Source organism: Schistosoma haematobium, chromosome 4 (genome assembly GCF_000699445.3).
Source record: "Schistosoma haematobium chromosome 4, whole genome shotgun sequence".
In the NCBI taxonomy this organism is placed as follows: domain Eukaryota; kingdom Metazoa; phylum Platyhelminthes; class Trematoda; order Strigeidida; family Schistosomatidae; genus Schistosoma; species Schistosoma haematobium.
In genome coordinates this window covers 20938665-20996712 of record NC_067199.1, presented here as the reverse complement: position 1 = coordinate 20996712, position 58048 = coordinate 20938665, and the positions used below count along the sequence as shown (strand labels likewise).

Below are 58048 nucleotides of genomic sequence, written 5' to 3'. Positions count from 1 at the left end.
GAATCACCAAATGTATCGAACGATCCAAAGTAGTTTCCATCAAACCCTTAACCTAGATTTTGTGCCAGGTGGCACATATCAGTAAGCTGTTCATGGAATTATGAGAAAAATGTTCTACATGGAACTCAAATCGGTGTCACACAGCTTGAGATGTTAACACTGAATTATTAAATAACAGTTGAAGGAGTTTAGTAAATCATATAGAACTGATAGACGGAAGCATTCTGAAACCTCTTTGGCATAAAATCATCTTTAAAGCAAATAATTCTTGCTTACACGGAAATATATACCCCTTAAACTGGTATCGATATCACTCAATAATATCACATGACGTCGAATAACGGTACCTAAGATAACTGATGGTTTTCAGCTTACATCAACTCAGTAAATTACAATTTGACTCAACTACTTACAAAGTGGAAGTTAGCAATCCTAGTTATAGTGGAAAGATTAAGAGTTGGTAAACCCAATAGATTAAAAATATATTGGTTATAACCAACTGGAAATTATTCAATGATAATGAGTTCTTGGTATGTGTGACCGAGAAGCTGACACGTTTGATCGTTTGAAAAACTGATCATGAATAAAGCGTTTAACAAACATTTTGCTAGGAAACAAACAAACTCATCTGGTATGCTTACATCTTACAATTCTAGCTTTAGAATTTTATTCATATTGAAAAAATATATACAAATAACGAATTATTGGAATTTGATGACTAACTTTTTAGTAAAATACTATATGTGTACGGTGAAATAGAGAATTACCAGTGTTTTTTGATGTTTTTAAATAATGCACACATAAATCTTATCTCTGATCATTATCACTAAGGTTATACGGTTTAATTTTTGCCAAATAAATGATACTTTAGATGTTACTGGGAGTGAATAGAGAGGATCCATTTATATGTGAATGAACTATTGAGTTCCCATTAAAACTAGAGTTTAGCGCAAATAGATAAAGTATTACCTACAAAGACACTGTGTAACAATAACCATCTTTAGTTATTCTTCACTGTTGTTATACTAAACAGAAGTTGATAAACCTGTCTTTCAAGCATAGTTGTAGTCGTTCAATTTCAAACACTGAACTGTGAAGTCCAGTACTTGAATAACATAACTAGCCTTTCATAAAAAAGATAGAATTTAAAGCTAAATATACATTAAAATAATCGCATGGAATAATGTACACTAAGTAGATTTCTCCTTGGAAAAAAAACAATAATATAAATCATTTTATCATAATCATCATGAATTGATTTATTCATCATAAAAGGCTAATACATTTCATGTATGTATAAATCAGTGAATATACAGACAAAATAATGTAGAGTAATAAAAGTAATAAGGCGGGCTAAGCAGTAAATAATAATAAAAATGATAAAATCATACTTGATCAGATACTTTTTCTCGCAATTCAAATCAACGAGAAAATTAATGGTGAAAAAAAATGAGTAACTGATTGAAAAATAAACTTTCTAAACAGAAAAAAAATCGTGACGGTAATAGCAATAATATTAGTATTCGTAATAGCAAATAAACAATTTTCTCTAAAAAATAAAGTAAAGAAAAAAACGAAAGCAAATGTGAAATTATAGTTTGGTCTTTAAAAAGGAAAAAAACTGGAGATTTTCTTCAGATCAGATCAGATCAAAACAGCCTGATGATAATTGAGTTGATGTTAAATATCTTTCTCATTGTTTTAAATTTCTTCTCCAACCACCACGAAATTACACAAAACGATTCCAAGAACAAATGAAAAAGACTGGTTGTTGTTTTAGTGGACAAGAGCAATTGAGTATTTGTTGTGAAGACAGTAGATAGAGCAAAATAATTATTTTTGGAAAAAAGAGAAAGTAATCAAGAGAAAGATAGTAAGAAGAATATCAAATAAATGTTATGATATATTATCAATTACAACTAAATAAAAATTTTATTTGAGACTATGAACGGATCTAAGTTAGACAACCACTGAAAACCTGAAAGCAGTGAACATCTGTTTAGTCTTAGTATGGGTTCCATGATATTGCACAGCTAGCTACCATCCTAGGTGGGTGTTTCTCTCACACGCAACACGGTTGGACTGAAGTGGTCACGGCTTTTCACTTGAATCTGAAAAATGTTCTCTCTATGCTAGTCACTAGTGAGCACCCAAAAATTATCAGTATGGGGGTTGTAGAGATCGGTTTGTGATTTTAATAAGGTTCAACAATTTTGCCAACCTCAAGAATGATAAATAAAATTTGTAGGCTAAGAAATAATCTAACAGATTGGTTTTAGTATCAAGAAGAAAGAGTAAATTTGTTAACAGAGTCCAGAACAACTTTGTGTAGAAACTGATAGTTGCAAAATTTAGGTAACACAGCTTCAAGTGAGGTGAGAATGAGCTTGCTTTTTTAAAGGTTTTTTAAGTATTGAATAACTTACGTTATCTTAGAAATATTTATTGAATGTGTTATGTACACTTTTCAATCTATTTCAAAGTGTCATATTTGTTGACTACAATTTTGCTATAATTGTCCCACAATACATTTTGTTTGTTATATTAAACTAGTTAGAAGTCAACGATTGTGAATAGAAATTATTCACCAGCACAGAATTAAACTATTTATTATTATACGAAACAATTAAATCCTATTAAATGATTCAAATATAAATAAATTTAGCAGTTAACCTAAATGATGCGTGACTAATGGAAGCAAAATAGAATTGGTCAGAGACAAAATATAAACAGACGTCCAGCAATGTTAAATGTAACGAGACATTATATAATATTGTCAACTCCTTTCCCATCATTGATTTCTTCGCACTATAGTATAGTTTATTATTTATTTTAACACATAGATATTGGTACAAGGAGGTATCAAATACATGTGCGCCACAAAAATCTCATTTGATATGTGTGAAGGCTGTGATACTGCCCGGGTGCCCAAACCGAAGCAGGTGGTTTTCCTAAAGAGCCACACCCGGAGCCTTCGACCTGAAGGTCTGATCCACAAGGCAGTGAAGCATCGTAAGGAAATGTGGTCCCATGGGAGCCAGTGGCCAACGATTGGTTCATACGCCGTTTGTTCCTTCAGGATACTGGAGCCCATGTGCACCATCGGTTTGGAATCAGGGTTTTCCAACTCCCCTAGGTGAACTCTCCATGCCTACCAACCCGGTTGAAGCTCCGGACATTCGCTTTTCGTCCTCTCATTTTCGTAAACAACACCCCCGCCACAAGAAGGCAGTGAGTAGGACTTCCCTGGCAGAGGCTATATACGCGTGGCCATGTGAGAGCATTTCGAGAGGGAGAGCGGAGTCTCCCCACTCTCGGCCAGGGTATTTGGTATCATCGCACTATAGTATAGTTTATTATTTATTATAGTATAGGTTTCACATGGAGTTAATAAACGGTTATTCTGTCTCTAAATTCTGCTTCTTAATTGTCCGTCAGAATTGTGTATCTCTGGATAACGTGATGTAGCCTGGTGATTTAATCATATCTAGTATTGTGGTCTACGATATCCATTCGTATTATCTAGTCAAGTGTTAATGTATTCGTGGAAATTATGATAATGTCCACAAATGCCCTGGTACGGCAGAGGATGGGGAGAGTCAGCTCTCCCTCCTCTAAATGCCTTCACATGGTCACGTGTATACAACCACTGTCGGGGAAGTTCTATTAACTGCCTTCTCGCGATGGAGGTGTTGTTTACAAAGTTGAGAGGACAAAATGCGAATATCCTGTACCTTAACCGGGTTGGCGGATATAGAGGAGTTGGAAAACCCTGATTCCAAACCAATGGTGCACATGGGCTCCAGAATCCTGAGGAAACAAATGGTGTGTGAGCCAATTGTTGGTGACCGGCTATTATGGGACTGCATCTCCTTACGTCGCTCCACTGCCTTGTGGATTAGACCACTATGTCAAAGGCTCAGGGTGTGGCCTCCTGAGAAAATCAACTGTTTCAGTCATCACACAAATCGAACAATTTGTGTGCGCAAACGCATTTGGTGCCTCCTCGTACCAATGTTTATGTGTTTAAATAAATATATATATAAAATTATGGTAATTGTATTTTCTATGATATCTTGTTGCTACTGAAATCAACTTAAACTTACAAAAAGAAAGAATAATTGGACTCAAAGAAATCTTACAAAGTTAAATGAAGTATATATGATGTAAACAAATATAAGAATTTATATGATTACTATGTTGCGTCTATGGACAACTCGTAAAACTCCCTTTATTTAAATGAAAACTTCTTCACACTTTGGACTACGGGTTAGTACACAAGATGTATAGCTCAAGTGGATGATTGGGATGCAGTTTCGTTGAATAAGCTAGAGGGTTTAATCGCGGAGTTTCCATTGTTCTTCTGAACATCATCAGCAAAAACACCAGGTGAAAGTGAGACATCAAGTTCCCTCATATATAACTAACAGCTTGCCCTGTTGATCTTGATTAGTTGTTACTGACCTTTAACCTGTCATTTTCTGCATTTTTATTTTGAATGTCTCCCCCTTTGACCTGACTCTTGATCTTACATCTGTTCAGTCTTTCCAAATTTGTTGATTTCGCCATGTCCGGAGCAGGATTGGACGACTGGATCTTGATTAATGATACTTTACGTGCATATTAGTAAAGACTTCCAACCAAAATGAGAGGGAATAATATTTTTTCACTACACACTTTTCTACATTCTTGATGTTGTTCAAAAGAACAATGAAAGCTCTATGATTAGAGAGTCAAGTGCAGACAACGAAACTCCACCCAAATCTTGAACTTTATTAAAAATGACCATTTCTTTCAACCGAGTACAATATGAACAGTTATCTTAAATTTACATGAAAGAACAATGACAGATACACAGGAAAATACAAACGTAAAAAATAACAAACTTACTACAATCACAAGAGAAATAACCGGTACGATAAACGAACCGCTTAGAACACCTTCTATATGAGTATAAAGAAATTCTGCGCATCCCTTAGAAATCGGAAAGAAAAATATTCAAAAATTATGGTAATTAGGAAGAAGGTGACAGGGACTTTCAAGGTGATAAACATGGATACTAGGTGTATGAATGACTGGTCATTTTGATTTAAAAGTCAATCATAAATGAAGGAAAAAGCATTAGATGGTTGAGATTATATATTATTAACGATACTTTTTTATGTCGTTTGGTTGAAGCGTTCAGCCAAATCGGACGTCTAAGTTTTTAATATGGTATTTAATATATCAACATTATTAGTACATTATTCTCTGGAATATTTTTAACTTGTAAATGGAATATTGATGAAATTTAATTAAACGAGTATGAACATGTTTTTATATACGGTTCCGATGGATGGTCTTGTGAAGGGATCTTTCTGAAGACAATAATTACTACTTGTCATATCAAAAGCAGGATTGGTTGAGTGGATCTAGGATAATAATAAATTAGGTGGATATAGGAAAGGAAATTTAGCCAAAATAAGTATTGACTTTTTCCATTATATCTATCCACGCTTCAATACATCATAACTCGTGTCGAAATAATGATGAATTGTACCAAATGAATGGCTTTAGCAACGCTTGACTAACAAGTATTGTGGTGTGCAGAACGGAAAACTAGGGATAAAGAAATTTCCCGAGCGATCAGTCGGAGCCTGTTGGTTAAAAAGTTGGATAATGGGAGTTGTCATCTGTAGTTTTCCACATACGACAACGCGTTCCTGGTTAAAACTAACTTCTGATAAGGTCACTGCCGATGTACTACGCGAATTCTCCTCTCCTTAACTCAAACATTAGTCCAAATAATTTAATGTAATCATGTACAAATAGAATGAAAGACAACTGTCACTGCTTTTAATGTGTTTGCATGGTGTCTGACATACTATGATATGTATTAAACTCACCTTTGGCTTTAGTGACCAACAAAATTGTCTTCTTTAACCAACCAATGCATATAATTTATTTACTACTAGAACCACATATCGACGCTATTACCTCTCATTTAAATGAATCAGAGACACTAACAGTCAAACTTTGAATGTGAATGAAATAATCAGTGAGCTTGATGGCATCCAAAACGTTTGACAAAAAACTACGAAAGATTTAACCTAGTCTAGCGTTAGGCAGATCGGCAAAGCAAGAGCAACATATTCACAACTGAAGAACATCTGGAAATGAAAACAACTGTCAACCAACACCAAGGTCAGAATTTTCAATACAAATGTCAAGACGGTTCTACTGTACGGAGTGGGAACTTGGAGAAATAAGAAAGCTATCATTCAGAAGATACAGGTGTTTATTAACAATTGTCTACGCAAAATACTTCGGATCCGTCGGCCAGACACTATTAGCAACAACCTACTGTGGAAGAGAACGAACCAGATCTCAGCAGAGGAAGAAATCAGGAGGAAGTATTGGAAGGGTTATAGGACACACATTGAGGAAAGCACCTAAATGTGTCACAAGGCAAGCCCTCACATGGAATCCTAAAGGCTAAAGGATGAGAGGAAGACCAAAGAACACATTACGCCGAGAAATGGAGATAGACATGAGAAGAATGAACTACAATTGGATCGAACTAGAAAGGAAGGCCCAGTACAGAGTGGGTTGGAGAATGCTGGTCGGCGGCCTGTGCTCCATTGAGAGTAACAAGCGTAAGTAAGCAAGTAAGTGTTAGGCAGATTGTATTGTCTCTTACCTCAAAAAATATCCTACCTAAAGAAATAAACTAGAAGCTCTAAAGAAGATGAAGGAATATGCGGTACAAGTCCAGTCACTATTTTAAATAATGTGCTTGTAAAACAGTAGAAGTTGATGGTTGGAGGCTAAAGATGTCATATTTTGAAGTGAATAAATTAATTTTATATTTTTGTACAAAACTTAAACATACTTACACAAATATATATTATCTATAAGATTTAATTGAACTTACTTTTTGAAAAGTCACTTGTCTAGGTTCTTCATAATCAGACTTGGTTTTTATATCTTCAAGTACTTGTTCTTCTAAACTTTTAAGTGTAAGACACGAATCAGGTACTAAGCTGATAAAAGTTGAAGAATTAGGTTGACTGTATTTCCATTTTGAAGAGGCATATATTTGAGGACCCGAAAATCCACAACATTCACTCTAAATATAATTAATTTAATATGAAAATAAAATTAAACTATGACGTCCTATAATCTGTCAATATTTATCTATACATGCTTAAACAATAAAATATTTTCAGAGAAAAACAATTTGGTGAACTTGACAAATTGTTGAGTATTCGTGTTGAATGAATTGTAATATTTCCTTCAATTATTGTAAATCTTTCATTTTTGTCTTAGTAAATAGAAATTTAGGATGTAGAGTTAGAGAAGAATTTAGACTGCGTTTTAGAAAAATCGGATACACAGAAACAGTGTAATTACTGAAGCATGTAACTTATTTACACTAAAATGTTTATTATTCATCCAATTTTAAGGTTTATTCTCCCAAAAATTAAAATGTTTCTTATTGAAATCACGAACCGATCAATGTTAGTCTACCAGTGAAACCCTGGAAGCATTGAACAGTGGTTTCGCCCCAGTATGGGACTCCTCAGTCGCGTACATCCACGATCCCACAAACAGGACTCAGTTCCAAGACCTCCGGTCTCGCGCGATGGTGGCCTAACAATGATCACTTCATGATTTCAACCAAATTCAACAATATTCACAACCCCTTACTGATAAAAAAATTTTACGAATAAAGACTTTTAAGATTAACAAAAGGCCTTTATGCCAGATTTTCTTTTAGAGGAAATTAGTGTTACTATTGAGATTCGGAAGCATTTTATTTAGCGACTTATACATCACTATTAATCCATTTGAGTAACATTAAGACAGTGAATTACCATATTTGTTTATCATTCATATCAGTCATATTACACGTAAAACCTGTCAACTGAGTGTCGGTTCGAATCGTCACACTATATCAACGCAGTGAGATAAAATTATAAAGATAAATTCCAGAGTAGTAAAAGTGGTAACAGCATAAATACTAGTGGGAAAGAGCAGACGTACAAAAATAAGACTAAAATATATAAGGGAATTTCGGTGTTCAGGAACTACGGAAGGATGAAGAATGAATGCACTTGGGCTACTGCGCGTTGATCGATAGCTGGCCACTAATTCAATGGAAATTTTCCTAGATGCAAGTTCACTACAAAGGACAAATAAACATGAGTCTTGACGGAAGAAAAGTTATTAGGAACAAGCACACTGGTAAAAGTTGTGTGCTTTTTTTAGATTACAGAGAATTAGAGTTATAGGGAACTAGTACAGGCGAGACCAAAGCTTAAAAAATCACAGTGTATTTTAAAAAATATACTAACGGATGAAACCAAAAGAGTAGGGATTTTAGGGAACAGTATATAATACTGATTAAAGTTAATTGTGACTACGGTAATGCCTAACAAAGGAAATCCGGTAGAATATTATGTGTTGCGTAAAAATAAAAGCATTATAGTCTTAAGTCAGGTAGAGAAGTACAAACGTAAACGTAGTTCCCAAATGGCCTTAAGGTTCTAAGCTCAATCTCACGAGTATTCACGACCACACATTTAATTAGATGTTCACGAACTACTTAGCATGTCTTTTTTACACTAATATCAAACCAAACCGAATTCCTTAGTTAACTGTTACACAAAAAGAGACTATATATCATTTTTGAACATTCACCTGATTTATCATTATTGTTTATTGATACGTACAACCTTTGGAGTGTAATCCTAAAATAATAGCTTCTAAACAAGATATCAACGATTAATCGATACATTTTAAACACTGACTTGAACTATTTGTTTATGTAAACCATTTTCACTTCTAAATTTGTCAACCATAACTTAAATGAAGGTTGTGATTTCACTGGCTGAGAATATAAAATAAAACGATAACCAGCTCCAAGGACTAATCTATAGTCTTTAGAAAGCATGATGCAAAGACTAAGTTTATTAAGATCATGAGATTAGGTTGATGCAATACACTGTGAACAACCTGATCACGGATTATGAAAATGTTAATCTTTACTATAGAGCTGATCCTCACATGAGACCTATTTTGGGTGATATCAATCCTACTTGTAATACTGAGGGCATTTGGATAATGTTGTTCAGTCTTTATCATCTTTGTTATTCGTACACTGCCCAATAAATAAGTTTGAATACTTCACACTTTTGTGTAATTTTATTAACCACTTAGTTAGTATGCAGTCAAATCGTTATTTAAAGTGTCACATGGTTTTCGTAAACGTCATATCCTAATACGTTATCAAACTTTATCCAAAGTAAATTTAGGAGTTTAACTACATAAGACAAAGAAGGAACAAACAGATTAAATGTAACAGCTTTAAACAACTAATGTGCAAACTGTACACAATTGATAAGTTTCTAATCGAATGACATCTAATGTACATCTCTATCTTACGGATTTTTTTGTCAATATTATGTATTTAACTAAAACGCTAATTTGTTTAAAGACTTAAATTCAAAAACTGACCATTTACCAATAAAACCAATGATATTGTTCAAATAAATCAACATTAATTGTTTATGGTAAAAATTAACTATCCGGAAGCATAATAACTGCGAAATATTATTTATAATGTTGAAAGCAAAATATCAAAAGGATGAGTAGTAACTGGAGAATATTGCCCAGGATCGAGTTCGATGGAGAATGCTCGTGTATGTGAAGGCTGGAATACTACTCGGGTGCCCAAACTGAAACAGTTGATTTTCTCAGGAGGCCACACCCTGAGCCTTTGACATAGTGGTCTAATCCACAAGGCAGTGGAGCGACGTAAGGAGATGCAGTCCCATAATAGCCGGTCACCAACAATTGGCTCACACACCATTTGTTTCCTCAGGATTCTGGAGCCCATGTGCACCATTGGTTTGGAATCAGGGTTTTCCAACTCCTCTATATCCGCCAACCCGGTTAAGGTACAGGATATTCGCATTTTGTCCTCTCAACTTTGTAAACAACACCTCCATCGCGAGAAGGCAATGGGTAGGACTTCCTTGTGATCGAGTCGTAGCTTAATGGAATGATGATGATGAGGTTAGGTGGTGGGATTACTTTATGATGCAGTTAGTTGTTGATTCAAAACGTGCAGGGAATCATAGATTTTGCAGCTGTATTTGTAAGGCAATCAGATAAAGTAGTTATAAACTCGTGATATAATCGAAAACCAATAGTCACAATGCAGATGAATTTACACATCGTTTTCCTTTAGCTGCATCTATTCAACTTTTGCCCCGTTTTTAGCTGTTCTCTTTGTACTTTTCCTCTAACTTTTCATTGGGGTTAATGAATCACTTTTTTCATTTCTACAGCTTTGGTCTTATCCACCCTTCATGTTGTCATGTTATAAAATCGTGACTATTTGGATAAACGAATAGTTGTGTCAGTTCATTTATTTTAGTAATCCTTTTGTAAGGCGATACTTTGAATTATACTTTAGTTGATTTACAAATCACATAGGCAACTAAATATGATCTTAGAATTGGTAAGAAAAAATATAAATACTATTATATAATCCAGCTTTCTTGTAACTTCCAACAAAGTAAGCAATATCTGGAGAAAAGCCATTGACAAATCTCGCAACCATAGATATCCACTCTCAGTTTTGAATATATATAATATCAACATAATTTTTCTTGCTAGATAATAATTTTGTGTTGAACTGGTTAAAATAGATAAAAATGTTTGTTAGTTGAATTCATGAGTCAATTAAAGCTAGGCCACAATGGAAAATCTGGAAGCATTGGACGACCGTTTCGTCCGAGTATGAAACTCCTCAGCAGTACGCATCTACGATGCCACCCGCAGGATTTGAACCCAGCACCTATCGGTCTCGCTCATGAATGCTTAACCTCTAGACCACTGAGCCGGTATCCAATGGTGTCAATGTCTAGCTTTAACCAATCCTATGAGTATTCAAAGTAAATTTTTGGGATGTCATTGAAAACCAGTCATCATGGACATAAATCTCCGAAAGTTTGATTTATGTCGAAGTTAGAAATTAACACCGTTGGATGCCGGGTCAGTGGTCTAGAGGTTAGACGTTCGCGCGCCTGTTACCTCTTATGAAGGAGCATAGGCCACCTATCAGCATTCTCCATTGAACGCATAGTAAATATTAATTATTTCATGGAAAACTTTAAATTCAACTGTTTAGGTTCTTAACTTTTGCTATTTATTTTACGCTTTAAAGATGAAGCAAATATGTAAATCTATGAATATGTATATTTAAGGGATACTTTAACAACAGAACAAGCTGTCCTAGGATAAATAAAAGTTTTTGTTATGTTCAAACACAACTAAAAACTTGATTATTACTTAGGAAGTGTTTTTAACTATATGAGATCAATAGTGTGATAACAGTGATAATCGAACACAAAGTCATTAAGCGTTCTAGACTCGGAAAATGAACTGTTACACATATAAAGAGATTACGCAAATGGTACACAACTATAAATAAGATCTTCCATAAATGGATAAATCCCGCTTAAAGTAGTTTGAATTATTGTACTGCCACTTTAGATCCTTTCTAACAGAACATAGATATCATCCATCATAACTTCATCTGAAATCCCGCACTAACGCAAAGAATACAAATTTTTTGACAATAAGTAAATTTAATCACAGATACTTGGGGATCATGACAAACTAAATTAACAATCTGAAAATATTAAATGTATACCACACTTGCGGACGCTAATCACCAACTGGTTAAGCAAAAAAAATCGATAAAACACAATAGTATTTAGTAGAATAGTACGATTTAAATGATCTGGTGTTGATGCATAGAAGTTAAAAATGAAGTTTTCATACAATATGCGTTTAATTCAATATGACGGAAATGAGTGACCTTAAAAGTATTATTTACAAATCGCACAGTAAGAGGATAAGTAATTCACTTTCAAGTATAAGTTTCTTGTATTTATTCAGTAAGTTAATTACTTGGTTAATGGGGTCCAATGGAGACAACTACTAGGTAACAAATGTGCGTATGTTTAGACACAGATATATCTTGACAATAGTTATGCATAAATGACCTAAATACGATAAATATATACATGTGAATTACTTTCACGATTCAGGATAATTTCAAAGGAAGTGAAGAATTGTAAAACTCGAAATATAATCTATTTATCAACTTTAATTATCATGGACAGTAATATATGGTAATAATAATAATAATAATAATAATAATAATAATAATAATAATAATAATAATAATAAAATTTGTCATTTCAATACATAGTCATGCCAAGTCACAATGAACACCGATATGACCTAAATTCGTATTAAATAAGAAGTATAGAATTTGCCAGTGAATGGTTTTACTAACATTCGAATTACTAAATACAACACAAAATCAAATAAACAAAATTTTCAACTCCTTATTCAGACTAACATGATTTAAAAATAATCATTTAACTGTTGACGCTTCATTAGCCTTAAATTTAATCCATGTCATTTACACTTAACTGTTATTCTAAACTAGTCATTCATGATAGAAATAATAATATCGGTTTGAAATACGATTCATTATCTCATAGTAAAATTATCAGTATAATAAAACAAGAGAGAAGCAAAAGATGACAGTATGTTTCAAGTTACTTAGATTATATAGATGCAGAGAACATTCATTAGTAAGCAAGAAATTCAGTTTATTACCACATAATAAAACGCTCAAAATAAATCCAGATTTTCCTACTGCAGCATATCTTAAAGAATTTGGTTCGAAAAGAACGAATGAAGTTGAAAAAACAGTAACTATGAAATAGTACCGTGAATATTTTGTACATATCCAGTATTTGGTTAACCTTTTTACATATGTCGTATTAATGCTTAGTTGTCCACTAAAAAGACAAATTAACCAATACCAATCATTCTATATGTACTGACCTGAGACTGTAGATGATCCCATGCAGATGTAAAATCAGGTTCGAATCCGTACAAACTAATCAAAGCCTCTTCAGTTTGTTCTTTAATTGACCATATTAACTAAAAATGAATCAAATATTGTCAAAACAAATTAGTTGAATAATAATCTCACATTAAGCACTACATTTGTGAATATTTCACTGCTTGAAATAGAATAATCTCGAAATTTTACTCATTATTTAAGGACTCTTTTTCTAAAAACGCTCAGATAAAACTGTTGAACAAAACGTTAACGTTGTTTTAGTTATGAAGAGATATTAACAAGTATACTTTATATCCTGATGTTTAATATCCGTAAAATAATTCAATCAGATCTTTCATGTTGACCCATTCGCAAATGACTGTAGAAGTAATTAACATGTTTCTTCAGACCCACCAGAGTATATAAATTTCCGAACTAATTGAACGGTCAAAGGCCATTAGGTGGTAATCTGTAGTATGTTTCGCATAAGATGGAGTTACTAACGAGTTCCTCAATAATAGGATATCTTGTTATAACGGTGATGTAATAGTGAAAGTTCACAATATATATAAGTAACAAAATGTAAAAAAATATAGTTTATCTATATTAAAGATATTTTTGTATATTCTCGAAGTAATGCAAACAGAAAGTTGTTTTACCAATAAAATATTTGACGGTATTTGGAACGTAAACTGGGTAGTATGATTATCAGTTGGATTTACTATCAAAATACATAATAGAATATTCTGGGGAGAAAGGATAGATTGAACTGCAAAAGAAATTATTTGACGACCCATAAAAAGTTATTTTCAAACTTTACCTTTATGTGTAATATGATAAGGCTAAAGTAATACTTCAATACTAGTTGCTGAATCGAATTCGAATGAATAATCTACAACAAACGTTTTTATAAGTGAGATTAACTTCTCAGACGCCTAACCCACTAGTAAACAGTGAAAAAGTTGCTTTGTGTTGGACGTGACAATATAATTTGATATAAAGATTATCTTAACAGCTAAAACGAACATTATGATTACACGAATATTGTTAGAGCGAGATATCTACTAATAAGTAGTTATTATTCAACTAACATGTGTGTGAGTAATGAAGCATAAGCTGTAAATAAAAATAAGATGCACGTACTTTTGTTCTAATTGTTTTCACATGGTACAAACAATAAATATGAGGAATTGTCACTGCAAACAGAAAAACTAAATACTGTATAAGATAATTATGTTTTTGTCAACATATACCATACCAGTGCAATTGCTCTCTTTACCTTGACTTCAGTAAATCTCCATGGCTTTTTTGCAACAAACAATAGATGAATCATAAAAGCTTGACAAACAAGCGAAAGAAGCAATAGTATCCCAATGATTACAAACAAAACTCCTTCTTCGTAGTAATATCGCCTGCCGATAATTTCAGACTCGATCCGATTATTTTCAAGTAGCCAAATTCCACCAGAAATAAAAACAAATGAGAGAATCTAAACATGTGATAATTAATAATAAACACATTGAAAGTTATCAAGTACCGCAAATGCAGTAGCAAGATAAGATGACCATCGTTTCAATTGTAAACGACTAATATGAAGTGAACGATATCCGCGTCTTTCTAGCATACCTCTGCAAATGGCAAAAAAAGGAGAGGTAGTTGACTGTATGGGGTAAGACATCAGATAATATACCACCATCTTAAAAATTATTACATAGAGAATTGTTTTTTTAATTCTTAGTAAAAGTAATCAAGATGACGAGCTAAAAATGTTCAGATGAGTAGTGTTTTGATATTAGAAACTGTTAGCTCATCTAAGTATGGTTAATGTTTGTTTGAGAGACCAGAAGGTTACGAACTTATGTTAATCATGGTGGTATTAAAATGTTTTTTATACATAGGTTGGGAGTTGTGTACCACGGTAGCGCTGGATGAAATAATTCTGACTATGATTAAATTATTATTTAAAGATCAAATGTAGAACATTAGCAGGACAAAATGATAGTTATTATCATAAAAAGGTGAGAATTGTGAAACAAAAATCTATTTCTGACTAGTGAAAACAGTAGTGACGACCATGTTAATAGGTGTAAACTACTTTATTAGGACGCGTGATTATCGTAACCAGTGGTTAGGAACTTTGAATAACATAGCTCAAAATCGTTTGCGATGGCGTAGGTGCAGCCATTCTTTGTCTACCCCTAAAACCTAAGCTTCTGAATTACCCATAACCTTTTGTTCCGCTGGTTTATGTTTTCTTGAATCGTATCTTCGATAGCCAAACTTTTCTATTACCACTTATTTATTTATTTATTTATTTGAACACATGAATATTGGTACAAGAGAGCGCCAATATATATGCGCCACACAAAACAATAAGAATTCGAAGAGAAATAGAAAAAAAAAGACTAAGGAGCGCAAAAGAAAAAGAATAATAACGAAGAGATTGGTGTAAGGTAGTGTGGTAGTAACGAGGGAACGGAAAGGTACAATCAGAAGAAATCTTTCAGGTAAAGGAGACACAACCACTTTTTATGAAGAAAGTAAAAGAAGGTTACAGCAGGATCGCCACTGGCTTCTATTCTGAGCCATATCTGATAACGTCTCTAGCCACTGTGTAGCACCATCTCTCAGACCCCAACCAGGGAGTCGTGAAGGACCAACACAAGCCAGTCCTTTGCAGCTTTCTTTCATACCACGGCACCATGTCATGTACTGACCATTTCTCCGCTTCTTCCAACCAGTCCCAGAGTCAGCAAATAATGCACAACGTGGAATTCTCTGGGACGACATTCGGAGAACATGTCCAAGCCACCGAAGTCGGTGTTTCAAGATGGTAACACCAATTGAATTATCATCTCTGTGCCCGAACACACGATGCCGAACCTCTGCATTACTGACATGGTGTTGCCACTGAATGTCAGCAATCCTTCGGAGACAACGATGATCGAACACAGAGAGTCGTCTAACGTCCTCAACTCGGAGAGACCAGGTTTCACAAGCATAGAGAAAAACTGCTCTCACCGACGCGTTGTAGATCCGACCTTTTACAGCCAGACTAACATCACGAAGGCGCCAAAGGTGGCCCAGATTGGCATAAGCCGCTCTGGCTTTCAATATTCGTGCATTGATCTCATCACTCACACCCCACCAGCACTTATGCAGCTACCCAGATACACGAACTTCTCAACTACTTCTATCTGCTCACCATCCAGGGTGAGTACAGGATTGGAATCCTACCAGTCTTGTAGAAGTACTTTGCGCTTCGAAGGTGCAAAGCACATACCATACCTACGGACACTGATTGCCAACTGATTAAGTGCGGATTGCATGCCTTGGGCATTATCGCACAGTAAGACAATATCGTCCGCATACTCAAGATCCAGAAGTCTTTCTCCAGGCAACAGACCCACACCACCACTACTTACATCCATCAGAGCTGTTTCCAGAATGTCATCGATGGCAAAGTTGAAGAGGAATGGTGAGATTGGGTAACCCTACCTAACCCCACTGCTCGAATGGAACAATGGAGAAAGGTGGTTGTATGCCCTCACTCTGCATGAGGTGTTTTTATATAGGGCTTTCAGGATGTTAATAAACTTCTCAGGCACACCCTTCTTCAATAGACAATCCCAGAGAACAGTCCTGTCCAACGAATCGAAGGCAGCCCTGATGTCAAGAAACACTACGATTGTTGGCCTTTGATAAGTATGACGGTGTTCTAACATTTGGCGGAGGGTGAAGATATGATCAATACATCCTCGACCAGAACGAAACCCAGCCTGCTCCTCGCGAGTCAATTTTTCTCGGGATTTGAACAAGCTACGAAGTATGACGGAAGCCAATAGCTTGGACGCAATCGGAAGTAGACTTATCCCCCGATAGTTGTTACAGGAACGACGTGAACCCTTTTTAAAGATAGGGACAACTATCGACTCATTCCATGACGTTGGTACACACTCTAGTTCCCAAACCTTTGTAAACAACGTCGTCAATTCCTTAGTCAAAAAGTCACCACCATCTTTAAAAAGAGCCGGAGGTAAGTCATCTGGGCCAGCTGATTTGTAACGCTTCAAGAGTTGGAGTTCCTTGCGGACTTCCTCCTCGTTTGGTGGATCAGTCGTCACCGGCCATGGAGGGCAGGACAGTCTGACCGATGTTGCCGGAGCAGCAGGCCAATTGAACTGCCCTTCGAAAAATTCTGCCCATCGTCCAAGACGTCGATGGATGTTAGTGATTGGCATCCCATCATCCTCGCAGATTGTTTCACTCACACCAGACTTCTTGCTGCCAGTGGCTCGGATGAGCTGGAAGAGCTTCCGGTAGTTACCAGATGCAGCTGCTGCTTCCAGCTCATTAGCACGCTTCGACCACCAGGCTTCTCGGTCCTTACGCAAGCTTTGCCCAATTTCCTTACGTAACATCCTTCGTTTATGGTCAAACTCACGGTCACCCGGAGTAGACCGACGGGCTTCAATGAGTTGTAAGGAACCAGAAGAAACCCAGTACTTAAAAGCGGGACGTTTCGCAAACCCACAACTGACTGTTCCCGCCATTTTCATGGCGTCATGCAATTGCAACCAATGCTCATCTATACTTTTCGGTGGAGTGGTAGCTAGTCTAGAGGCTAGCTCGGTTCGATACTTACTTGCAACAGAAGTTGCAACCAGCTTGCTAATATCAATCCGTTGATGGCGGTCACTTCGTTGTCCACTGAAAAGTAAGGCAAGATTGGCGCAGGCCAAGGTATGGTCAGAGTCCAGATAGGTACTCCAAAAGGAGCGGCAGTCTTGTACACAACCACGCCAGCGGTAGCTGATCGCGATGTGATCAATCTGAGTCCAGGCTTGAGATGCAGAGGGAGGACGCCAGGTGGCACATCGGCGATGACTGTGCCGAAAGTTAGTGCTAGCCAGAAACAGGTTGTGGTCTGTGCAAAGTTGCAGTAGACGGTCCCCGTTATCTGACCTGCGACCAACGAGTCTCCATCGGCCACCTAAACGACTCTCTTCTGTGCCTAGACGCCCAACCTGAGCATTCAAGTCTCCGGCTAGTACTAAAATATCTGTCGAACGCACTTTCTGGAGAAGAACAGATAACTGGTGGTAAAACTCATCCTTGATTGCATCCGGGCTGCAATCTGTCGGGGCATAGGCGGAGATGACGAAAAGACATCGTTTCTCACGCCGATTTCTTCTCACTTTGATGGAACTTTCTAATCTAACAGCATATAACCGACTGTTAATGGGGATCCAATCGACTAGTGCTGCCTCAGCTCTAGCGCTTAGTGCGACACCAACGCCAGCAAGACCAGACGAAGATGCCACAGGGTCCCCGGATAAGCGCACGTAAAACAAGCTTTTCGAAGCGACAGATGGGGATCGAATTTGTAGTACTTCGCCAGAGTCTTGAATACGGGTCTCGGATAGACAACAAACATCAATATTAAGACTTTCCAAAGACATAGCCAGCCCTATCTGTTGCCCGACCTGCATAAATGTGCGAACGTTGAAGGCAGCCAGTTTGAATGGTGCACGTGGTTTCAGAAAAACTGCTTCAGTCCTCGTATTCGGTGATAACATACAATTTTCAACCGGACAGTGACTCGAGAACGTTTAGATACAGTCGAATTTCCACCAAAGACGAGCCGCTGTATAAGTATAAAAGAGGGTGAATAATGTGGAATAATAATAATAATAATAATGACAATAATAGTAATAATAATAAAAGTATTAATAATGACAATAATTGTAATGATAATAATTTGAATCAATTGGTTGTTTTTCGAAGCGAGAAAAGTAATTTCCATAGACATAAAGAGTTCATCATTTGTGTGTGGGCTGTGATACTGCCCGGGTGCCCAAACCGAAGCAGGTGGTTATCTTAGGGGGCCACTCCCCGAGCCTTTGACCTAAAGGTCTAACCCACAAGGCAGTGGAGCATCGTAAGGAGATGCAATCCCGTGGTAGCCGGTGACCAACGATTGGTTCATACGCCATTTGTTCCCACAGGATACTGGAGCCCATGTGCACCATTGATTTGGAATCCGGTTAAAGCGCCGGACATTCGCTTTTCGTCCTCTCATTTTCGTAAACAACACCCCGGCCACGAGAAGGCAATGAGTAGGACTTCCCTGGCAGAGGCTGTATACGCGTGGCCGTGTGAGAGTATTTCGAGAGGGAGAGCGGACTCTCCCCACTCTCGGCCGTACCAGGGCATTCGGGGGAATTGACCTAACAATTTCATACGTACCAGGTTCTACGATGCAACCGACTGATTATGATGAATATAATCATTACATTTGCTGGTTTACAGATATTATAGCTTTACGTATAAAAGGAAATTCAAAAAAGCTAAAACTAAATTATTTTTATCCCTTTAGTTAACTAGATGAATTAGGACTTTAAAGGGTAGGTTGAAACTTTAGAGGTGAACAGATTGCAGGAAATGTGAAATTATCAAGTAGATATCCAACTAAAATAGATTTCTGGACTAGCGATTTATCAACAAGGATTACGCCATGCTAAACATTGACAGGTATAGTGTTAGGTATTAAAATAAGAACAGTCACCCACAGCAACGTAAATATTACCTGATTATTATCAATAACAAATTTAAAAACAACAGACACTTTAACACGGACACGGTATGCTTCAGTAGGACCGATATACTACGAACATTTTAGAATTGTAATATTTGGACTGATTCAATGGCGCTGGTTAGTGCTATCCACTCTCAACAATTTGTATAATTTTATCACAGATGTGATCCCATCAAATGCTTATAATCTTATTTTTAAGGGGTTGACTTATTTAGAGAATCCTTTACAAGCTCAGCATGTACATAACACAATCCTGACAAACAGCAGTTTTCTGTACGCCTCGAGTGCTCATACAAAAATTCTTGGGGTCTACTCCTTAACTGCAATAAGCCTCTTCAAGAATAGTCAGTATCAACACCTAGTTCGACCACACGGAGTTATTTGAGGTTAGATGTTTAGGAAGGTGTTGGCTGTATGGTTAGGGTCCGTGAAATTACCGTAGTTTTTGATTGTAAATCCTAGGTGATATGGGGCGAAATCAATGGTGGTGGAGCAGACAAACTAAATCCTTATTTTTAACTATATATTGACACTCACCGTCACATTTACGTATACGTTAGCTTTTATTGCTTATTGACAGGTCTTAAACGTTTTTTTGATTATATAGCCAGTGATTAGTCAGAAATATATAAAAGATATTATGAGCTGTCAGATTATTAGCACTTTAACCTAGTATTCTGTAGTCAAATGCTGAACACACTGTGGTAAATTTCGGGATTCAGCTGTATTACTTAGAAAGGATTCACAGCCAACTGTAAATCGGTACGGTGGCAGCGAGGTCGTAATCTAGCAGGGTTTAAGCAATACACTAGAAAACGTGAAACCCACTCAGATGAAATTCAGTGACCTCACAGAGCTTACTAATAATCTAACGCTGAAGGGTGTGGAGAGCAAACAGAAAGACTAGGATGGTTCCAGAACTGGAATCGATCCTATCTATTGGATATTTACCTTTCATCAGTTTCAGAATATACTCATACTTACCGATGTCCGACAACTTATATCACAGTTCTAAAGCTTCATTTGACTAGATCAACCGGGATACTTCATCTCAGTTCTTCACTAAAAATAATACCAAAGTACGTAAACCTTCCGAAGGCACTGTGCTTAAATATTATAAGTTGAGTCGAAGCTTATTGAAAAACTGTCATCAGGACTGGCAACCTCAAGCGATGTTCTTCACTAACATGTCACACATAGGGCAGGTGATATATCTACCAGTCTTAAAAAACAATCATACCGGACAATAGTCTGCCCCGTTTTTTCCGACTACAAAACATGGCTTTTGGAAGAAAGGGGCTAGTAACTGATAAAATAGACATAATTTGAGATCGGCAGCATTATGCAGATACATTAACTTTTTTAGTTTTCCTCGAGTCAGCCAAAGTAAATGCTTTTTGTAAGATCTTATTTTACTCCTTTTTGGGACGCTCTTGTGTGTGTTTAGTCAGTGATAAATGTTAGGTCGCACCATCACTACAGAATACATATACAAAAGGTAGCACGATATAGACATATATTGTTTATGTTTGGGTGTCAGTGAGCGATGCTGCTAAAACAAATATATATGAGATCGAGCAAAGCATCCAAATGCTTACTTATAAAATAGGAAAACATACTTAATGTACACTACCCACTAGTGGATCTAGACGCAAAGAATAACGGAAACATCCGTGCTGTAGTCTCACTTCGAGGTTTTCGTTTTACTGAAAGTGTAGAAACAAAGTACTCATGTGAGATATGCAGACCTGAAGGCGAGTATCACTATCCACCTTAACAGCCACTACACAGTTCTGACAATCTTCTTCTCATTATACCATCCCTAGTCATTGAGAGATCTGAAAAAAATTCATGTGTTTTTGATATTTCGCAGTAAATGTGAATTAAAAATAAATGACAATCTGGATATTATTACGTGATACTTATATATGTAATAAAATCACCAATAAGATAGCTGTCAAACAACAAAATTATTGAAATGCAAACGACTAACTTGTGCGATGTCATCTACATTCAATTTGGCAGTCCATATCAAATGTACCGACCAAGTAGTTTCAACATTGTGGTAACGTATATTTACACGATACGCGCTCACATATTGAACGGTTTCAATGAGGCGACGTTAGATATTTCTCTACAGTGCTTGTAAACCAACTCCAATGACATTTAATTTCTCAAGACTGAATGAAAGCAGGTATGGAAGACCTTAGGTGATTTTCTGTTCGATATAACAAGACTGGATTTCGAACTTTTTTCTGAGCAGAAGTTATCGACTGTTTGTTTTTTGGCATCTGATATTTCGTAGCATGTCCCCTGTTTTGTTTATCCTTAACTGAAGGGATTTAACGTGCCTTAAAAATATTCTGGGAGTATCTGTCATTCTCATATGATCAGTATTAAATGCTGCGGACCAAAGCCACTTAGATGAAAGAATAGGCTGCATTCTCAGAGGAGCACATGATTGCACAAGCTCAGTCTAAATGCGGTCACGAATTTGAAGATTTTGAGACATTAACTGTCAGTATCTCTGTGAGAGACTATTTTGCCTCCTGTTCTCAATACCTTGTCCGAAAGATTTGAACTGGGTACGATCGCTTCGAGCCCTGTTCACTACGTACCTAAAAGTCTATTCAATCTCGTCATGTTGTTATACTGACCTTAAAAGCATACTACTTCTAACCGTATCTTCTAGTGGTGTAGCAACGGAAAGTCCGTTAGGTCCTGTCCTAGCAGATGTTTTCTTGGCTAATGATGTATTATTCGAGGTATTTTTGTGACACCTTCATCGTATGTAATAATCAACAACATGCAACAAATCTGCTAAAATATTCCAACGAAGCCCATCCAAATATGCAATTTACTATGGGACATGAAAATGAAAACAAGATCTATTTTCCCGATGTCACAATAAAACGAAGGAAGGATAGCGCAGTTCAACGTTCAGTTTATAAGAAAGACACATGGATTGGGATTTTTTCAAATTCGATAGCTTTTGTCTAATCAGTTATTAAAGTGCACTTGTTGAAACGCTGATTCACAGAACAGAAGAAATATATACTTCCGACACACTAAAAGAGGAAGTAACGAATGTTAACATATGTAGGGGCATTGAACCATAACTATAAAGTCCTTAAAGCTGAACACGAAACTACTCGGAGAACAGATATTCAATATTTAACGCGGAGAAATACCTAACGATTGAAAAGTCGGGAACAAGGAGTTGATCAAATGGCATGGCTATGCCTTGCAGGCGTGGTCCTTGTTGAATGTTAACTTGTGTCTTTTATTCATATTAAATATATTGTTCCATCACTAACCTAAGCCTGTTCTGCATCGTGTATTGGTGATTCTTACGATATGATGAGTTGGTGTAGAAGATGGTATGACTTCTACGTAAGATCTTATAGACTAGGCAGTTATATCATGAAAAGTCTACAATTTTAGGATTAGGCATATTACTAGCGCAGTACTAATATCATAGTAGACCATAATTCTGCACATATGTTTAAAAGATAACGGATACCCACTGAAATTTATTGAGAAATATGGAAAACGTGAGGACAAGAAACCCAAAGAAACCACAGCGAATTAGAAACATATTTTTTTTCGACATAAATTCAACGGTGATGACATCTCCTTGACACAGGATATGAAGTCGATATACTGAAATCTTTCAAAATGATTAACAAACAGTCAAACTCCAATCTTTTGAAATTTGCCAGAGCGATAACAATCAGACGTTTTGAACCAAATCTATGTATCCGAAAAGTGGCAGTAATAAATCTTTCTTTGCCCTGGTAACATTACGCTCCTTTTTATCTATTGCGTCATTTATTATATCAACGCTTTCTGAGGTTTGATCACATCATTGTCAAATTTCTTCAGCTCATAGCTGACTGATTTCGATTCATTCTTTATTATCATTAATGTGTTTTCAGTCGCTTCAAAACATAATCATCTAATATTTGTTAACTTCATAAGTTCTAGTCACTAATTCAATGTTCTGGGATTTCTGCTCCTAAACTTTATCTATCCGAAACAAAATTTTTATGATTATATCAACTCTAATAAAATCTTCTCTACATCATGATACATATATTAATGTTTAATCACCCTCGTATGTATAAGTATGTTAATATCTGTAATAAAGTTGATTTTAAAATATTATAGGTTGTAAGCAGCTGATGAGAACCTAACGAAACGAGTTCATATTATTCTGCACCAATCTTTGTTCTTGATCTCTCTGAAATTCTAGGAAGAGTGAGCACGGTAGTAGATACTAGTATACTATTGATGGTTTATCTCTTCCATTCATTAAAGAACGTGAAGACTTAGGAATAATAACAAGTCGCGACTTGAAAATAATTACGCATTGCAACGCAGCTGCAGCCAAAGGATTTTTAATATTTTTGCTCCATGTAGCACAACTTATCTCTGAGGTGACAAGAAGAAAGTTTACAAACCACGATCTAACAAACTTAAGATGGGTTCTGTCTTTCTCAAAGATTGGAACGCCTTGCCCGAATAAGTGGTACCAGCCCATTCAGTGAACCTTTTTAAAGGAGAAGCTAGACCACCACTGGAAGGCGAGCCGTCAGGATTATCACAGGTCCACCAACCTACTATCCTTATTGCTGAAGACTGAAGTTTACCTTTCTAAATATTGTCTTGGATATCAAGGACAAACGACACACATCAGCCAGGTACAATCCATAGGCTGGCTCACACTGCAGCGGTCACACTTTGCTCTTGTACATGATCTTACTAGTTTATTTCTGTCATAACGTCACGGTTTAATTACACAGTCGTCAAAGTAACCATGGTACCTTGACACGACGGAGGGGTAGTTTAAGTCAGGTACTAACAGGGGGGTATTATTTCGACGTAGGATGGTAGGTGACGTCACTCTTATCCAAATTATGTAGATCTCCAAATCATTCGGCACAGGTCATCTATGTCAGTGATGAACACTAGTGAGCAAGACTTTGAATAACGCAACCCGTTATAACCTTTATAAATGCACTCTGTACTTATTTTTTCATTTCTACCGTTGTCTCATGAGTTTGTTGATTATTATGAACATTTGCTGCTTCATCCCAATATCGATAAGTATCCAGACATGAATACCCCCCTCAATCGATCAAAGTAACTAATCGGCTGTGAGTGTAATTAGCTATCATGGTTCGTTACCAAGCGATAGCAGCATGCAAATGCTCCTGTGTAATGAGTCTGTCAATATAGCATCCACATGTAACTACAGCCACAAGGTGACGCTAATAACTATCCAATCATATAAGCGAGACAAGATCAGCTAACCACTATGAATATATCTTTACGCTATTATTTGCCACAAACTATCCCCTACACTTTTTTCTTACTCGACCACTGTCTTCCTAATTTCCGACTGCCAATTTCTACGGTCGGAGAGAAAATAAGGACACCAGAAATTGACAGTGAATTTGAAGTATAAACTCCCTAGAATCTTGAATTTCGTCTAAATCGTACGTCTAGGAAATACGACGAATTCGACTCTAGTCGTTTTAGACTTATAAAGAATCTGTGAGCAACGCCATTCCCGCCGAAGAATTGAATTCTATGCGAATTTCCCGGTGATCTGTATCGTATCGGACAAGTGTCTACCTCAAATCCTTAATACATAGAAGTAAATGTAACGCAGCACGTTTCACTACCGCATTACATAATTTTATGTTATATTTATGATGTCTAATAACATTTCCTAGTTAATTTCATATAAAGTAGTCATATATTCCATCACTCTAGTCAAGTTTTCGTTAAAATCGTCTACATTTATGCCGCTTATTGCAACACTAGAAAAACGTATTGCACGTACACATACAATCACAATTTAGGTTTCAACTGGATACGACGTCTTATTATTATCCCCTACATTTTATACAGTTGGGTAAAAACGATCAGACGTAAATAGACACCGAAATCATATACCCGTCTGAGAACCCAGCAGTCAATTATGTGGTGTCTACTTTCTGTGCTCGAAAGAGACATGTTAAACCCCTTACAGTCTCAGGACATTGGTCCTATTTAGATTTCTTAGATTTGTAATTGTGATGATCTATGGCTGAAGCTCAAATAATCGCAGCACTCTGCCTAGCCGATTGCTGCTAGCCTCTTCAAGCCAGTAGGTGGCAACGAAATAATTAAGCATAATATTTCAGGTTTTTACAATTGTAGCAATTTGTTTTATGTTTTTAATACAGTCTGTGACAGATGACGACGGATTTGTTCATCTATACCTTAAAAGCTTCGTATTATAACTATCTTTAATTCTTCTACCATCACATGTCTTCTTCCACCAGGTCTTCGTTGTATCTGTCAAGTACAAAATAACCGTGAACACTTCTGTAGTTTAACTCCACCTCACGATGTCTTGTAGATTAGGCAATTAACAATGACAATAATAAAATAACTGTAACATTTCAAAGTGATATCAAACAGTGTTAAAATACATTGTGTTGACAAAGTCAGTCTGTGTCGTTGACAGTGTGCTGTCCACAAGTGTTGAATTCTATTTGTATCTACACTTAGCAGAGTGACTAGAAGTGCGTGGATATAATTGTAAGATCCAAACTAAGGTTTGAATTGAAGAATAGCTGTCTAGGTGAGTTAGATACGCGCCCATGCCCGGTTGAAGCCAAAACAAAGTGATTGCGTAAAATGACGGTTCTAATATTCATCACAAATTTAAATGTAAATCGTCACCTAAACAATTATGACCGCCCAGCTATCCAACTAATAATTGTTCAATAAATAAAATCCAAAATACATTAAATAAGGAAATTGATAAGGAATGCGAGAAAATTACCACTTCCAACGGAAAATGCTATTCTATCCTGTCTGGATAGACCACGCACAGATTCGTTCAAAAGATAATATTTGGTTGCTTTATAACACAAAGTGTTTTCAGTTCTGGAAGAGTGCCTCGATTCACAATCAAAAATGCACAATTCCAGTCGATACAAGCAACGCAATCTAAAGGAGGGACAGACCAATATGGCTGCCGCCAAGACAAATATCAAGTAGAACAACATAAATGCAGATCAGTAGGAAACACGAAAACTTAGTGAAGGAGTAAGAAAAGTAAAAACTATAATCAAACACAAATATTAACAACTCAAATTGAACCAAAAAGACTAACAAAATGTACAACTAAAGGAATCGATAGGGACAAAATACAAGTGTATACATGGAGGGATTTTCACACACAGAACATTCGAAATGGACCTTAAACTAACCGTGAAAAAATGTCGTGATTTCAATATATGAAGTTATTTGCCATTTTGTAGTCAAAGTTTGTAAGACTGATGATCTGTTTTACGAACGGTAAGGGTCACAGACTACGGATCGAGAGTTATGGCAGCACGACGATGTTGACTCTACAAAGAGATAAACGGCGAGTGCTATATACAAGTTCACTGACTGAACCGAAAAATATAGAAAAGAAAAATGAGAAACCAACATTGTCACTCCGGATTTGTGTTAGTGATATTGATGAAGAACGCTACCAGTGTCGGGATAGAGGCGATACTGTCGTTTTCAGTTTTCGGGAGATTCAATCGATTGAGCAAACTGATGATTCCTGCGAGTGATTATGCCATTTGGCCACCAACTGAACTGGATAGGTTTTAGACAGAGTATTTGAACAACTGATCGAGGTATTGAAATCACCTGTTATATAACAACCACGAGGAAACGATACGTCATAAAATACAAAAAGTTCAGTGTTGGAGCTGAATAATTAAAGTAGTTTGGATATGTCGTAATGTCACGGCGAAATAACATCGTCCTTATGTATACTGGCGTATAGTAAACACTAGCAAAAATAATGACTGCAAACGTTACCAATGTCTAGAAGCTGCAAAAAAACGTGGCGGTTTCGTGAATGACTAATGCAGGAAAATTATCAGATGGCGTTAAGTAAATTATTGGTACGACAATACGATTCACTATTTAGTTAGGACTTAGAATGAGATTGCCTGTGTACATGCAATACGTTTTTCCACAGTTGGTCGACTTACGAAAAATAAATACACATGATTTCAGCCGAAACGTGACGGGAGTCATGGAATATATGTCTACTCCATATGGAGGTAACTAGGAAATGTTATTGGTCATCATAAACATAGTAGGAAATAATCTAATGCAATTGTGAAACTCGACTGGGTTACTGTCGCTTCCAAGTAATGATGACTTAAAGTAGACAGTAGTTCGAATTTGGATAAAATTCAAGGTATTGTTGGTTTAATGAAGGACGCAGCATTGGATTCGCAACCTAAATGCGGAAGAACGTGGATCTCGAAAGATAGAAGATGATCAGGAAAAAGCAGAGGCTATAGAAAACTATTTCAGGACAGTTTTCACTCTCGAGCCTCTTTTGGACGAAGAACCAAACACAAAAAAGTTATTTGCTTACTGTTGACTTTGAGATGATACACTTTAGGACCTTAGCACTTTAAACACAGAAAAGTCAACAACGCCGGATGAAATAGACCCTAAAACAAATTGTACGATATGTTTCTGCCCATTGACAACGATGGTCAATATGTCACTAGGTCAAGGTGAGTGTTATAATCTCTTTCTTACGGTTATGACCCAGCTATTCCTATTGCTCAGTATTCTCGGACACCGATTCACTCGACAAGTCCCCAAATCAGAACACGGTTGAACAGGAAAGAGATTATATTCCAAATAACAAGGTTAGATGGAAGTAGGAAGCAAATAAGAAGCATAGTAGGGAAACCGTTAGTATATTTATAGTTTTTACATGAGAAGATTCTAGAGTACTCTCCAACTATCGACTAGTGCTGATTGGATGAGGAGTAGGTAATCAGCGTGCACCAAAGCAATCGTGCATTGAGCATGCTTTAATCCAGTCTATGTCCCGCTAACAGTGAGTTACCTACAAATTAGTAGGATGCGACTGTCACTGCAATACAAAAGACAGGATCAACGTAACTTCCATCAAACAGTAGACCTGTCAGCCTCACTAGTGTCATAGTTCAAATACTGGAAAGAATAATAAAAAAACGGTAATAGAAACCAACAATCTGTTACACAGAGAACAACATGGTTTCAGTAAGGGGTTATCTTACACAACAAATCTCCTCATAGCAAGAGCGAAATGGATATCGTCTCTAGGTGTAGACTTCAGCAAAGCAATTGATTCAGTGACGAAAATTAGACTTCTTTTGAAGCTGGAAAATCATGGCACTGCCGGATCTTCCCTGAAATGGCTTAAGTATTTCCCGGTAGGTCGTGGAAAGCAAGAATAAATTCCAAGTGCTCGTCCTGGAAACCAGTATTCAGTGGAGTACCAAGAGTTTCAGTTCTAGGTCCTTTATTTTTCGTACTGATTGTAAATGAACTTCTAAATATAGTTGAGATCCCATTGCTACTATATGTTGGTGTAAAAATCTGACGAGAAATAATAAAAGACGCAGACGCATGCACACTTCGAACAAACTTGTATATGCTGATTAACTAGTTCAAAAATGGCTGGTGCATATCACCGCAGCCAAGTGTCTCTACATGCACTTTGGAAATACAAAGGCAAGTAGGTACAGTGTATGGGAGAGTCAATAGCGGCAGTTCGATCTCACAAGTATCGTGGGATGTCAGCGAGTCATGATTCCGAGACCACAGCACACTGCCGAGAAGTTTATGCTAGGGGGATTAGAACCCTATGGGGTTTAAGACGAACATGCACCAAGTTAGATACCACCATGTTTATTACAGTATATAAAATCTTAGTGAGGTCCAAACTTGAAAACTGCGTTCGGGCTGCAAGCTCCTGTTTAAAAGATGACTCAGATATCCTGGACAAAGTACAAAGTACAGCCGCCCTCGCAATTCCAGAACTCTGGAATGTACCATAAAAAGTACTGCTTGAAAAGATTGACCTCTTTACTCTTTCCTGTCTTGGATTCAGAAATATTCTGATTTTAAATTACAAAGCAATAAGAAATGACGTTCGACCCAATATATCCTCTTATTTTCTTCCCATTAGATTCGGACATAACGGGCGGGCAGTAAGGCCAAGAACGAACAAATACCCTCGGCATACAGGTCTTCATACTGAGTCATCAATATTTGGAAGCTGTTACCCAATACAGTAGTGTCAGCACCTTCAGTCAAAATGTAGCGTGGCGTCGAGTTGAGATTAACTATGAACACCGCTACAGAGAAACACGTGCCAAGTAAATCAGAAGGCGAAAGTTGAACGTAACCAAATAAATCCATGAAATCCTCGAGAAGCCAAATATCAGAAGGCAGCTAATGGACCAAGTCGAGATATATTTGATGGCGATCTCGTGGTATCGAAAGGATACCGAGATCGTGCCAGGATACAAGCTTGGTTACAGAACGTAACCGAATTCGCGCGAAGTCACAATCAAAGTGTGTGAATAATGGATGCTTTTTAGCACAGTTAAACAAAAGCACATTAAAAGTCACTGGTACAATTGGTCACAATAATAATTGTTTTCAATAAACCAGTCGTGTTCTCGTGATAAAGGTGAGTCACTACAAACTCATTCAAGAGACGAATAGACACCTACAGAAGGATACTAGAGAAGGAATAACATAGGCCATCTGTCATTACTATACATATCTGAATCCCTTTGCCTTTAGTTCACTGAATTTCTGTGAGCCCGAAGGTCATAGTTTGCTATTATAGTAACAACATTTGTACCATTCACTTCCGTGTTGCCTGTTCTACCCCGAATATCAAGTCCGTCTTCTTCCTGTATTAACCATCAGGGTTTGATGTGTTGTATGTAAGCGGCCACAACCGATTTGAAAGGGAACTGATTGTGTTTGGGCTGCTTAATTGCTTTTGTTCCCAGTACCGTAACATGATATACTCGTACTGAACCACAAAGGCAAGATACTACATCAGCCAATCTTTATATTTTGAGAAATTATGTACCGTTACAGACTACTGAGGCCCATGTGGGTTCTCAAACACTTTTGGAAATAGAAACGAACGACAAAATAGTGACAAATTAGATCGTATTAGTGCCATGATGTATGAGTATAATTATCACAATTAGTAAAATTTGTCTTCCTCCTAACTAAACAATAACTCTCAAATTATTTCCGAGTAATAATCTACTCCTAGATAAATATAAGTTAAATGGTGCATGCTAGTTCACGAGCAGCATTAAATTGTGAATAATTTTACAAGATTTACTGTGGTAGTTTATTCAGCCAGATTGACACAACATGACAATGATTACTTATGGAAACACGTAAATGGATTTCGATGTATAGGAAAGTGATTAGTAGTGCAGCGGGAAAATCAGCCTCGGACATTTTACATTCTAAAACACACTATCGTGTGTTGGGCAATAGTTACAGTATCATTGATGAACACATCTTCTTACCTACTTACTTACGCTTGTTACTCCAGTGGTGAATAGGCCACCGACCAGCATTCTCCAACCCGCTCTGTACTGGACCTTCCTTTCTAGTTCTATCCAACTGTTGTTCATTGTTCTCATATCTGTATCTATTTCTCGGAGTAATATGTTCTTTGGTCTTCCTCTTCTTCTTTGGCCTTGAGGATTCTAGGTGAGGGCTTGCCATGTGACGCAGTTGGGTCCAGTAAAATCAGAAATCAGGAATGAATGAGTACAATAAAAAGTTTGATTATTCGTAGTTATCGCCAAAGGAGCATTCTTCATGAACTTGCTAGATATTCCTCATAACAATATGGCCAGCTTAGATCAAACACTTCTCAACATATCGACAACTTTCCAAATATATCTTCGTACTCATCCATTCTTGAATTTTGATTTGACTGGACCGTTACCCTTCGATTATAAAATTGTGACGTACAAAAGCGTTCTCAAACATTGAATATCTGTAACATCTTTACTCCATAGTTTTGTGAGACGTTCGATCATTGGTGCATTACATAAATATACACCTATTACAAAATTTATTACATGATTACTTATTAGTTTACTTAGTTTCCAAGTGCTCAATCACCAAGTACCCGAAATAATAATAATAGTAATTATAGGAGTTCATCACATATTTTCGTTACATTTCAAATTGTATGTAAATTCAAGTTAAATTATGTACTAGTCAAATAACAAAGTTGACGTGTCGTAAGTTTTGAAGTGTTTACCTAGATATAAAAACATACTAGAATGAAAACTTTCAAGGTAAAATTATACAGAAATTGTAATTCAGTCTATCTACGAAATTCCATTTACGTTTAACTGATAATTTAATAATTTGAGTTTTTATATGATATAGTAAATGTTTGTTCTATTTTGTACTACTAAAATGTTCCGAATATGTTAAAAAGAACCACACGTTCATTGATATTTTAACAAAAATGAATATAGATTCTCGTTTAATTTAAGTAAAAATCACTAACATGAGGATAATAAAGTAATTAGAAAAGTCTGATATCATTCGCACTTCATAATATGCTGATAAAAGTAGAATTTTTATCCAATATCGTATTTACTGAAGACTTGGTGATACCGAATAACATGTTATATGATGGAATTCATAAAATTTAAGGACATCGGTAAGTAAAACTGTTCCATCAGTTTCTGGTAAAATGATTATCATTAGAATTAAAGTTCAATGACTTTGCAACCTAATTAAACATTTCGATTATCTGTGTGATCTGAAAACCATTTACCAGAACAAAATGCCATTTCTTTTAATGGAATACACATGAGAATTTCACTAGCCATTTTGTAACTAACCTTCATTTTCTTCGAAATTTGTTTTGAAAAAGAAGAAACATTTCAGACTCAAATTTATAACTCAGAATCAACGAAAATTGTTTTCTTTCCCAATGATTTGAATAGAAATAATCTAATGAGTAAATATAATGTTTTTGTATAACAATTATGATAATTCGGTTTTATGTCAAATTGTTATTCATTTCCTAATTAAAAATTACTTGTTTCTTAAAGATGAATTCTTGATCATTTTGATTTTCAACCTATACAAATTAATAATAATAACATTTCCCATGCTTTCAGTGATGTAACAATGTTGATGACTGGAGGCTGAGCTACTTAAGATATTTAAACAATTTCTCTTACCACTGAAATCAGAGACTAAGAAGTACTGGAATCAAAAAAATTAAATTTGAGCATCACATGATTATGAGCATTGAATTGTATTTGTTAACCTATTCAATAAATTATACTGTTTCACTGAACGATATCACTAAATATACCAAACTACATCGATTTGTACTGTACCACAGAGTTTAAGTTACATTTTCATATTAACTGCTTGGTTACAGCATTTAAAACACATGTCTGACAACAGAAGTCCCTCAAGGTTTCTCTTTCATTCAGTAATACACACTTATGTTCAAGTCATAACAGTACCCAATTTATAATTTGTGTGTCCAACTCATGTTCATATATATATTGTTTGAAGGTAATTGATATTGAGTGAAATTCGATTGCTTTAATCAACAAATTAGAATTTCATATTTTTTCAATTAATTCACTCAAAGTGGTTTCCACTACTCAATAACATGCAAAAATTATAGTTATGAATAGTTCATTCACGATATATTGACCTTAATTTAAAACTACAAATAATTTTAACTTTTACTAAACCATTATAATTTTAACATACCACATTTAATTAGTAACATTACATTTTAATCATCACTGAAAAATCATTTCCGATTGCGATTTGATGAGTACAGACTCCATAATACAAAGTTAATTCATATTAATTTAGATTTTACTCACATCGCCGTTTTCTAGCAGTTTATTCAAAATGTCAGGGTGTTTAGAAAATTTACCGATCACTTTAGTAATTGGTTCGTTAACGAGGTTACTTACATTTCTTAATGTTTCAATAAGGTGACACAATCTCTTTATCGATTTGTGGGTCACTCATCAACCGCTGAAATTAAGGCTTGACTAAAAAATCTTTAATTAGAGTCCACTAAAAGCATGTTCTTCGGTCACTTACTTAAGCATTTAAAAGTGATAGTTTTTAACTCAAACTTTTTCAGTGTACTATTCATATTTTAGGAGCATTTGCTTAATGTCTATAAATGCTACTTAGTAATATTCAGTAAATCCTAGGTTCAATAAGTGGCTTATAAATGCCCTCTATCAATATAACCTTAGGTTATTAAGATAAATTACTATTGGGCTAAAACCCATACTGTCAGATGCAGTAATCATTTTAAAAGTATAAACTGTGGAATTTTTTTAAAGTACACTTAAATTTTCAAAAAAAAGCTTTTGTCAGCGTTTAAGTTAAACTACATATTCATCTTTAGGGGAAACTTTGTTTTTATTCTGGGATAGACAAGATGCTAGTGTAGCTCCAAGATAAGCGTGTTGTGAACATAGTGTAGTGAACGAAAACACAAGTGGGGACAATCAAATAAACTTGGGTATAAAATTACAGAACATTTTAGTGAAATCTGAGAACCATACAGTAAATACTTCATTTACAAACTGTCAAACAATTGTCTCAGACTTCATTGTTCTTTCATTTCTACACCAATCATTCTTTGTTCTCGTTCTCTTTTCTTTGATCTGCTTGACCTTCTGCCTCCAGGCATTTTACTTTCAATTGATGATACATACTACCTATATCTGTCGACATCAGTAGCACACACCACAATGGATTTCACGCATTATTTAGTAATAAGTTTGTGAAGTTCATTTGTTGAATTCTCATCTAATGTTCATAGATTATAAAATTAAACAAAAATATAAACACATTCAATCAATTTCACATAAAATATTTCCAACTTTTTCCCAGATAATATAGGTCCTAGTTTTTTTTCCTTTTTAACAATAACAAATCTTGGATATACTATGACTCTATTTTATTAAAAGTTGAATGTACACTTTTGTCACTGTATTCTGTTCACATTATTCACTAAGATTTACGAAAGTTTAAAAAGTTTTTGAAGCTATTTAATATTCTCGAGAAACTTCAATGGGTACTTGGTTTCAAGGTGATTTCATTTTGTTAATTAACTCAAAACCTAATGGTATTCGGATAGTCACTTTTCACTTATTTTAAGCTTCTTAGGATAGTATAATATCAGCTTTTACGAGGATGGAATCTAACGCTTCGAAATTTTATTAGTAGACATGTTATTTAAAATAACAGGAACAATTTACAATAACTGGTACTTTGATGGTTAGGTTTATCCGTAATTTCTTCATTGTCCAATAAATCCATTGTATCTGGGCATTTTTGACCAGTTATATGTTCATTCCCGTCATACTACATATTGAAGTGTGGTTTCCGATGGAGATTTCATTTCAAACCCTAACTTTTACCATGTTCGTTTCTTGAACTGATAAATCGTCTGCGCTACATTGTTATGTTCATACAGAAAAGTTGTGGATAACTTTTACTGCATGAAATGAAATCTGTAATGGAACTTACATTCCAATATGCAACACTCCATACCAGATGAGCAAAACAAAAGTGATGTAGTTAAGACACTCACTGAACTTTGGAATTTTAGCCCTTTTTAACCACCTAATTTTTGGAATAGTACTTTTTGGATTTATGTGATTATATACCCTGGGTAAAATGAACGGTGTTTAATAATGACCATGTGATATTCTGAACATCAAGTGTATCAGTAATATTATACATTAGAAATAGTTGAGATTATTCGGTTAAATATAAAGTTTTAAATTATCTCTTAATTAAACGCTTTCTTACGATTAACTTCAATACATAAAGTTTTAATATCAGATGGGTTTTGTGGATATTATAGTAATTTCATTGGTTAAGATCATGATCCAGTTGAAGCTAAACCACCATGGAAAACCTGGAAGCACTGGACGGCCGTTTCGTCCTATTGTTGACGGTTATGAACTAACTTCTAAAAGTATTTTCCGAATTCGTAATTAAGTGATGAGACCATTTATACTTGATACCACCGAATAAATAACATATAAAACTTGAAATATTACACTCCGATAAAGTGAATAAACATATATGTAGTCATATTGCTGTGGGAATATCTTCGATTTGCTCACTTGTAAAATCAATAGTTTGCACTATTCGACAGATTTCAAATGACAAATAAGAAAACTAATCAGTCATATTTTTTCATCAATAGCTTCCCATCTGATGCCAATCCGTGGTGTGAACTATCATAAAATCGAACAATAATCCTTGAATTTAATATACTACTGTGTATAGTTCTGAGGAAAATTTACGTCCTTTGAATTATGGGTCGTATTGATCCTTATTTATATGTACATTCCCAAACGTACTCTAAACATAATAGAATAATCTCCTATAATTTTTTAAAAATATTTATTATCGTTATATAATAACAACATAGAACCGTCCAGTTTTGTATTAGCCTGGTTATAACTATATTCAGTCAGCTACAACGTAGGACCAGGCACATAGATGCATCGGTCCAAGTTGCCATACCTCACTAACACAACAAGACCCTTGTTGCTACCTTGACGTGGTGGTCGGACTTGCCTATCGTGATGAAACAACCGAGCTATAGTGGCTGGAACAACAGTTCCTCAAGGTCCTACCACGGCAGACAGGTTTGGATGAAGAGCGGTGAAAATAAAAGCAACAAACCCAAGGTCCGAAGGCGAGGTCGTACTGTTGACTGTACAGAGGTATGACAGCAGTAAGGTGTTTGCTTCAGACAACCAGCATCACAGCAATGCTTCCTTCCCACAAGGAAGGGAGGAGTTAGAAAAGGTTGACCATAAAAATTCATACCTCGCCTTATCTCACGGATATCCGTCTCCGGCGGTAAGGTCTCAACAATTACGGAGCTAACACAAAAATTACTCATAAAAAGGTCGTGTGTGACCGACCTCAAGCAGTAGTACCTTGGGAACTGCGGTCACGCTCTCAGGTCACTAAGATCACCTCTAATCCAATTTCCTTTTCAGGTACCTTCAGAAGAACCCTTCCACGGTGTGGGCAACCGGGAAGTGATAACCGCCCTCATACCTCTAACAACACTCAAGACCACTGTTATAACTATAGATTAGAATATAAATATTTTTCTTTTGAGCTCATAAAAAAATTCTTAAATAATTCCGATAAACAAAAGACAAATAATGTTTTCTATATATGACTAATTTACTTATATAAATTGGTTAAAGTTCACCTTTACTAATATTAATTGTGATGATAAAACAATTTAGGGCAAATGTTAGTGTGATGGGTTTTTTTTCATTTTTTTTTTGAAATTTCAACTTTACTAATTCTGCTTGACTATTCAAAATAAAATTCGGTTCTATTCAATTCTAAATCATAATTTGAACGATATTGTTGCACTTTGAGTTCGACATAATAAAATCATCATAAAGAAATATTAACCACATGTTTAAAGTATTGGATACGTTTTCAGAAATAAGTTGGTTGGAATATGTGTTGTTAGAAAACTGCTATCACTTTGTTTGTTTGTGAATTTTATTGTCGCATATGAAGATTAAACAGAAAATATAACTGTACATCGAAAATGACCTCTATAACTAATACTGTATTTTAAGACTGTTTCATTTCGATTATTTTTTAGGATCATAGTGTTTGGTGTAATACAGTAGAGATTGAACAATTAAAATCTGATAAGCAACACTATTGTTCTTACGTATCTATCTTACAAGGTTTAAGTTTGCAAGAAACTATTAACCTTGATTCTGTTCGAATTCTAGTGAAATATTACACATTTCTTATAGGTAAGTAGTAAAAAAATGCTTTGGACACACCATGTATGATATTTAGACTGGAAAATTTAGTGAATTTTAATATAGTTTCAACTGAGATGCTCATGGCATCTTTCATATTTTGACTGAAGACGTTACAAGTGAAATAGGAGAGTTCAAAAATAAATATGATATCCGATTTCAACTGTATTGTTTGTTGCTCCTAATCTTTTAAGGCAATGAATATTTCCAAGTTAGAGTCAATTTAAGTAATCTATTTTAACGAATATAAATATTTCTTATTATGACAGTAATTAATACACTCTTACTCAATTAAGTAAATGTTCATGATGAACAAATGTAATTATTTAATATTACAAAATAAAAATGGATTTTTAAGGTCAGTATAATTTGTTATTTAATACCAAGCTTTATATTATTAATCTTATAAACCCCGACCAATTTAATTTAATCTCACTAATCCCAATCACTTATTGGAAAATTTTTGTTTCTAACACTTCAAGGTCATTTAATTGATTTGGTTGTATGAGCCTATTTCTTGACACAGAAAAATACCTTTACAACAAGAAAGGATATGCATATGTTGAAAGAGTAGCATATAAAACCTTTAGACATTTATATTAAAAAAAAGCATTAACATATTTATCCTTCAAATTCATATAACTATTTATAAGAAAGTAAAGCTTGAGGGAATATAATTGAAAATGTTTTTTGCTTATACAACTTGCTATAATAAATATTCATGTCGTGTTTAAAACAGGTAAAATGAACATATGATCACAATGTGATAAAAAAAGAGCACATTATTTTTATGACTAGGTCTTGTCACTAATACTCATGTGTTGAATTTAATGTCTATTTACTGGGTCAACGAATATTCTGATTCTAGATTATTTGTATTTTATATTCTGAAGATTTTTATAAAATACAATATACCGCTCACTTTCTTAGAATAACCTAGGATATAATCTCTCAGTCAGTATCGGTTTCATTATTAAGAATATCGCAGCTTTGATGAAGTGAACATCAAATAAGCTGAAACATGTATAATATGTTTTCGAAACCTTTCTCCTTTTAACTTGTGCTTTCTTAGTTGACTATATTTTCCATTACTACTCGAAATAATTCCGAAATCTTGAAGTAAAGAGTCTGTTACTGTAAAGTCATTGAGTTAAGATCCAATATTTTGTATCTTTTGCTAATTAGAATCAGTTTGTGGTTTAGTACGACAGTATTTTTGTATTTCAGACGAACCTAAATAACTTTAAAATCCTAAATAGATCACCAAAACAATACGAACTCCTTCTTAAAAACAGATTATTGATGTATGGTGGATTCCTATTTTTCAATTTTGTATTCGACAGATGTGACAAACCTCTAAATAACATCCAGGTATTTCAGTACATTGATATTACTTCCTAATTCCAACAGTAAAATAAATGTCTGTGAAAATAATATGCACTGAGTAATTAGGTCTTAATTAAGAAACAAAGAATTTATTTTGACCGTTATATAAATATTGCCAATCTTTTCTATATTTTGACTTCATAAAACATGAGTCTATAAATGTATGTGTTAAATAATAAAATGTCATTTATACTTAATTGATTCCCTAAACAATTTTTCCGCGACGTCGTAATCTTCCTTTACTTTACAAATTATGATCAAACAATGGAATAAATGAAAAATCGGTTGTTATGGAAAACAATCTTGTGCAAAATGAACATTAGAATAAATTTATTGCAAAATATGGAAAAGAACATCTTGAAAATCATAAATAACCTTTCAAGATACCTTTCTTTATCCTTCTTCTGTTAAAGGGGGATGGTATTTCAAGAAGAATCGATGGAAGGATCATGGTAGCATTCATTAGAAGATTTACTGTGGCTCAACTAGTTTCACTATATAACACCAATTCTTCGTTATACTATTGAAGGAAGGTCAATACCTTTTCGAAATCATCTCCAACTGCACCTATGAATTTACACGTACCCGAGGTAGAAAGTATATAGGAAGGATAGGGAGAACGGTTTCTAAACACGTTCCTAAGAATCGACATACGAAAGTCAATAGTCTCAGATATTTTTTGGGATTGTGGACATAAAGTAGATATAAGAGATGCATATAAAATACCTAGGAAACAACCAATAAAAGTTTAACTCCGTTTAGAAAAGGTAATCGATAACTAACATTCTTAATTTGGCTTATGTATACAGAAGAAAAATGTGATTAGCCTTTTCCTGACATTTTGACTGACCGCTAATCAAATAATCTTTTAATTTATTCTAAAACTTTTCTGTCTTCCAATTTTTTATTTCTTACATAAGCACAATCATATTCGCATGTTAATTTAACTTTGTTTCCAATCATGTCATCGCCTATTAATTTCATTACGCTTACGCAATCCTTTTGCATCTTTCTTACGATTATTCGTAACTATAGCATTATATATTCTACTCTAAATTACCACTTTTCAACATACAAATACGCGCCAACCTCAACCATATCTAGTCATGTATTGTATGTAGTACTCTTATTATAATTTTTTATTTTCATTTCGGACAGTTATGTAAGCTTTACTAACGTATATTAAACCTTTGTGTATGATCAAATAAAGTTGTAATTTTAGGTTATTTGCAGCTAACGAGAAGCTATGAAATATGATAATTCCATTTTGTTCTGCAAACCTTGTTCTTGTTCGATATACAATAAGAACAAATTGTTCTAACGGCAACAAATAAAGTTTTACCCATAAAGAACTTCGTATTGATGAAAGAACAACAGAGGTACTGTTTATTTAGCAATTATCTCTCGAATCCCGGTACTTTTCTGAAGAATACACGGTTGTTTTAAGTAGACTGGCTTTTTTTATTACACTTCAAGTACATCTAATAACCATTATCATCTTGAGCACAATTTAGACACTAATATCTATTTAGTACGTCGAGAATTTATAATTGTAATCAAAATGACATTTAGCTAATTCAAAAGTAAAATTTACAATATGAACTTGATTACACAGTAAAATAGAACTTTTCCAAAACCACCTAGTGATAAGTAACTACTTATTACTAATCTTTAGGGTATGTTAGCATGATTAATATTAGTCATTAGAAAGACAAAGATTACAACGCCAAGGTATTTCAATAATACGTTGATAATCATGCATACGTACAATACAAATTCTCATAAAATAATAATCCCTGAGCAAGTCTTTTCATAAATTAAGACAGAAGTATATACCAAAAATAAGATTCAGGATACATGCACATAGAAACGTCCATATGATCGTTATATTTATATAAGAAAAACAATGTAATTTGACATATGTAACCTAAATTACACTTCAATTAAATAGAAAAAAAATTCACTTTCAAATCTTTAATCCCAAAATTATTGATCGAAGGCATAAATTCTTACCAAACTAATAATCTGTAAAGCACCATAGTATTTTAATTAGTTCAAAAGCGAAGTTCATGCAGCACAAACTTAAGAAAAAATGGTCAATTTAAAGCAAGTAATTTCGGTGTTGAATTCGAGGAAAATATTTAGATAGTCGTTTTTACAAAAATCAACGTTTATATTTTTTAAATGTTAATTGATGTTGAGTATATAACAACAAGTTTGTTTAAACTCTCTTGGAAAAACAACCGTCTTAGTGTGATATTTTAGTAAGTCCCAGCAAAAATGGAAAACTAGGAATTACATCCTATACAACCTTGTTACAAGTATCCTACAGTAGTAGCTCGCAAATTCCCCGAGCGAAGGACAAACGACCTCCATTGATCAATCCAATACTCATATATGTGCGTTTTTTTTGGAGCTAAGTTATTCGAGGGATATTTATTCACTTGTCTATAAGCACCCATACCCCTATATGGACCAACAAAAATTACCCAAAATTAGGTGTAAATTTCTGTCATCAATAACAAACCTAATCCATTGAAGTGCATACTTATATTTTTGCGTTGATAAAGCACTAGCTATATCTAAACAAGTGTGTGATGAGAGTTCATACAATTGTAGTCATCACCATGGCCCTAATTTCTCATTCTTCTTTACCGTTTGTCTATTCATTAAAATACGCAAGTTTTATCCTTCTTACCTTGACTTATTTGCCTTTGTATAGACAGGCAATCACAATGTAATTTAATCTTCCTATCTACAGAAAGTGCGGGCTTGACACAAATAAAGGACTAAAATCGATTTTTAGCAACAACAGAGAATTCCTCTATCCGAAGTGAGATTACTGACGAACTTAAAAATATCTCAACTCGCGTGAAGAACATACATTTAGAACAACTGACGCGAATAAGTTACACTTGGTTCAGATCACTTAAGAGATACTATTCACGACTTAATTATATACCCATCTTGTGATGAGTATTTGAGGAATTATATTCTGCTACGTAACTGATGAATTGCTGTATAATGTAGTAAACACAAGCTTTTAACCTCGATAGTTTGGAATATCAACTATATTTATCAAAACTACAAAATAAGTATCGTTACGGTCAATTGAATGACGATAAACAAGTAGATATGTTTAGCGATAACCATTAGGAATAATGTTATAGTTGATATCAAGAAGTCAATGAGAAATGTATTTTAAGTCGAGCTTTTATGATGATTGCATGAAGATGCTATGAGTTAACTGACTTTTACAATCGACTTCTGTGAAGATTAAAATGCATGAATGAATAAGGAGTCCAGGTGTTGAGACTGATACAACATTCTTTGGTGAATTTTTTACGCTGCTCTAACTAAAGCCTATATATCATCATGTTGTCATGAATGGATAATAAACATTAAATGCAATAATGATTATAACATTTTTATTTTGCACGAGATCAACAAAAAAAGATTAAAGGGACTTGATTGCACAGTAAAATGGAACTTTCCGAAAACATCCCTGAACCACTTGGTGACAAATTACTTGTTACTTATCTTTAGACTATACTAGCGTGATTAATATTAGTTACTAGGAAGCATCAGATAGGCATACATCAATTAGTTCATCAAATGATAAAGAACCTGAGTTACACTTAAAGATGTTTTCTGTTTGGCAATTTATACAAGTCAAACCAATATTTATAAGACAGTACATATCGACAAAAGAAACACATTAATTCCGTACACACCACACATAAATCACAAATATTAATTACTGTTCATTAGAAAAACAACAAGGAAAGTGTACACCAGGCGATTTGAGAACAATGCATTATCAACTGGATTGTTTACATCTGCATGTCGGCGCAGTTTTAAACAAAGAACGATCAATACGGTGAATGTTTGTTTCAGAAACAGTGCAAGAAATAACTATATATAGATATTTAATTGTACAAGTTCCAGTCGTCACTGATATTTCGTGATATACCAGCTTAGGTGAACAGTTACCATCAAGATGGTGGCCATACGCAGTAAAAATCATACATATACCAACCCACTAATTAAACATAATCATCATTATGAAAAAAGGAAGCATTGTTATGTAATCTCTCCTAAAAGTTAATAAAGTAGGAATAGATTGAGTAAACCACCAGTATGAAGGAACTTTTAAATAAAGACAAAAAGGAACAGTAAAAATATTCTTTTCTGTAAAAAAAAAAGATAATCATCATAGAAACAAATATTGACGAAGAGATAATTTAATTAATCTTTAGAATAGTTAAACAAATAAGCAAATGATCCCATTATTAATTATCTCTTTTAAAAGAACATTAAGAAATAAAAGTGAAGATGATAAAATATGACGAAAGTATGTTTGCATATATTAGAAAAAAATTAACAATAATAAGAATAATAATATTGCGCAAAAATATTCAAACTTCTCTGACACAAATAGAAAAATTAAACGTTCATTTAAATAAATGAAAATATAAAATATTGATAATGACAAAAAACAAAGAATGTGAAAGTAGTTACGTTCATGAATACAATTAGTTTATACTCAACTTCTAATATATTACTGATAATTAAAGGTAATATTTAGTATGCAAAATAAAGAAACCACAAATGTGTATACAAATATATGTGCGATGAAGTTTGGAGTTAATAACGAAAGAAATATATTTATAATATGATTAAAGGCCAAAAACACCAATAATAATCAACCACAACGTTAAACAAAAGGTAATTAAAGGAAAGAACAAAACGAAACCAGCAGAAAACCTATTTCACCTTTAGTACTTAATGTGAGTGTACAAACTGATGAATGAATTTTATTGTAAAAAATATTTTTTGATTAGTCAAATCAAGTGATTATTCACTGTGTGATTTAATCCAAAGGTATGTTTAGTACTTTTGTGAACCTTGCACGTTTTCGGATGAATAAAAGCATGCTATGAATAGAAAAATAAACAAAACATTGATAAATCTTGATTACTATTATTTTATTTATTTTAACACATAGATATTGGTACAAGGAGGCACCAAATAGATATGCGCCACATAAATCATTCGATTTGTGTGAGGGCTGTGATACTGCCCGGGTGCCCAGACCGAAACAGGCGGTTTTCTCAGGGGACCACACCCTGAGCCCTTGACCTTAAGGTCTGACCGACAAGGCAGTGGAGCATCATGAGGAGATGCAGTCCCATGGTAGCCGGTGACCAACGATTGGTTCATACGCCATTTGTTCCTTCAGGATACTGAACCCCATGTGTACCATTGGTTTGGAGTCCGGTTAAAGCACCGGACATTCGCTTTTCGTCCTCTCAATTTCGTAAACAAAACTCCCGCCACGGGAAGGCAGTGAGTAGGACTTCCCTGGCAGAGGCTGTATACGCGTGGCCGTGTGAGAGCATTTCGAGAGGGAGGGAGGGCCCATCCCACTCTCGGCCATACCAGGGCATTTGGGGGAATATATTGAGGTACAAATTTTAAAGAATTATGTTGCATACAGTTGTTAAGAAGGCAATTAAAGAAAAACTTTCTACAAACAAATAGAAACATAAACGTTTCTCGAAAGAATTTTTTTATTGTAAACATTCGTGAGCTCTATTTACTGCTTACTAGATGTTTACAAATACAGATAAAAATCTAAATACACGAAAACAACGACACACTGAAGTAGACCTAAAGATTACAGTGCGAAAAATGAAGAAGGCTGTTGACGAATAAATTCCCGACATGAAAATATCTCTTAGTATGTAGGTTACTTGTTCTACGACCAATTAAGACTAGATTGTTAGATATAGATTTTAGGCATAGTATCAGAATTTAACCTCTTTCCTTCATGCTTCATTTAAAAATGTATAAGTATTATTCAGACGTCAGCAATTATTCTTTTTATACTGTTCTACTAAGAAATAAGTACATATTGATAAGTTCTCTGAAATCGAAAGCTTCATGCGCTAAAAAGGGAGTACACAAACAGATTTTAGAACGCTGCATCACTGGGTAAAAAACTACTATTTTTGCAATTTGGCCTTTGAGTTCTATAAAATTTCCGCATTTCAAAATTGTAATTTAAGTAGATGTACATGCACACAAGTTAATCTATTTGTTACATTACAATCTTATTAATTTATATTACACCAAGTTTGCAGACCATTTTTTCAAAATAACTGTATTAACGACAACACCTTTTAAAGTTACTTTTAAGTAAAACTATAACCGATCCGAGGAAATATATGACTACAGATAATTGATGCATATTCAACAGAGTTACACTTAAGTTATGACATCCTATCAAAGTAGTTTCAACACAAGATAAAAGATAACTATGATGTTTAGATTTGGTATAACTTTATGGATGTTAAATTAATTACTATATAACTGGAACTATCAACTGTGTTATTTTTAGATAGTTCTTACGGATGAAGTTTGAGATATTCCAAGATAGTACTACACTTTGTGAATCTGACTGATAACAAAGCTATAGATCTGAACACGACTTGTATCTGTGTACCATGAAGCGGGTTTCTCATTTACGATGAATGGAATTTAGTTCAGATCCATAAGTATAATAACACAACGAACCAAATATATCCACTCAATAAATGATCTAAAACTTACGTAATTGCTCCCAACAGGAATGTAGTCGCATGGCTTAATATATTTGGAATATGATCAAGCAACCAACCAATGAAACGCGATTTCATAAAAGCCGAGTTGCGTAGATACCACGAGCCGTTAATTGGAGATGAGCAATTAGGAGGACTGGATACGCTTTCTTTAGAATCATTTGTCTGACATGCCAGTGCAGTGTACCTTGAAAATTCGGAAAACACCAGTGATTGATGATCAATTCACGATTATTAGCATGCAACTTAACAACGAAGGAGTTGGATGTTAAGCGTACTTAATGTGCAGCAGTTAAGGATAAGGACTAGAGTTTAAAAGTGATCATTAAGTAAGATTCGAATTTCTCTTTTCTCAATCCGGAATCAAGTGCTAAGAACAATGAGTTAGTTCAGTAACTGAAAAGAAGAACTTGTGATTATTAATTAGCAAACAAAAGGACATTAAAAACTAAGTTAATGAGAAAGCCAACCTTGAAAAGAGTATCTTATATTTTAATGACACTTTTTCTATCGATATTAAACAACACGTTTCAATAATACACTTTTTGATATAAATTTAATCACTTTAATGTATGCATTAAAAGCGTGACAGACGGAAATTCGGGTGTTTTCATCTATTTTTTTAAAAATGAATAACAACAATCTAAAGAGTATCACTAGCAAATTTAATCACATGTAAACCTAGGCCTATATATTTATGAGCAACAGGATGAAACAATGACGCATATTTGTGTGCATTGCTTATGTATGCATATGGATCGATTACTTGTGCATACATTTACAAGAAGTATTATTGACATATCACTCCGAAGAAAAATAATAGTTCGTCGACCACAGAAAAATGTGTTGTAGTTAAGGATTAATTGGGTTCACACATAAGCGTTAATCATTAGTAGTTACTAGTATATAAATAAAAATCACAATTTAATTACCATAGGTCGACATAATAGATTGACCACTTTCATATTTTATTCACGTCTAGAATATGTATTAACTATAGCATCCAGAGCTGATGGAAACATAGTCTCTACTTGATTCCAACACAACGTTAGATCATAAATTTTAATTACATTTAAGGTTGGATGACTAGAATGTGACAATCACAAAGATAAACAGTGAAAAATAATCTAAAATGTCGTAGGTCATATATAACATTAAATGCATTAAATGCATCAATGGACTGCAAACACAACCGTTTATCAAGATACATTTGACAGCGATGACACAGTGTAGACTAAAAAAAAGTTTTGGTTGACTTAACACAAACTAATGTCTTTGGGTACGCCAAATTCTACTTACAAAAATACAGATTGGTTAATTATTTTATGAATGACAAATATCACGTATACAGTATGTAAGAAGTTGATTCCTTCCTAGCTTTATAAGGTGGGATAAAACGTTAAAACTACGGAATATATTGACTTACGCTCCAATTTCAGGTCGACTAGCCCATTCTCCAGAGCTTGTAACTGGAAAGTCAGTTGGAAAACTCGCAGTGGGGAATTTGGCCATACTTATATTTTGATACGTAGAGTGAGATTGTTCAGATGTATCACCACTGTGAAGTTCGTCGTGTGATAATGGGCTAGGCAGAGAACCATCGCTTGCTCTGTCTGAATGTTCTTGGGCTTCTGAGAGGAAGAGACTTAGTAACCTTTCTTCAACTATGGTATGGAGACCCCCAGGCTCCTGGGAACCTAGTGTCTGTGAATTAATACTGAGAACATGGATACCTGGATAACTAGAACCATTTTGGTTGTAACCCAAACTTTGTGGAGTGACTTCTATCCAGGAATCTATCCATAACACAGAGATAAATACATATTTAACATTATTTATTATTATTACTGAGTGAACTTTATGAAAAAGACTGAATTTCCTTGACACTTTCAATGTATCAGTAAACAGAATTAATTAGGGTAAAAAATCTGTAAAGACAGCATTAATCTTGTTAGTATTTACACATCAATAAGCAGTACCGATTTTTGCCGAAGCAAACTAAAATGTAATCACTGACTGTCTACTTACTAACTATATCTCAGTAAGACTAGAGTACTATGAAAAAGTTTGGATTATTTATTCCGTCAATGCAAGTGAATTTTGTAAGAAAAAAAAAGTAAAAATAGACATCCAAAGGTAGGATAGGCTTTTATTAACTCGTGTTCCACCATACTTTCCAATCTAATTTAAAATGACGCCTTGAATTGTTTCGTGACCAGGAACGGGAAATAAATTTGATTATTTACTATTGACTTATTGTACTAAAAAATTAATAAGGTAACACACCAGGCACCTGGGTGTAAGCTACAATCTAAGTGTGAGGGCTAATGATACTACCCGGTTTCCCAAACCGAAGTAGGTGGGAAAAAGTTTAAACTTCGGATCTAGTAGCTGAACTCCAAAAGCTTTAACTACTAAGTAACCGCCTAATAAGCATATAGATTATGAAAAAGGATGTTTTGAATTTCATTTCACTTTGTAATAAGATACAGTGGGGTTGAAGAAGGATTATAAACCTTAGTTTCAAATTCATTCGTTTACATGATGCATCAGTTATTTCGACGAGAAACAATAGATGCAGCCACGATATTACAATCTTACATCTGTGAAACAAATATGGATTAGTTCAGGTTACTGCTCTTTATTACACTGGTACAACAAAGTGATGGGAATTCATTTATTCCGGAAGTCTACTTCAATAGTTGAGTGATTATAGCCTCACTGACTTAACGTGACGATGGTTTTCATAAAAAAACGGACCCAGAAGGGTTCTTCAGTTGACAAATTGATTATAAACAACTCATGCACACAACCATCCAGAAACCTAAATAGCTTCATTCCTATTTATTTATAGTACACAGTTTTGGTACAATAGGCCACAAAAAACATGCCACACCATTTAAGTAATGACTTTGTGAAGGGTCATAAAACCGATGAACAAACAAAAATAATACTGATTATCAGATTCAGCTCAGTCAAAAAAGAGCCAGGACTATTTAGTTAACTTTATCGCACTTCTACGAATTTCGTTAGAGTAACCCTTCGGAAACAATGATGCAAAAACCGAGTTGCGGAATATCCTTAATCAATAACCCACAAAAAACTGACTACTACGATGATTTGTATATTGAGTTAGCACCATGAAGGCGCAGAAAATAGAAATTGGCATAAACCACTTTGGCTTTTTTATAAGTAGATTTGTTTTGTCTGCAACGCATCACCGGCACTCAAACTATCCGACTATAACTCTTCGGTTATTTATGCACATTGCGGCTCACCAAAAACAAAAGGTTCAGACGGGCTCCTAAAAATTTAAGGAAGTAACTTAAAAGCACCAAATACTGGCTGAGTGTATCAAGTTTGGATAGTCTATATATCACCTCACAGTAGGACAAGGTTACCTACTTATTTGAGATAGATAATTCCTTCTCCAGGTAACATCACCACATGAGTTCGCTAATGCTTCCAGAATGCCATCAAAACCCGCCGGAGTGTGATAAGACTAGGAAACCCTGGTTACGAGGATTAGTAGCCAATAAGAAAAACTTGAATTACTAGTTGCCAGTGTGACACACCTGATGAGGTCAATCCATTGCCCTATAAACTAAACTTTTAAATTAGTGGTCTAAGTAGTTTGGAGTATCATTTCCAGCGCAAACTATGACAATCCAAGAGATGAATAACTTGGTTCAGAAATATCCAATTACGAAGCATAAATACATTATTATGAACGAACATATTTCACACCCTTACAGTCGATCACTACCTTTCTCATTATGATTTTTCTTATTACTCATGGATTTTTTTAGGAAGCTATGTTAAGTGTAAACAGCTTACAGTTTTTAAGTAGCTCCTCAATATGTACGATGAATAAACTACTCAATTAGTCATTAAAGCGAATTCCAAGACAAATATGTTTTGATGCAAGTTGTTTTACTTCACCATACACAAATTTATTTTATTTAAAAATAAACCACACACAAAACTAACAAAGCAAAAGGCAGGGGGATATAATGCTTACCAATGAATTCGAAATCAGATACACAGAACAGAACTGAATGGTCTAAGATGGTCAGTCAGTTGGTTGATCATTACACTCGCCCTTTAATTAAAAGACAGAAATCTCACCTGACCTAAAATGGGTGTGAGTTCGACTAGGCTAGCTGAGCTGCCAGAAACCATTATCCGAATTTGTGGCGAGACTGAAATGTATGAATGAACAAATGAGATTGAAGAGAGCAAATCTTGGGGCGGATTTCACTCATCCATATGGCCAAATAGCATTTCAGCATTAACAACGATGTCGCTTTGTGATGAAAACTCTAGCTCTAACCCCTAACTATGACTTTGAACTCTCAGTCCCAGCCTTGGTTCCTCATACTAGACTATAACTCTCTTTTGACTCTAGTAAAGTGAATTTTGTTAAGATCAACTTAGCATCGATTAAAGGTCGTTACAGACTCACATAATTCATCAAACAGAAACCTACTAGGTTTAGTGAGTTGCACTACTGCAAAATGCATTTCCTGTTATAAAGTTTGTGAGTTAATGTTCACGAATACAAGTTATTACGCTCATCTAACAGGTTACACCATAAACTGGTTGGATATGAAATAACGTAATTCAGACACAACTAACACTGAAAATTTTGTTATTTATTGCCACTAATAACTCTCAGAAATAAATCCTTATCAAACCAAAATTATTGACATAGAAAGAGATCTAGACCATAAGAACCTACCGCTCAGATCATGCGAGTCCGAGGGAACCATTGGGACCCAGATTCCAGACGCCCCGCCGAAAATGGTGGCAATCCAAGGTCTTTTGTATACGTTTCAAAATTCAAAAGTTGCAAGCAGAATAAGATAATCGTTTGTTTCCTGACACCTGTATCTTGTTATTAAGAGAGCTATCTTGATTTCGAAAGATTGTGGTGTCCTACAGTATGAGTAGTTTTGTCAACACAATAAAATGTATTATAATCCCTCTGTTTATGAGGTATTTTCATAATTATTTCTGCATTCAGTAAATATTATTCAAATGTATCAGCGGTCAATACATTTCACTAGTCACTTAAATGATACTTTCGTTGTTCTCTGGCTCACCATGTCATGTCTTGTCTTAATTAAGCATTACACTTTTGTTCTAGCGGCAATAGCTATATTCTTGATAATTTCTGATTGATTCACTGATTATCTCTAGGGAATAAAGATCGTCTATCCCATTTGGTTATGAAGAATACTGCTGTTGGAAACTTTGATCACTCATCTTTTTGTGTGAATTGACGAGTGACATTTTGTAGGATTATTGAGTTTTCGTACCGTTGTCATATTGTAGTTAACTGTTCATATTCAAAGCAAATTAAACTTAGTTATCCACATTTTAGTACCTTTCGACTGTATATACCTGATTCGAGATCATCCAAGTGTTGTAAATTCGTACTTTTTGTTCGTCTCTTTATTTTATCAAGTACCACATGGTTACCGAGCTGTTGTGTCTCTGATTTTTCAGGTCGGTTGGTTCATATCTATTGATACAAAGTTACGAGGGTTATCGACGCTGTAGTTTTGTCCTCCACAATATATATATATATTGTTGTTTTGGGTGTTATTACTGAGTTTTCATTTATATAAGACTTCGTGTTTAACTATCATTATATTTTGATTGAGACTTCCGTTTGGGTCACCATGACATTGGTAAGCAGTTTAATATTCATAAAATCAAAAGAAAAACTTCAAACAGTACAATAACCAAACATCTCTTTGATACAGGACATCAGGTTGATAGCTTGCAATCATTCAAGGTGAATTTTTGCTCAAAATAAGATGGTTATTAATTTTTCCTTGACTTGGTGAACAATACGCTGATGTTATCAACTGAGTTCTATTCATTTTATTCCTATCAACGTTTGCTCATTATGTAACCACTTGTTTCTGGCTGTTTGAACTGTCGTCACGGTAGGGCCAGCGAAATATCACTATGCCCTAGCTAAATCATCCGCAGTTGGGTCATTGATTATCGAATAAATCATCGATCATCGTCGAGGTAACGGTCAACCAACGCGCATCACTTAATCGTACGCCACGGACTGGCCCATGCGGCAGTGGTCGTACTTTCGCTTGTATCTACTTTAATTAATATATTTCTGTAATAACATCCTCTGTGTTGTACAGTCTTCAAAGCACCTATGGTGCCTTGATACGTCAATGGGGTAGTCCACATAAGGTGCTGACTACGAGGTATGACTTCGACGTTAGCCAGTTTGTCACAACATTCACGTCTAACCCGAGTATGCCTCTAATCATTTCGACATAGATCATCTACGTTGGTTATCTACATTACAATCAATGTTGTAGTATGCACTTTTGCAGAAAGTACATTTACAATATTCAGTCTATTACATTTATTTATACCCTTGCTATGCTTCAATAACATGTCTTCAATATAACTTCTGGTCAAACCCTTCCATGTAAGTAATTTAAACCCATTAAGTAATCATGATTTTTTTAACGTCACAGAATGTAGGTAGCTGGCGAAAACAAAAGAAGTAACATAGATTCATGTTATTCTTCTAGAACCTTTGTTCTTGCTTTTTAAATCAAGTCACCAGAATTATCTACCTGAACACATATCGATGCTTGTTGTTGATGAATTCAAGGACATGGTGGACGTTCACTATACTTCCATTGGTTTCCCTTACTACCGAGAAATATTATTCCAGGCTATAACAGACAATTATAACAAAAAGTAATCCATTCATAACTTTATAAAACTAATGATAATAAGTAACGAGTAGCTATGGTTTACGTGCCATTCGTGAATGCAAACACCATGCTTTCCTCATTATATATTAGTGAATAAATTATAGTAAAATCCTCAGTTCTTATGAGTTCCTTCCATTCATACGCCCATTAATATATTCTCTACTTCTTTTACTTAACCTGTTTAAATACACTTGCATAACCATTCATTCAGTAGAAACAAAATGCATCTGAACAATCATACCTTAATTTTTCCGTCATAAATGACTCGAATCCACCGGTCATAAACACCCCCTATTCTGTGCTTCGCTGTTTTCCTGCTCCCCCTTTTCTACATCATTGGGCTGCTATTAAATGCAACTCAATTTCGTAAACGTGACAGTCTGCTTAGGGACCAATCAGAATGAAGCGGGAATTATTATATCCGCCATCTTGATATGCAATAGCGGCCGGCTTTCTTCGTTTTGTGCATTTTCCGCTAGTTGTTTTGTATAGCTACAGAATTTAATGTTTCAGTGTGTTAAAATGCAGAAGTTAATGTAATACTCTAAATGTTGGAGCAAAATTTTTCCTGATTTTACTTTGTTTTCTGGGTTTTGGCTGCCGCTACCGAAGTCAATGTATTTCTTCAGCCAAGCTGGCTAGTCTTATGTTTTAAAATGGTAATCGGTTCTGTTTTGACTTGTTTTCTAGATATCCAAAGCCGAAGCTCGTTTTTTAGCTAAAATAATTGTTGCTGCCACCTGTGACTAACTGTCCGCATGTTCGTTCCTAGCTGTCCTTTATGATGTTATCGGCAAAATGAAAGGAAACAATCTCCGGATTTCAATGTTCTTCAGTACTATGGACACCACTATCCCACCAACGAGTCAAACTTATACTGAGTGCCCAGAAGTAGGGGATATCAGTATTGTTTTCGAAAGGAACCAGACTTCCGATAACCATAGATGAAGTCACAGATGCTACCGATCTATTGCAGAGGGTTTGTTATAAAAAAATATGCCATATAGCAGTAATAGAGGGGTTGTACTCATAACGTAGTGCGTTAAAGCAAGCTTAACATTGAAAATCCGGAAATCTGCTATCAGTTTTCAGTCTTCAGTAATAAGGATAGTAGGTTGATGAACCTGTGTTAATCCTGACACATTGCTTTCCAGTGAAGGTCCAGCTTTTCCTTGAAAGCATTCACTGATGGGGCTGATACTACTTGTTCGGGTAAGGCGTTCCAATCATTGACTACTCGATGAGAAAAACGGGACCCCATTTTAAGTTTATTGGATCGTGGTTTATGAACCTTCTTGCTATGACCTCGAAGATTATTAGTGCTGCAGGGAGCAAAAAGATAAGACATATTAACACCCAAATCATAATTAAAGATACGAAATGCCAGTATAAGGTGTGTAGTGTACGTTTGCTGTTTCGGCCATAAAAGGAAGCCGAAGGATCATGATCAGGGAGTAAAAAGGTAATTAACTGTTATTAAGCTCACTTTTTTATAGATCATATTTCACCACTCGCAAATTTATGTTTTTTTACGGTATGATGTCAACCGGTAGCTAGTATGTTCACCCTTACGAAGAAAAGTACCTGCAAATTCTCACCTTCACATTCAGATTATTTTCGGACAATTGTCTTCCAGTTTGAGTGCTTCGTACGCCCTGGGAGACTAGATTCGTGCATTATTTGTAGTTCCAGTATAACTTTCTCACGCAGTAAGTTCAAAGTAGACACTAGTCTTCCTAAGTAAGCCTGTTAAGCTAATATCCGTATTCTCTATTTCAGTTAATCAATGAAGACATGTACCATGTGCATCTGTTGTATACTGCCATTTTACTCCAATTCTAACTGTTATATCTTACTTCTGAAAAATAAATTTGCTATATGCAGCGAACACAGACTTATTTGTTTTGATGGAGATAGGGGGATTCATGGGATTTTTAGCAGGACTGTAGTAATATTCTCACTAAGGAGCCGAGCGAGTGCGTAGACCAGTGTAAGGTACCATACAGGGTACCTTTGAGTTACTAGTGTTCCATTAGTGCGGGTAGGGGCATTGCTTGCTTATTATATGACATATGAATAAGGAGCTATGAGATTAGACGCAGGTACGGTTAGGATGTGTAATGCGTGTCCATCCATCAGCTGCCGTGACATCTAATGGTGGTTAGAATAAGTTACTAGAGGACCCGAGTCTGTAGGTTTCCCAAGAAAATGACGAAGATATGTACTAAATCATTTAAATTTGCTACATATGAACTAAGTGCTGAGAGACTCGTGTATCACAACTTTCTTGCAACGATTAGGTAGATAAAACAAAGTAAAAATTTATTCAGGAACTTTCATTAAGAATCGAATATCAAACAAAGGTTCAAACGAAGTCCCCGTTTAAAAGAAACATTGGTAATGTTAAGCTGCAGTGTTGTTTTTTTCCAAACGAAAGGGTAAAAGAAGTAACTCAAAAAGTACTGGAAATGGTTGTGAGACCGAAATGGACATCCATCATCCTTTTTATAATCTGCTGTTAGTTGGGTCTCCCGTAAACAGTTTCATAGGGCCATGGTTCTAAGGGTGAAAAAGTTCTTAGGATCTGTGAAGGCTCACTCCTGTTGCATTCTACATGAGAAAATAGTGATGAATTTAGTCAGAAATGTGGAATAGATAAAAAACCAAAATCACATGATTTTTTGGCAAAGAATTTATGCAGTTGTGATTTACCTTGAGTTCATGAATATTAGATCAGGTCAGCTACTATTACTTGTGCAAAGCATAACATGGGCTTAGTACCGTACCGCAATGCTTTTATTATTTTGCTCCCATTTAAGTATTCCCATGCATCTGCGTCTAGTTTAACAGGAAGGCATACAAGCAGAGTTAGTGTCTGATAAAATAAAAGTCTCAGTTGTCAAAAAGATTCTTAACATTTGTCCACAGCCATCTGCATTTAGTTGAGACACAGAACACTCATCTTCTAAGACTGTATACTGCTGTTTTGAGGGCAACTAAAAGCGCAGACGCTTAGCAATCCTGCTACCGATGTTATTGCTGGGGAAATTGTTTAATGACAGTGATTTTGAAGTATTGTCAGTGATAGATGTACAGTCTAGAAATAAACACCAAACATACTTAAAGCTATCTTGTAATATATGACAGCAACAGTACAAAAGGCTTTTTTCCCTATTTTTAATCAGACGGATTTGAATCAGTATACTCATTAGAAACAGGCCGCTCTACTTACTAAACTGATCTGTTTCGTTACAGGCTTCAAGCACTATACTTAAGTATACCATAATTTTTTCCAACTAAACTGAATTATGCGACAACCAAGAATACTAAACTAAGCAAGTGTCATAATTATTGTTTCATTTGCACAGACATGTTGCTCAAAGTAGTTAAATGGACATAGTTCAGCCGATAAAACCAAAACATGGAATATAGGCCAGTCGAACTTACCTAACAGAAGACAAAGGATATATATATATTGCTTTCAGGCTGAAAATATCAGTCATTAAAACATAGTTTAAAGTACAACAAAACTTTCTCCAGCAACATTGTGCACTAATGGTCTATCTGGAAACAATCAACTGTGATTAAACTCACTATGACTTGGGATATCACCCCAGCGTGCAATGAACGTACAGTGTAACGCAGTCAGACGTGGCGAATAAAAATTACAACCAGAGCAAAGTTAACAACATAATCTAGTTATTTAATAAAAAATACATTATGAAATGACAAATTCTACAATTACTTGAACGCACACATGACCGTTATTACACTGGGCGATACATTAAACTTACATGGTTGCGTTGCGGTAAATATCACCCCATCATTGTGATATACTACCAAAAACACAAATGGAAAATTTAACTTCATCACATAGCTTAATTGATACTGTTGATATTACGGAAGGCTTCACAATTGCTTGTCGAATTTTTCATCCACAGAATACTACCAAGAAGTGTCAAATAATATATTAAAGTTTATGTTTTTAATTGAATGATTATGATTTACTTCTCACTCTAAACAACCATGGGCCTTACTTACATTGATTCTGTACTACCAGTTGTTTGTCGTAACTCCAATTCCATGAAGCGCTTCAGCCTTCGTATTTAATTTCCATGTTTTGCTAAGATTATTGATATTCTTATGTACACAAATGTATTCCTGTTTCTATGACTAGCGTGTCTCGTGGCGTATCGACCTTACTGAATAAATTATTACAGTAAATCTTGAAGGGTTTTTAACACTTTGACGTTGGCTGCAGGTTGGTATGCAACGTGTAACAGGTTATTATTCTAGAACAAATTATTACTATCTTGCTCCCTTCCAAAGGACATCTGGTATTATTAATATTTTGTTGAAACTTATGGGATTATGTACATGACAAAGTATGATCATACACCTGCTTATCATCAGGATATCCAAATGTTTTAAAGGTGTCTAATAGAGCAGTTTCGGATAATACCCAGGGTTTTTTTCAACGGTTGGAGGTATGATACTCCAGTTTCTTAGAGAATGAAGGGACAATGTACTACTAGCATCTTGCACTTACCGGTATCAAGAGGAAGCAAGTTGGCGGTTAATATTTGTGTACTTTATCACACATAATGAGTTGGACCATAAGACTCAACACCAATATGTGGTCTCTCCGATTAGCTAAAGGATGAATATAGCCGTTCTCTGATATGTCTTGTATACTTTGAAGACAGTTTAATAAGTTAGTAGGTAGTATTTTTTCGTGGCGTCTATACGTTTAAAAAATTTATTTATTCCTAACCACACGATTTATGAAGCCGAAGATATGATAACAGGGATGACTCACATTCAACATTTAACACGGAGAGGTGAGGGTCGATGAACACGGGAACAAATAATCGAAATGGCATTGCTCGGCCATGCTTTTTGTCGTAACTATATTTCTGTCCTCCCAAACTAAATGTGCTCTTCAGAAGTGCTAGACGTCATGTCGCTCATTGTCACGACATGAAGAATCAATGTAGATAGTGATGATGAATTCTTGGTCAAGCCCTCACTTGCACTGACCTAGCACGAACGAACACACCTGCATCCTACTCAGACATTATAGGCTCTCAACATGTACAGACCAAATTAGACTCTATGTTCAGTTTACATTATTTCCCTATTTCGCGGTTGTATTAGATACTTTTTACTCCCTAATTTGTCGCTCGAAGTAGACAGGTAACTCACTGGACCTATCGATACTGCTCAACTAAAATCGGTCGCTAAGAGACACTCACTACTACCCTTAAAATTCAAAAGAACCACACAATCGACTGCTTACTACCAGTGATCTTGCACCTATGGAACCTTTTACCCATCAACCGGTTAGGATAGAACAAAATAACATCAACACCAAGTTAATGTGAGTTCCTTCTTGTTTATTGTTTATCAGCTTTTAACTCTTCAGTACACCATTTTGACATGTCATTAATATTTTTTCTCCACTCGTTACTTTATCCATAACCCATATATTTCTATATATCGCCTACTTTGATAAACAACTGTCCTACAATATACCCTTCTCAGTGCCTATACTCGATCGGCAACCTATAATTTATACTATAGTCAAATAAAGCATTGGATTGATGCCTTAGCCACAGTCAATAATTTGTAACTGCCTGATAGGCTTGTAAAATGGTGCTTATGGAAATAGTGCTTTCCAACAGGATGTGAAGCACAGAGCATTATGTGAGGTATGATATATATCCAAAATAAGCTTAAATGAACCTAACATTACAAAAGGAGGGGGGTGGATTTACTGACCAGCAAACATTGATGGTGATGGCGATGACTTCAATCCACCCATGTCTGTGGGGCAGAACATTTTGTTTGTATCGTGCTCTTTATGGTTAAGAACAAGTAAAACATTCTATGATGTTGTGGTTGTTCTCCTACACTCACCATTCAGACTCATGTCTCTAATTTTATGCTATTCTACTAAGACAATCTACGACATACTGCCTCGAACTTTTACACTAGGACTATGTGGTTCGCAT

The 58048-nt window shown here is 35.1% G+C and overlaps 2 protein-coding genes across 3 annotated transcripts; both read right to left on the bottom strand.

Moving 5' to 3' along the window:
* Positions 1–813: 813 nt before the first annotated feature.
* MS3_00007626 (uncharacterized protein) lies at positions 814–21521 on the bottom strand (the record flags this gene model as incomplete). The annotated part of the gene is made up of 8 exons (XM_035729798.2): positions 814–1764; positions 4891–4974; positions 6914–7108; positions 12916–13014; positions 14060–14134; positions 14175–14405; positions 14454–14544; positions 21508–21521. 8 exons carry the CDS (start codon positions 21519–21521, stop codon positions 1702–1704), a joined length of 852 nt encoding a protein of 283 aa, XP_035585283.1. The 3' UTR covers positions 814–1701.
* A 19359-nt stretch (positions 21522–40880) lies between these two features.
* MS3_00007625 (uncharacterized protein) lies at positions 40881–50545 on the bottom strand. 2 transcript variants are annotated; one of them, XM_051215939.1, is made up of 6 exons: positions 50213–50545; positions 50012–50179; positions 47004–47066; positions 46697–46967; positions 45263–45457; positions 40881–43584 (listed from the first exon to the last, which is right to left on the bottom strand). In XM_051215939.1, the coding sequence occupies exons 2-6, from the start codon at positions 50040–50042 to the stop codon at positions 43521–43523; spliced, it is 624 nt and encodes a 207-aa protein (XP_051066482.1). In that variant the 5' UTR covers positions 50043–50179; positions 50213–50545; the 3' UTR covers positions 40881–43520. The 2 variants fall into 2 exon arrangements, with proteins under 2 accessions (XP_051066482.1, XP_051066483.1); XM_051215940.1 differs by lacking the exon at positions 50213–50545 and having other exon boundaries at positions 49292–50042.
* Between the last annotated feature and the right edge of the window lie 7503 nt (positions 50546–58048).

Excerpts from the sequence above, each read along its gene's own strand:
- MS3_00007625 (XM_051215939.1), bottom strand. The coding sequence starts at position 50,042 with ATGGTTCCCTCGGACTCGCATGATCTGAGCG. Across the intron at positions 46,968-47,003 it reads AAATGGTTCTAGTTATCCAG|GTTCCCAGGAGCCTGGGGGT; the intron begins GTATCCATGTTC and ends CACAGACACTAG. Across the intron at positions 45,458-46,696 it reads AGTCGACCTGAAATTGGAGC|GTACACTGCACTGGCATGTC; the intron begins GTAAGTCAATAT and ends CGAATTTTCAAG.